General features: G+C 37.6%; 1 protein-coding gene across 5 annotated transcripts; it reads left to right on the top strand.

Moving 5' to 3' along the window:
• The first annotated feature begins 31,460 nt into the window (after positions 1-31,460).
• UBE2D1 (ubiquitin conjugating enzyme E2 D1) lies at positions 31,461-62,284 on the top strand. 5 transcript variants are annotated; one of them, XM_087432186.1, is made up of 8 exons: positions 31,464-31,669; positions 49,231-49,362; positions 54,278-54,341; positions 54,435-54,466; positions 56,557-56,634; positions 57,709-57,814; positions 60,561-60,654; positions 61,401-62,284. In XM_087432186.1, exons 4-8 carry the CDS (start codon positions 54,458-54,460, stop codon positions 61,444-61,446), a joined length of 333 nt encoding a protein of 110 aa, XP_087288312.1. In that variant the 5' UTR covers positions 31,464-31,669; positions 49,231-49,362; positions 54,278-54,341; positions 54,435-54,457; the 3' UTR covers positions 61,447-62,284. The 5 variants fall into 5 exon arrangements, with proteins under 5 accessions (XP_004427170.1, XP_087288313.1, XP_004427171.1 ...); XM_004427113.2 differs by lacking the exon at positions 49,231-49,362 and having other exon boundaries at positions 31,461-31,669; XM_087432187.1 differs by lacking the exon at positions 54,435-54,466 and having other exon boundaries at positions 31,463-31,669.
• Positions 62,285-72,089: the final 9,805 nt, after the last annotated feature.

Genomic DNA, 72,089 nt, shown 5'->3' with positions numbered 1-72,089 from the left:
ACCTCCCCAGTTCCCTGTGATCCAGCAGCTAAAGGGCCTCCACAATCCTGTTCCAAAACTGCAGTCCAAAGGAATGACCAGAAAAAGTTCTCTGCTATTTATACTTTAGCTTTTGCATCTTTTCCCAAACCTCATTACACCTTTTCTTACTGGGTAAATTCCTTTTTTTCCTCCCTTTTGTACTTCCCATGTCTAGCTAGCACTTACTTTTCTCTCTATACTTACCTCTACTGAGCCTGCCTTCTCAAGTTAATCTTTGTGAGATTAAGACCCTAGGAACTGCTGTTGCCAGCCCTGGGATCTTATATAAGAGAAATGCCAGCATGTAGACTCCATTCAGTTTCTAGGAGGCCTTGGATCACCTTATGCAGCCCTTGAGAGTGATTGAGTAAAGGAGGGAGGATGAAGTTTCCCAAAAAACATGTTCCTCCCAGCCCCCTTCCTTCTTTTCCTCTCATTTCTGTCTTATTTCCTTTACCAGATCTTTTATTTCTTGGTTTCTCTCCACTAGTCAGAAGCTGTAGAAACAGGGACTGCCAGGTCCTAGTGCACAGACATGGACATATCGGGGCACCTGGCTTTTAAATTGGCCTTTCATCTCCTGCTGTGCATTTGTTGGGAGAAGGAACACAGCTGACTTCTGTTCTATTTTCTTTTCTCTTATTAAGCAATGAAAGGAGTGGTTTTCTTTTTCCCTAACTTATTCAGCTACTTTCCTCTACAAAATATTTTCTCATTTCAGGACACGTGAATTTTTTAAATGCATTTTGTCCACAATAGACACTAGGAATACTCTTCAAGTGAATGGTGTGTGTTCAGTCAGAGGCTGCTAAATTGGGGTCAATTCTCTATTTAAAGCATTATAAAGGTCAAATAAAAGCAAAATTAAAATCTCCCGTTATTTCAATAGATTAAATGAAATAAATAAAATCTTCCTCATCCTCGGATAAATATCTAAGCAAATTTTCTTATAAAAACCAACCAGAAATTTAAATTTAATGTCTAATGGTATTTTTTCCCAGATGATATAAGAGTGAATGACCCCTTTACAATCAGGACTCCTTTCATATCTACACTAGTTAACACTAGCCGGCATTGCCGGAGAGAACTATTAGCCACTGATCCTGCCGCTGTTCGGTTGAGAGCACAGTATTTAGAGTTGCCCTTAGAAGAAGCAGCTTGGGCCGGCCCCGTGGCTTAGCGGTTAAGTGAGCGCGCTCCGCTGCTGGCAGCCCAGGGTTGGATCCCGGGCACGCACTGACGCACCGCTTCTCCAGCCATGCTGAGGCCACGTCCCACATACAGCAACTAGAAGGATGTGCAGCTATCTACTGGGGCTTTGGGGGGAAAAAAAATAAATAAAATTTAAAAAAAAGCAGCTTGACTACAAGCAAATCCCTGAAATGTAAAGCTTCCACCCTGGTTCATTATTTTTGTACCCATTTTACTGCAAGTGAAACTGAGAGAGGTTATAACTTGCCCAAATTCACATAGCTATTAAGTCCAGGGGTCAGGATTCAAACCCAAGAATCTCTGACTCCAAAAATCCAAGCTCTTGCACACAATTGCATTTTTCACTCAATCCTAGACAAAGATAAATGGTAAAGTTATTACGTGCTGTGTTTCAAAAGAGGAGAGAGAGCACTCTGGACTAAGCCTGGCAGAAAAGTCAGCTTAGTTCCTCTCTACAAAAGAGGGAAGAGAAAGAAGAGAGTGAAGAAAGGAGACGTACCAAAAGAAAGAAGATAAAGAAGAGGAAAAAAGGAACAGGAAGAGGAAAGGCATAAGGGCAGTGTATCAGTTATCTATTGCTGCATAACAATATTATCAAGAATTAAGCAACTTAAAACACCACACATTTATCATCTCACAATTTCTGTGGGTTATGAATTCAGGCATGGCTTCATTTCAGGGTCTCATAAGGCTGAAATCAAGATGTTGGCCAGGCTGTGGTCTCATTTCAAGGTTTGACCGGGGAAGATCTGTTCTAAACTCAGATGATTGTTAGCAGAAATCAGTTCCTTGTGACCTGTGGACTGAGAGCCTCCGTTTCTAGCTGTCAGCAGAGGCTATCTTTAGTTCTGTCTAGTTGTTGGCCAAAGGCCACCCTCAGTTCCTTGCCTCCCCAACATGGCCTTTGCTTCATCAATGCTAGCAAGATGGGTGTTATACCTCATGTAACGTAATTGCAGAAGTGACATGCTATCACCTTTACAGTATTCTATTGATTAGGAGCAAGTCACAGACCCTGCCCACAATCAAGGGGAAGGGATTACACAAAGGCATGAGTACCAGAAGTACCAGGAGTATCTTAAAGTCTGTCTACCATAGGGAGGAAGGAATTTTAGGCTTCCAGACTAATTTACTTCTCTATGAGCCCCAAAGAAATCCCTGAAACCAAAACCTCCTAAAATTCTCTCCCCATTTACACATGCCAAATACATAATCATCCTTCAAAACCCAATCAAATATTTATTTAACCATAATTTTGGGTGTTTCCTCATGATTCTCCATTCGCACATTCCGTTACTCCCTCTTCTGTTGTCTCTTAGTGTTTTTTTTTTTTGGTTTGTTTTTGTTTATTGCAGTAACATTGGTTGTCTCTTAGTGTTTTGATCAAACTTCTGTTAGAGATCTAATAGAGTTTCTTGTCATTACAGATCAGTGGTCTGGGGATTCCTGTATCTGTGGAAGTATGAGAACAAGTGACCCCTAACATCTTTTCCAAACTTCCAGTCTACGAATTTACAAAGTTACTGCACTTTTGCTTCCATCTGGCATCTCATCTATATTTTCTTCTTGGTTTTGATATATAAGAGAATTTTTTCTTGGAGGACATGATAAAGGAATTGGAAGTAGAAAGAACTCAGTTTTTTTCAGCAAAGCAAATCTTAGCCTGCATTCAGATGATCGAGTCACCCTACATTATGCATCCTGTGTGTTGGGGTGGGATAAGGGATGCAGGGATAAGAATTCTGGTTAACAGGGGCCGGCTTGGTGGCACAAGCGGTTAAGTGCGCGCACTCTGCTGCGGCGGCCCGGGGTTCGCTGGTTCAGATCTCAGGCGCACACTGCTTGTCGAGCCATGCTGTGGCAGTGTCCCATATAAAGTAGAGGAAGATGGGCACAAATGTTAGCTCAGGGCCAGTCTTCCTCAGAAAAATAAATAAATAAATAAAATAGAATTCTGGTTAACAAACGAGAACTAAGTTTATCATAAATAAAGATATAGTAATGACTTCCTGCAAATTACTCAGTTAGAGCCTGGGTGGCCATATGAGTCACATCTGGTACTCACATGTGTCAGAAGCTAGGTTTGCACTAACCATTTGTGCAGAGAAGGAAAGAAGTGAGAAGAGGAGGGCAAGACACTAGATGCTTTGGCCTGTGTCACAAAGGAAAGAAAACAGACAAGACTTGAGTCTAGGTGGTCGGGACCCATTAAAGTGGCTTTCAACAGACAAAACTTGAGAGATAATGACAAGAAAGGGACTATAATGAACTTTTTTCAAGAAACCCCATCCTCCCACCTTTTCCTGCATAACCTACTTCTCTTTTCCTGGCCTCTAAATGCCCTTCTTCCCATGAGCTTTTCTCTCTGACCCCAAAGAAGCCCAATGCCTCTTCCTCCCTGGTTCCCCTCCAAAGCCTCCTCCCTCCTCTCCATCACCAGCCACCCAAACTTTTTCTTAGCTGATCACCTTGGTTGTGTTCATTTTCTCAGTGTACTTACTCAAGCCTGACTTCTGTTGGAGTCTCCTGCCTGTCTGAAGACTGGGACAGCCAAGACACTGACCTTGCCTGTTCCAGACTTCTCAAGGCTTTCAGAGGGGCCTTGGAAAGAACAAAGAAGTCCTCTTCTTTCAAGATTTCTCTGCACTTTCCACCTGTGTGAAACTGGGTGTTTTGGTGAATGAGGATTTTTTTCTTCTCTAGTGTTTTGCAGGCTGTCTCTAATTTTCCCCTCACAGTCCATTTTCGTGCTCACTTTGCACATAGCACAGGCCCCAGCAATATGTGATGAAATGAATTGAATGTGCTTTCATGGTAGACTGCTTTGTTGGACCCAGCAGACAGTACAAAGCAGTAATGGATCAATCTTTTGTTTCTACAAGAATATAATTTGGTTCCAGACAGGTGAAAAACCATCACTGTCAACCTCTATGAAGGGGATTTTGGCACTATCTTTAAAAGTTAAAAATTCATATACCATTTAACCCAGAAACTCCACTTCTAGGAATTTATCCTATAGCTTTATTCACCTGTAAGCAAAGGATACAGTTTTAAGGTTATTATGTGATGTATTGTTTGTAATAGCAAACCAAAAGAAACACCTAAGGGTTAAAAAATAGGGTTCAGATTAAATAATTATGGCATATGACTACAATGAAATAAGACAGAGCCATTAAAAGAAATGAGGCTGATACAAAACTCTCTACAATATATGTTAAGTAAAAAAGCAAGGTACAGAAGAGTGCTGATATGCTTTATTCATAGCTACTTTTTGTGAAAATATTTATCTGTGTGTGTATATTTGTGTAAATATGCATGTATATAGTAATTAAAAATAATAAAGTTTCAAGAAAAATTAGAACAAAGCTTTATCTATAGCTTCTATGCTGTAAGTATTTGTTAACATTGAACACAGTGGCATTAGCTTCTGAAATCCAAGTCCAAACTTGAAGATGACTAGAAATGGTTGGTAGGATTTTGTCTCATTTATACAAGTAGACCAAAAGGACATGAACTTTCTTCTTTAAGCAGGTCCCTCTAAATCAATTAAATTCAGCACTTAGGGTCCTGACAGGCCAGGAGCAGACCCGACTTTGCACATTTCCTCATGCATATTCCTCTGTTTTATAGTTCTGTCTCCAAATACTCCCTTCCAAGCCCTGCTCAACCCTTTCCCCACAAAGCCTTTTCAACTGCAAGAGCCCCTCATGGTGGCTCCCTTTCTTGACCCAGTAAAGGTCTTGGTCAGGTCTTTATGGGCACTTGGCATAATATCACTTATATTATTTTATCTTTTTATCTTTATTTATGTATTCTGAATTCCCAGTTAGACTGTAAATACCTGTGGGACAATACTCATTGGAGATAGATCTGGATTCAAATCCACTAGTTAAAAACCACATGTTACTACATAACCTTGTTTACTTTGCTAAACCTCTCTAAACCTCATCTGTAAAATGAAAATAGTAGAACCTACCACATGGGGTTGTTGTGATGATTGAATCAAGCAACACACGAGAAGCTGCCTGTCCTAGCATCTGACACATGTGAGTACCAGATGTGAGTCATGTTGCCCTCCCATGTTCTAACAGAGTAATTTGCAGGAAGTTACAAGTATATCTTTATTTATGATAACATAGGTTAAAAAAAAAAGAGAAACCAAACATAAGAGTAATCTTCAAAGATGATCGATGTAGTGGTCAAATATCTTGCATATCTGAGATCCAGAGCAGATTGTTTTATTGTTGTTGTTTTTTAAACACCCCTCATTCTATATGACAAAATTATTTTCAGTAATATCATAAAAAGAAGTGAATAATGATAATGGCCAGAAAAGAAATGCAGATGGAGAAAATTTTCTTTTATTTAACTTCATATACATAAGCAAGTTGGTTTAAAAAAATTAAATATTTTAAGGAAATAAGTAAAGCATCAATGCTTTTTAATTATATTAATGTCTTTTTGGAAAGTTGGGAAAAATACCTACATATTGGTCTGTGACAGAAATGAATGGCATTATATTTTCTGTTTTTGAGTGTTAACTTAGAAAAAGTTGTCAATGACTTCATCAAATTTGACCTTCTTCATATCTTCACATTCAATAGATTGTATAGCCAGATTTGTCGATCTATCTTCGGAGCACACAACATGTTTTAATAATTTTAACTTAGAAAAGTTTCTTTCACACAAAGCCACAGACATACAAAGAGATAGAGAAAGTCTTAAACATGAGGATAAATTTGGCAGTCATAAAAGTAGGATTTAACAAGAAATCCCAGAAATTGCAATATCTTCATGTCTTTGTCTTTAAGATTGATTCTAGAAGCTTTCAAATGTCTCCACAATTGAAAATTTTCCATTAAAATGTTATCTTTACCAGAATTACTTTTTCTATAATTTAGTAAAAACTTTCAAAGTTTTTTATCTTATTAAAAAAATCTGAGAAAATGACTGAATAGTAGTAAATATTGGCATTTTTCTTGATCCATTGCTTTAAAATGGGTGTCCAGTGCTTGGAATTCAAACATTGACTTTTGATTTCTTCTAGCAATGTAAGACCAGTATCTTTCATTGTTTTTCTTGGCATTCTTCTTTGAATTTTTATTCTTTTTTTTTCAATGTAAATGTAAATGTCTCATTCCCTTACATTTTGTTGTTGTGTACTCTTCTCAATTTCTATGCACAGATTTTCAGGGAACACTTTTAAAGCTTAGTGCTTCATTAGATATTATTCACTTCTGATTCTCACAGTTTGCAAATATTTTTGTATCTTATTAATCTCATCTAAAAATTTCATACCAGGAAAAAAAGTAACTAAAAAAAATTTGCTTACATCCATCATTGTTTATTTTGAATCCATTGTTTAAATGTAGAAATATGTAAATTACAAAGGTTGGAGGCAAAAACTGTCCAATGCCCTAAAACAGTTCTAGATCATTATGAACTTACTTTCAAAACAAATGTGTGTAACTAAATTCCGTTGTGTCAGAGGCCAATCGTACAATTAAAAATTCTCCAAATTAACTCCCATGTAGTTTGCAAAGCTATTAAAGGATTAGTAATAAAAACGTGCTAATTAGAAGCTTACATATGTATTACTAAAACTCAACACGTGATGAAAATGTTCTCAACTTAGATTGTGGTAATGGCTGCACAACTCTGTGAAGACGCTAAAAACCATTGAATTGTACACTTTATTTTTTATTTTATTTTATTTGTTTTGGTGAGGAAGATTGGCCCTGAGCTGACATCTGTTGCCAATCTTCCTCTTTTTGCTTGAGGAATATTGTCCCTGAGCTAATATCCATGTCAATCTTCCCCTATTTTGTATATGGGACGCCGCCACAGCATGGCTTGATGAAAGTGTGTAGGTCTGTGCCTGGGATCCGGACCTGTGAACCCTGGGCCGCCAAAGCGGAGCATGCGAACTTAACTACTACTCCACCAGGAAGGCCCCTGAATTGTACACTTTAAATGGGTGAATTTTATGGTAGGTGAATTCTATTGCAATGGAGATGTGAAAAAAAAAAACTCAAGAGGAACTACAACGATAGTTCAGAACTTAAATCAGTGAAAGATTTTGGGGGTGGGAATATCTTATCACTGACATTGTTTAGAATCTCTGGCAATTTTATATTACTCTTAAATTCCGTACAATGAGCCCCAGATAGTCTGTACCCAAGATGAATAGCACCCTTGGCACACGACTGGATCAATTTGTGTGTCCATAATTCTATGTAATGTAATTGTTATTAAATTTTACTCCTTTAGGCTCTAAACTCAGGGCAGCTATATTATGGCTGCCCGAATGTTAAACCACACAGTAATCCAGGGGATTGTGGAATCCAGCATTAAATGACCTGTTCCAGGATGACTTTGCAGTTTTCCTGCCTCTGATACTGAATGTTCTGTGTCGCAGTTCCTCTGTCTCTCTTTCTCCCTCGATCTCTCTGCCTTTCCCTTTCCCCTCCCCAGCATTCTGTGTTAGAAATATCTGAAAATTATTCCAAGAGGCTTAATGTTCTTAAACCTGTCAGTTGCCTGAGACTTTTTAACACCGCAGAATAAGGTGATTTTTCTTTTTTAAGGTACGAAGGATACAGCAGCTGTGTAGCTACAACACCTACATTCACGCTAATTCCACCTCCTTTTCCTGGAAAAGCAAGAGAAACTTCAATCCAGACACCAAAAGTTTGCTTTGTTTTGAGGTGGGTGGGATGTTAATGTTCAGATATGACTCACTCGTTTCCCATCCCCACTAGGGTGGTGGGCTGGGGAGACTTAAGAAATTAACAATATAGCAGTCACTTATGTAAATGCACCCTTTATGGAATGTTTTTGTCAAAACCGGAAACTGTGGCTCTCTTTCCCATTTCTATTCTATTGCCCTCTCCCCATTTCCCAAAAGGCAAGGGTCGAAACGGCACAGTTATCCCCTAGCGAACAAAGAGCCTCCGCCCAAAGTCTCACTTTTTTCCTCCCGGTCAAAATATGCTTCCTCTTCACTGTTTCCCAGGCAGCTGTACTCTTTTTACTTTCAAGTTTTACAAAGTGGATTGACCTCCCATTTTCAATCCCTATCCGTTTCTTCCATTTCCTGATCACCTAATGATAGAATGTGTCCCTTTTCCGCAGGACAGCAATGGATGGAGTTCTTTGACAGAGAAAAGCAGAGAGACAGGCGTGCAAAAGGGACTGGCTCACTGACTTGAGAGTCACCCATCTACTCTCTCTGTAATAGAAGGGATAAGCAACACTCCTGGTAGATCCTCCAGCCCTATTCAAGCTGACTGTCCAAGGCCAACCACAGTTGGCAGAATGAATGCCAAATCCCACCCTCTGAGAGATCAACTGTTCCCAAGAGAGGGGTTTTTTTGTGGGAGGAGCATATATATTTAGATAAAGCATATTATTGTGTCGTGGAAGGCAGTGGAGTAGCTGTTAGCTCGGTCACTTACAGGCTATGTGACCTCATGAAATTATTTTTTCTCTTTAAATCTCAATTTCTATATATGTAAAACAGGGCTAATTAGTATTTCCTTAATTGAAAGGCAGGCTTTTTTGTATTTTCATATTTATGATATTGGGATATCTGACAATCTGTGCTGTTCTATATTATATGTATACTAGTGCCTACCTCCTAGGGTGGTTACGAGGCTGAAAGTGATTGTGTGTGTAAAGTGCACTTCACTGGTGAGAATTCTTCTGTGATAGACATTTTCTCTTTGAGAAGGTAGGGGAGGCATGTTAGAATCTGTGGGAACGTGAGATTTTATTTTTATTATTGGGGACGTGGGTTTGTGTATGTGTGTGGATTTATTTTGCTCACAAATCTTCACATTGGGCAGAGCTCAGCTGAGACAGCTCACCTCTGCTCCAGGAAGCACTTGCCCTGGCAGCTTGAATAGGGCTGGAGGATCTGCTTCCAGAATGGATCACCATATGTGGGGCATGGCTTTGTTTTTAATTTTAATTTTTAATATTTATCTTATTGAGGTATAATTTACATACTATAAAATTCACCAATTTAAAATGTACATTTCAATGATTTTTAGTGACTTTATGGAGTACAACCATCACCACTATCCAGTTTTAGTACATTTCCATCATCTCAAAAAGTTCCTTTGTGCTTGTTTACAGTTAATCCCCACTTGCATTCCCAAGCCTAGGCAATCACTGATCTGCTTTATTTTGATCTTTATAAATTTTCCTTTGTTGGACATTTCATATAAATGGAATCATACAACATAGGTCTTTTGCATCTGGCTTTTTTCACTTAGCATAATGTTTTTGATGTTCAGTTATGTTGTAGCATATGTCAGTAGTTTTGTTCCTTTTTATTGCTTAATAATATTCCAATGTATGGGTATACCACATTCAGTTTATCTATTCACCAGTGGCTGGACACTTGGATTGTGTTCATTTTGGGGCCATTATGAATAAGGCTGCTATGAACATTCACACACACGTCTTTTTGTGGACATATGTTTTATTTCTCCTGGGAAGATTCCTAAGTATAAAATTTCTGGGTCATAAGGTAAAGTTTATGTTTTTGTTAAAAAACTGACAAAATATTTAGCAGTGTATGAGGGTTCCCGTTTGTCCACATCCTCTCCAACACTTGTTTGTCTTTTTAATAAGACATGTGTTTTTTTAAAATTGTGGTCAAAAAAAACCCATAAAAATGTACCAACTTAACCATTTTTAAGTGTACAGTTTAGTAGTGTTAAGTATATTCACATCGTTGTGAAACCAGTCCTCAGAACTCTTTTCATCTTGCAAAACTGAAACTCTATACCCATTAAACAACAACTCCCCACCCCCACCTAGCCCCTGGAAACCACCATGCTACTTTCTGTTTCTATGAATTTGACTACTGTAGAACTTCATATAAGTGGAATCATATAGTATTTGTCTTTTTGTGAGTGGCTTATTTCACTCAGCATAATATCCTCAAATTCATCCATCTCATAGCATGTGTCAGAATTTCTTTCTTTTTTAAGGCTGAAGGCATGGGTTTTTAAAGGCTAAGGAATGCTGCATTTATTTCTCATCCTTAGAGTTAAGCAAAGTCCCCCTTGCAGTCCTCGGTGTGAGAGAGCGAAAGGGAAAGAGAAGGAAAGAGGAAGGAAAATGAGAAGGATATTGAGGAGGAAAGGTTCTGAAAATGAAAAAGAAGTACAGAAAGGAATTAGGAATACACGCTTTAGCCCAGTTTTGCCCAGGGTGAGCCCAACCACCAAACTCCCTTTGGCAGTCAGAAGTAATTGCCTTTCTGCTTTTTCATGAGATATATATAAAGGTCCTCCTGGGCAGATTGGCTTTTGGAGTCCTTGTTGGTTTTAATTGATTATATGGTTGGCTCTGCATTTACTGCTCATAATTAGATCCTGTTAGGCTTTGCAGAAAAGCACATCCAGCCATGATTCAGGGCATTTGGAAATAAGTTTGTTTGTTGAAGGGCTGTATCGTGTAGACTTCTTTAACAACTTTTACTGCATTAACATGCTTACTATTGTTTAAACTGAAGAGTAAAATTACAATCATCCCTCTTTTTCAGTAAATTGTCATATATTGTCCTGGATTACTCAGAGAACTAACAGAGTGGGGTACTTATTTACCCCACTAGTAATAGTAAAGAAGAGTCTTTACTATTACATGGCAATATCAGATGCAAAATGTGCAACTGTTGTAAAATAGAGTAAAAATTCTCAGAGTGACAAAGTATAGGAGTGGAGTTGAAAGGCTCCATCCAGAATATTTATATCATAGCCTAATATGACAATTCATAGCAAAAGATGAAGGGACTAAATTTCTGAAAATACTTGTGGAGAGGCAAGAGATTTCCCAACATAGGAGAAAATTGTTAAATGGAATTGCAAAAAAAAAGAGATCTGGGAAGGAAGAACTCTGCAGAGTAGAACACATCTAGTTAGGGAATAGTAGTCTCTCTACATATAGTTTTCTGCTCTAGGACTATCGCTGCCTTAATCTTTTTGGCATTAAAAATTTGAACTGAGTTGATTAGGAACGTTTTCCCATAGAAACATTTTTCATTTTAGAGAAGAAAACATAGGGGCAGACTGCTGTATTTTCATTGTTCTTCTTTAAAATTTTTTTTATACAAATGAATTCATGTACTACTTATGTAATTTATCACAAGTTCTTTTTTAAAGAGGAATATGATCCAACTCAGTGATTTCCAAACCTGCTTTTCAAGTACTAGAAACCATTCTTCTAACAAACACTAAAATAGAATCCAAAAACAACAGCAACTAACATTTTTCTGAAATTCCCCATGCTCCCCGCACTGCGCTAAGTGCGTTACATGTATTACCTCGTTTCATTATACGAGGTAGGTGCTATTAAACCAACTTTTATACAAGGGAACTTACCCAAGTCCACTCATGTACTTTAGAAAAACAGGTAAATACTGAACTGCTCCAATTACATTTCGGGGTGAGAGGGGCCAGGCCTAGGGCCTCATCCACTTGTCTGCACTCACCACTACCTTGTCCCAGATCCCACAGTCCCAGTCCTGACTTCTGGGACTTCAGTGAAATACCACTCTACCTCAGAGTGGACTGTCAGGAGACCATCTACTGGTCACTGTGCCAAAGAATGAGGTGATATAGCTGCTCTGTTTAAGAAGAGTTCTAGCTATCCAGATGTGGTTAATTTTATGTGTCAACTTGACCGGGCTAACAGATGCCCAGATAGCCGGTAAAAATATTATCTTGGGGTGTGTCTGTGAGGGTGATCACTAGACTAAGTAAAGAAGATCTGCCCTCACCAATGTGGGCGAGTGTCATCCAATCCATTGAGGGCCCGAATAGAACAAAAAGGTGGAGGAAGGATGAATTCTCACTGTCTCTTGAGCTTAAACACCCTGACCGAGGCCAGGACCAAGTTCATGGGCTGCAGATGCTGGACTTCTGGCAGATACCCTGCTCCACCATGTCATACTTGGCTAGGAATGCATGAATCTTTTCATCAAACCCTTCCTTTTTCTCTACTGTCTTTGAAATTTTCTGGCTACATCAGTGTGTCAGTCTCTCCATGGTCATCATAAAGTGTCGGATTGTCGCTTTGACTCTATCAGGTGTGCCTTGGCCAGCAGACCCCACTTGGTCCTAAGGAGCTCTTATTCACCTCCTCCACTTAGTCAGCAAACCTCTCCAGAGACTTCTCCAAATATGTCAATTCTTTATTTCAATTCTTCCCCTGAACCATTCTTTTTCCTGATTTAACATGATCCAGCAACCACTCTATATTCCAAGTGCTGACAATGGCTGCTCCACATCCTGCAGAGATTTCCCCTTAAATATGAGTTTCTGAAAGGAAGTGCAATCCCTCTGACCTCTTCAACAAGCTGCGCCGCTGGGTGACAAAGAACTGGTCCACCCTAGCCCTGTTGCAGGGTGACGTGAAGGTCAGGCTTCTCATTGCTGTGGTGACGGTCATGCGGAGATGTGGAGTCCAGCTCCCACCATCTCCTCCGTCCTGGCCCAGCGGAGCTGGACTGTCTTCTTCACTTGCCTCCTAGAGCACCCGGGTGGCCACGGCAGGTGGGTTGGGCCCACAGAATGAACAGAGGCAGGGAAGGGCCTGATGGAGCTCCCAGGAGCTCCAGGCATGGCCAATGGGTGAGCTACCAGGGCCTGTGCTCTGTGCATCCCTGTGTCTCCCTGCCCCATTCTAGCTATTCTGATGCACAGCTAGGGTGAAGAACTTCTACTTTACAGATGTTGGGGCTGGAGCATTCTGAGATCTTCTTTCCTTTCTTATTTGGTGGGGTGGAAGTACAGAAACAGCAACCTGGAGATGGAAGCTGGAATAGGGCTGACCAGGGGAAGAATCCAGGGAAAGAGAGGGATAGTGATGGAGCCTGAGGATTCAAATCCCAATGTGGACAGAACTGACTTTAGCTTTTTAAAAGCAGTTTTATTGAGATATAAATACATACCCTAAAGCTTAAAGTGTACAATTCAAAGGTTTTAAGTATATTTACAGAGTTCTGCAACCAGCACCATAATCTAATTTTAGAACAATTCCATCAACCCAAAAAGAAACCCCATACTCGTTAGAGTCACTTTTCACCCCCCCCCGCAAACTTCCCTGCCCACCAGCCCTTGGCAACCACTAATCTGTTTTTCATCTCTATGGATCTGCCTGTTCTGAACATTTCATGTAAGTGGGATCATACAATATGTAATCTTTTGTGTCTGGCTTCATTCACATAGCATAATATATTTGAGGGTCATCCATGTTGTAGCATATATCAGTACTGTATTCCTTTTTATTGCTGAATAATATTCCATAGTATGGGTATACCACATTCTGTTTTTCCATTCACCAGTTGATGGACATTTAGGTTGCTTCCACTTTTTGGTTATTATGAATAATGATGCCATGAACATTTGTGTATAAGTTTTTGTGCAGACATATGTTTTCATTTCCCTTGGGTAGACATCTAATTGCTAGGTCATATGATAACTCTACGTTTAACATTTGGAGGAACTGCCAAACTGTTTTCCAAAGTGACTATACCATTTTACACTCCTACCAGCAGTGTATGAGGGTTCCAATTTCTTCACATCCTCTCTAGCATTTATTGTCTGTTTTTGGTTATAGACCGTCCCAAATTTACAATGGTTCAACTTATGATTTTTTGACTCTACAATGGTGCAAAAGTGATATAAATTTAGTGGAAACCATACTTCAAATAATCTTTTCCTGGGCTAGCCAAATGTAGTACAATACTGTCTCATGATGCTGGGCAGTGGCAGTGAACTGCAGCTCCCAGTGAGCCACGTGATCACGAAAGTAAACAACTGATATACTTAGAACCATTCTGTACCCAGACAACCATTCTGCTTTTCACTTTCAGTACAGTATTCAATAAATTACATCAGGTATTCAACACTTAGGCTGAAATAGGCTTTATGTTAGATGATTTTTCCTGACTGTAGGCTAATGTAAGTGTTCTGAGCACATTTAAGGTTGGCTAGGCTAAGCTGTGATGTTTGGTAGGTTAGGTGTATTTTTTTTTTTAATAATTTGTTAACCTTTTTTTTTTTTTTAATTATTATTATTTTATTTATTTCCCCCCCCCCCAAAGCCCCAGTGGATAGTTGTATGTCGTAGCTGCACATCCTTCTAGTCACTGCATGTGGGACTAGGCCTCAGGATGAACGGGGAAGTGGTGCCTCGATGCGCACCCGGGATCCGAACCCGGGCCACCAGCATCGCAGTGCGCGCACTTAACCACCAAGCCACAGGGCCGGCCCAGGTTAGGTGTATTAAATGCATTTTCAACTTATGATATTTTCAACTTACATGGGTTTATTGGGATGTAACCTCATCGTAAGTCGAGGAAGATCTGTATCACCATCCCACTGGGTGTGAAGTATTATCTTATTGATTTGCCTATCTTTAATGACTAATGATGTTGAGCATTTTTCTTGTGTTTATTATCCATCTTTAAAGAAATGTCTATTCCAGGGGGCAGCCCAGTGGCGTAGTAGTTAAGTTCGTGTGCTCCACTTCGGAGGCCTGGGGTTCGCTGGTTCAGATCCCAGGCGCTGACCTATGCACCACTCACCAAGCCATGCTGTGGCAGCATGCCAAATACAAAATAGAGAAGGATTGGCACAAATGTTAGCCCAGAGACAATCTTCCTCAAGCAAAAAGAGGAAGATTGGCAACAGATGTTAGCTTAGGGCCAATCATCCTCACCAAAAAAAAAAAAAAAGAAAGATAGGTCCATTCCAATCCTTTGCCGATTTTAAAATTGTGTTATTAGTCTTTATATTATTAAGTTATAAGGGTTCTCTACATATTCTGGATACAAATCCCTTATCAGATGCATAACTTGAAAATATTTTCTTCTAATTTGTGGGTCGTCTTCACTTTGTTGATGACAACTGACCTTTAATGTTTTTGTCTTATATTTGTTTTGAAGAATTCTTATAAATTTATCATGTCACTGTTGTTGATTATGTTTGTTAACTTCATCAGTTTCCTTGTTGTTACTAGTATTAAAATGCTTTCTGAAAAGTCTCAAAGGAAGAGTGTCTGTGAATTTAGGGAAAAGAAGTAAGAGGAATAAATAGAAAATATGCTGTAGGCTTCCAAGAGGGTCCAGAAGAAATATAGATGGGAACTACAATAAACATGAAGGTCCAATGCTAAGCATTAAGGTGGGGATAGGGACTATTCCGGAAAGTGATGTCTAGGGAGCAGAATCTCTTGTGAGTCAACACCAGTCACAATCCCCACCTCTCTTGTGCAATTGGGCTCTATTTTTTGGCCAGTACTTCACGCTCAATATAGCACCTATTATTACATCAACTCTGATGAAATGGGGAAGGAATCAGGGACTTTCCAGAATATATAAGGTTTCTTAGATATGGTGCTAGCAAATGTAATATGCTCCCTCTAATCAATGCGATTTCTGATAAAATTATAAAGATTGAGATTGGAGAATCTGGAGAATTCAAGAGAAATTTCCCCACAAGCAACAACCATAGTTAAAAGACCAAAAGATAGAACCTAAATGGATAATTTAAAGAGTTGAAAAAAAGGTGGCAAAGGAATGAAAACAATATTGGATGCTTACACTGAACTGGGTGCTTTATATAGTTTATTTTATTTCATCTTCCAATCCACTGTATGGAATTGGTATTAATATCATCATATTATATATGAAAAAAAATTAAGAACTAGAGAGGTTAAGAAACTTGCCCAAAGATACACAGCTAATTAGTACTGGAATCAGGATACAAATCCAAGTTTTTATTCCAAAGTTATGTTCTTTCCACTTCATTATATCACTTCCTAAAGAAAACAGGTTTATTTTTCATGAAGTCGTCTTAGTTGTATGTAGACCTTCTCTGAACTAACTCAATGTGGTAAGCAGTCACTTACTTTATAAGCATTCTCAGTTACTCTCCCCTTCACCTCTGTCATGAGACTCACTTCTACTCTTCTTTTCTTCTGCAGAGGATGCAGTCTCCTTCCCTGGAGCCAATCCCTATTCCTATACTCTGGATCAATGTTTCTCAAAATTTAGTATACAGATAAGTCAGCTGAGGATCTTATAAAATGAAAATTCTGATTTGGTAGGCCTGAGATAGGGCCTGAGATTCTATATTTCTAACAGTCTCCCAAATGATGCTGCTCTATGGACCATAATTGAGTAGCAAGGGCTTAGACCCATCCTTTGATGCCTTTTCTATTAGCTTTTCTTTTCTATTAACTTTTCCTTTCCCCCTGTGGTGGCCAGCCCCCAAGATGCCCAGTGATTGTCACAAAGGTGTCCACACCTTTGCGTATTTCCTTTTCACGTTGGGTAAGGTTGATAGTATGTGACTTCCTAGGTTTGTTTATAAAAGTCATTGTGACTTCCACCTTGCTCTTTTCTTGGAAGGAGTAATAAGGTGAAGCCAGCTGTCATGTTGTGAGGACACTCAAGCAGCCCTATGAAAAAGTCCAGATGGCCAAAGACAAAGACCATGCGGCTATTCATGTGAGTGAGCCATCTTGGATGAACCATCCTTCATCTCTAGTCAAGCCTTCAGATGATGGCAACCCCAGCCAAGATTTTGACCACAATCTTATGAGAGACTTCAACTTAGAACCACCCAGCAAAGAGGCTCCTGAATTCCTGACCCACAGAAACTATGTGAAATGATGTTGATTGCTGACTTAAGCAGCTAAGTGTTAGAGCGATTTGTTTTGAAGCAATAAATAATAGACCTACTAACTTTTTCATATCTACCTTCAAGCATGCAGAGACCTTATTGGGAAAAAAATTCCAGGCCTCTGTTAGTTCCTATTTCACACTCCTCTCTCCCTCACCAGCAAACTTCTCCAAAGCATGGTAAGCATCAATTGACTCAATTTGATTTACTCCTTTTTTTTTAGCCTGAGGTATAATTGACAAATAAAATTCTAAGATATTTAAAGTGTACATCATGATGATTTGATATATGTATACATTGTGAAAGGATTCCCCTCATCTAGTTTAACACATCTATCACCTCACATATTTATCTTTTCATTTTTTGTGTGTGTGAGAAGATTTAAATTCTACTCTCTTAGCAAATTTCAATTATACAACACAGTGTTCTCAACTATAGCTACTAAGCTATACACTAAGATCCTCAGAACTCATTCAATGTATAGGTGAAAGTTTGTTCCCTATTACCAACCTCTCCCTATTTCCCCCAACCCCCAGACCCCGGCAACCACTTTTCTACTCTGTGTTTCTATTAGTTTGACTTTTTTTTTTTTTTTTTTTAGATTCCACATATAAGTGATACCATGCAGTATTTGTCTTTCTCTGCCTGGCTTATTTCACTTAGCCTCAAGGTCTATTCATGTTGTTGCAAATGGCAGGATTTCCTTCTTTGTCATGACTTAATAATATTCCATTGTATATATACACCACATCTTTATCCATTCATCTGTCAGGTTGTTTCCTAACATTAACACTTGGTTAACTGTGAATAATGCTGCAGTGAACATGAGAGTGCAGGTATCTATTCAATATCCTGTTTTTATTCCTTTTGGATGTATACCAAGAAGTGAGACCACTGGATCATATGGTAGTTCTATTTTTAATTTTTTGAGAAACCTCCATGCTGTTTTCCTTAGTGGCTGCAACAATTTACATTGCCATCAACAACAGACAAAAGTTCTCTTTTCTCCACGTCCTTGCCAACATTTATCTCTTGTTTATTTGATGACAGCCATTCTAATAGGTGTGAGGTGATATCTCATTTGTTTTGACTTGCATTTCCCTGGTGATTAGTGATGTTGAGCATATTTTCATGTGTTTGTTGTCCATCTGTGTATGTTTTCTGGAGAAATGTCTATTCAAGTCCTTTGCCTATTTTTCAAATGGGTTATTTGTTTGTTGAGTTGTTGAGTTGTAGAAATTCTTTATATATTCTGGATATTAACTTCTTATCATACATATGCTTTGCAAATTTTCTCCCATTTTCTCCCATTCCACAGGTTGCCTTTTCACTCTGTTGATTGTTTTCCTTGATGCACAGAAGTTTTTAAGTTTGATGTAGTTCCATTTGTCTATTTTTGCTTTTGTTGCCTGCACTTTTGGTGTCATATCCAAGAAATCATTGCCAATTTCAATCTCATGAATCTTTCCCCCTATGTTTTCTTCTAGTAGTTTTATGGTTTCAGGTCTTTTGTTTAGGTTTTAATCCATTTTGAGTTAATTTTTGTATATGGTGTAAGGTAAGGGTCTAACTGCTTTTTATACAGACTTTCAATCCCCTATTCTCAACTCCTTACCCTTTCCTTCTGAGGAACCAAAGGTTCATTTCCTGAGCCTTTCTGGAACAATCAGCCGGCTTTTTGTTTGCTTCTCTTGGCTCCCACTACACAAACTTTCTTGATTTTCTACCTATTTTTCCACCACGAATCCTTCTTTGTCCTCTAACTCCTTCACTGTAGCTATTTCTCAGAGTTCAGTTTCTAGTATCTTACTTTCTTTTCTGTTTTCCCCCTACTCCTTTTGGGAGCAATTTATATTTTACAGTTTCCAATCCATTCTCTCACACGATTGCTCTCAAATCTTTATTTTCAGCACCATGTCTCTATCTACTATCAGGGCATTTCCCCTTGGATGTCTCATACATTTGATAACTTCAAATTGTATGTGTCCTAAACTCAACTTACCATCCCCTCTCCCTAAAGTTCAAATTTACTCTTTTTTCAATTTCTTTATCTAATTGTAGCCAAGTTCCATGGCTTCTTTTTTCAAAAGATTTTTCTTTGTGTTTCTAGGGCTGTTATCCTTGTACAGGCTCTTATTATCGTGGCCCTAAATACTACAGTAGCAACTCAACTTGTTTTCCTTCCTCCATTTTCTTCTCATCTAGTCCATCCTATGTCCCTCTACTAGACTAATCTTCTAATTAATATATCACTGTCACACCATCACTCTCATGATCAAAAGCCTCCCTTTGTTGCATTTAGTCTCAATGTCATGTTTCTAGACCTAGCAGTCAATGTCCTTCACTATCTGATCACAATCATTGGACATAGCTAGCTGTTTTTCCTTGCTAGTCCCCAACAGGAACCTTGGCCTCCATATGGAACATTTCATGGTCATTTCCATATGCATTTCCTCACGTTAGAAAGTTCTTCACCTCTTCATCTTCTAATCCAAATGGGCTTCCCTCCATTCAAGTTGTTATCTGCATAGAGTCCACAATAATGCTGTTTTTGAAAACCATTAACCCTTATCCTTTTCACCATTTATTTGTCTCTCAGGAAATTTTGTTGTTGAATGAATGAATGAATATTATCTTGCATTGTTACTTATTTATCTCATCTTTTTTTGACATCCTCTTCCCCTGTAGATTTCAAGTTTATGGAAGGTAGGAGCAAGTCTAATCATTCTTTTGCGTAATCCTTATCACCTTGCAGAGTGTAATGCCCCAGACAGAGGTAATTCTGGGGATGGAGATTGTTTATTGATAGTGTGAGCTGATGACCAGAAATCTGCATTTCTAATAAGTCTTGCACCCCTCTCCACTTCCCACAGGATTTTGATGTACTGTTTGAGGGTAGAGATCTTATCTATTTTCTTCATCATGTGTCTTCAGTGTCTGGCATATAGTAGGTATTAAGTAATATTTTTAAATTGATTATGCATTTTACTACAAACTACACTTTGAAATCATGGCCTGGAAGAAAGAACAAGAGACTAAATAAAAACTTGGAACTACTATATGTTGCATATGTATTTGCATGTTGTGAAAATGCATGTGAAATGTTTTGAAAAGTTTAAAGAAATCCCAAAGTGTAAATTATCATTATAAGATGGTTAAAAAAAGTAGATTTTTTTTAAAGTGTGATTTATCTTCTGTTGGGAGGTAAATTTGCCCTGGGAAAGATAACAATAAACTTGTAAGCTTTCTTTTTAGGTTTCTTAATATTTATAAAGAACATAAAAATCACCTCTTTTGGTACAAATCATAGACCTTTGAGTTAGGAGGGCATCAAAAGTTTCAGCTCCATTCACTTTAAACAAATACAATATTTATTGACTTAGTTATAGATGAAGAAATTGGGCCTTAGACAGACTTAAGGAGGTACCTAAGGTGGAGAGTCTCTCAAAGTGTTGTCCTCAGACACCTCGAGCATTGGAGTATTCTGGGAAACTTGTTCAAATTTATAGACTCCAGCGTGGTACCCAAAACTTACTAAATTAGACTCTTTAAAGGATTCTGTGTTTTCAGAGGCGTCTTGTATATCAGTGGCTTCCAGCACAGTGCTTCTCAGACTCTAATGTTTATCTAAATTACCTAGGGATCTTATTAAACTGCAAATTCTGATGCAGCATGCCTGGGTTGGGGCCCAGAATTCTTCACTTCTAACAAGTTCTCAGGTGATGCTGATGTTTCTTGTACATGGACCATATTTTGAATAGCAAAGATCCAGAGCAGCAGTTTTCAAGGTGTGGTCCCAGAACCAGCAGCATCAGCATCACCTGGGAACTTGTTAGAAACACAACTTTTGGGGCCCCTCTCCAGACCTACTGAATCAGAAACTCTGATACATTCTGAAATTTGAGAGTACATTAAAACTTGAGAACCACTGACTTAAGAACTTTTATCAAAAAGACTTTGCCAGAGCCTACCAGACAGTCTGATTTAATTACCCCTGTTTGAGACCTGGACGTTGCTATATTTTTTAAGCTCCCTAGTTGATTCTAGTATGCATTCAGGATTTCACACTGTAGTTTGAGAATTCTGGCCTAAGGTGACACCTGTATTTTTAGCAGGACCTAAGTCTCTTGCTTGTTGGTGACATCCTCTTTCCACCCTTTATGTGGTTCCTAAACACTAGCTCTTCAGAATACTGACCTGCGCTGGGATGCTGCCTGAGAATCTCATCCTTCTCCCCTACCCACACATACAGACAGAGAGTGAGAAGGGAGAGAAGGAAAGAATCACTTCACCTTTTTAAGAGTCAGAGACTTTTTTAAGTTTCACATTCCCAGGGGTTGGGGTACAGAAATTTGAAATTTCTTTAAAGTTCTCTAGTTTTCAAGCACCTTGCCCTGCATGACTCTGTCAACCCCACACTCCTTCCTTTGCACAGGCTCAGATCGTCTCCACACCTGGGAAAATTTTTCAAAGAGACAAATGCAAAGCTTGGGTTAGTTTGAGTAAATCAATAGACTAGATAGCCTAAATTCTATGGTTTTGAATAGATTTAAAATCAAGCTATGACTTTTAGATGCTCTTTTCTGCGGGGCAGAGGCTGAGCTAAGAACGGAAAAGTATTTCTTGGTGTATTAATGGATCGAGTTCAAGTCACAAATTTACAGCTAATTGCTTGTGAGAGTGTAGTTTTATCTAATGTCCTGTTTTTGGCCATGTCCCCTCTTTACCAGCTCTACAACCATCATGCTGTCCTCTGCAAAGAAATTTCACCCTCTTTACTCTCCTAAAAAAAAAAAATTTACCCTCCTAATGCTACATCCTAATCTTATGTAGGTGGTTAATTAGTATTGTTTGGCTAAAATTTTATAGTTTAATGGGGATCAAAATATCAAACTAACAAAATGAAGCCTCCATAGTAGAACTCCATAGACTGACAAGAGAGTGGGTAGGAGGTGGAAGTCTAGGAGATTGTGGGAGTTAGTCTCCGTATTAATTTTCTATTGCTGTCCTGTTTAATCCCCTCACTTTGGGCATTGGTGGGACATGTGAATACAGTGGAATAGTCATGCTCTTGATTACTTTGTTATATAAGACTCTGTCTTAGCAGACTGGAAACAGAGAGATTCTCCTGCTGACTTTGAAGAAGGAGACCTCCTGCCAGGTTGTGAGAAAGCACGTGGCTAGAACTTGAAAGAGATTTCTAGGAGCTGAGAATAATAGCTGGCTGACAATCAGCAAGAAAAGGGGAACCTCAGTCCTACAACCGCAAGGAACTGAATTCAGCATACAACCTGAAGGAGCTTAGAAGAGGACCTCAAGCTCCAGATAGGAATGCAGCCCAGCTGACACCTTGCTTTCAGTTCTCCAGAGAAAGGAAAAAGGACACTAGATGAAAATTCAGATCTGCAGGAAGGAATAAAGAGCACCAAAATGGTAAATATGTGGACAAATATAAAAGACTATCTTTTTTTTCTGACTGTTTAATGCAAAATTATAACATGTATTGTGGGGTTTATAATACTTGTAGATGTAAAATATATTACAATAGCACAAAGAACAGGGAGGTATGCCATTGTAAATTCTTGTATTTTACATGAAGTAATACAATGTTAACTCTGAATAGGCTCTGATAAATTTGGGATGCATATTTTAATCCCCTAGAGTCAATACTAAAGAAAGAGAGAGAGAGAAATGTGAAAAGGATTAGCTAAAAATCTATTGGAAGGGTTTTCCTCATTTTCTTCCTTTTCCTCTTTCCCATCTTTTTCCTTCCCTTCCTGAATAATTCAGACCTAAAGCCAACAGGTAGGGCCAAGCAAGGTAGATGTGTATGCCAGAGTTGGGAGAGACACAGTGGCCCAGAGTGTGATATCAGAGCCCACCTAGGGTGAGGAGGATGTCCACATGGCAGTGGGGTAAGGAGGGTGTGGTCAGCAAAATTCTAGCATGCCCTAGAATTCGTTTCCTAGGGCTACCCATAACAAGTATCACACACTAGTTGCATTAAGATGACAGAAATTTATTTTCTTACAGTTCTGGAGGCCAGAAGTCCAAAATCAAGGTGTTGGCAGGGTGGGTTCCTTCTGGAGGCTCTGAGGGAGAAAGCTTCCCATGACTCTCTCCTAGCTTCTGGTGGTTGCCAACAATACTTGGCTTTCCCTGGCTTGTGGCAGCATAACTGTAATCTTTGGCTTTGATTTCACATGGACTTCTTCTCTGTCTCTATCTCCTCCGTGTCCCTCTCGTTTCTTTTATAAAGACACAAGTCATTGGAGTTAGGGCCCACCCTAAGTCCAGGATGATTTCATCTTGAGATCCTTAACAAATTATATCTGCAAAGACCCTATTTCCAAATAAGGTCACCTTCTGAGGTTCTGAGTGGACATGCATTTTTGGGTAATACTATTCAACTCACAGAATCCCCCAAGACTATCACCCTTTGGTAATTTAACAGCCTTGTGAGACCCTGATTGGAGGATTCATCTATGCCATGCCTGGATTTCTGCCCTTCAGAAACCAGGAGATAACAAATAGGTGTTTTTTTAAGCCACTAAGAGGGTGTCTGCAAAGGAAGGCTGCCTGATGCAAGGTATAGGAACCTTAGTGGGGTGAGGAGAGTATCTCTATGGAAGGCATCTCAGCCTGGGGTATTGGAATTCAAGTGGAGTTAGGAGGGCGTTTGCACAGAAGGGCAGCCCAGCACAAGGTATCATAACCAAAGCAGGTGAAGAGGGCATCAGTGTAGGAGTGTAGCACTGGTCACTTGTCAGAGCCTAAGCAGGATGGAAGGGCATCCATGTCAGAGTGAGATGACCCAGTGTGGGGTATTGGAGCCAGAGATGAATGAGGAGGGTGTCCACACGGGAAGGCAGACCAACGTGGGCTGTGAGAACCCGAGCTGGGCGAAAAAGATATCTGTGTAAGAAAGAGGCTCGGTGCTAGGTGAGAGAGCCCACGATGGGTGAGGACATCCACGTAAAAGGAAAGCCCAGCTCAGAAACCATGAGATAATAGGTCGACAAAGGGATTGTCAGAGAACAAGTGGAGTGAGGAAAGTGTCCTTGTGGGAGTGCTGCCTGGTGTTGGGTATCAGAGCCAAGTGAATAGAAGATGGTATTCACATGGGGGAGCAACCCAACATGGGATGCCAGAGCCTAAACATGGTAAGGAAAGTGTTCACATTGCGGGGACAGTAACCTGATGCAGGCTGTCACAGCCTGAGTGGGTAAAGAGGGCTTTCATGCAGTGAGACAGCCCAGAACAGGGAGTTGGAACAAGAATGGGGTGAAAAGGGTATCCATATGGGGGTGGAGGGATGTGGCATCCCAGTGCGGGGTGTTGGAACTCAAGTGGGGTGAACAGGTAATTTGTTCAGGGGATGGAGAGCAGTGGTGATAGGAGATTAATTACATCAGAGGAATTGACTAAATAAGCAAATATTTTGAATATAATGGGAGACATGGTCTCTTTGCCAGAGAAGAGAGTTTAAAATATGAAAAGGAAAAACTAGAACGAACCTCATAGTGTCGGAATTGAATTGGAGATATTGGTATAAATTCCTGGTTTTCAATACATCTAGATAGTTATAGAAATAACTTTAAATGTAAATGATTAGATGTGCATATACACACATGCATATATTCTCTAACTTTGTCTACTGTGAGGGTCTGGGAATAGCTACACCCAATAACAATGACACACCAAATGCCCAGATTTTGGTTTCTAAATAATATTACCATTTAAAGGAACTAGAATTCCTTGAGGGAAATGGTTGACTCCAAAGCTGGGGGACAAAAAGTAGAAGATGAGCCTGGAGCTGGTTTTTATGTCAGAAAGTAAGGAAAATGTCAAAGAATGAGAAGACATGTCAAAAGTACAAAGAAGTCATCTTGAAGGGGCTGCCACCAGCCAAATCTGGGACAATTTGAGCATCAAAATAAATGATAGTAATAGAGTATAACCCATTGAATAAAGTAGGAAGCCATGAGTCCATAGTGATATAAATAAATGAATAAATTGATGGCTTGATGAGGAATAGCTTACCTAATTTCAAAGTACTTCCTCATAAAATACTTATTATTTACAAAACAAAAAAGTGTAACTTTCCTAGGAGAAGCCTCCAGACAACCACCCTAATCAAGTGATCAAAATGAACACCACCAGTAATGGGTCAGATTGAATTTCAAATTCATTGAGAAGTATTACAGCATCGCTTCTCTAATATTCCTGCCCAACATGCATAACTTGGATTGAATCATGACAAGACATCAAATTGAGGAACATCCTATAGGCCAAGTAACTGGCCTATAATTTTCAAAAGAGTCAAGGTCAGTAAAGTTAAGGAAAGACTGAGGAACAATTCCAGCTTGAAACAGGCTAAAAGACATGACAACTAAGGCAATTCATGACTCTGATCTGGGTTCTTTTGCTATAAAAGACATTCTTGGGACAACTGGAAAAATTTGATTGGAGTCTAAGGATTAAATGGTAGTATGTATCAATACTAATTCCCTGATCCTGACAGTTGTATTGTGGTTATGTAGAAAAACATCCTTCTTCATTGAAATTACACACTAATCTATTCATGGTGATAGAGTATTATGTTGGCAACTCATTCTAATATTGTTCAGGAAAAAAATTTTATACTATATTTTTAGCTTTTGTTTAAGAATGAGCTTTTTTTCCAGTCATAAACTCTGTAGCCTAGCTAATCTGCCCAGACTCTGATATAAGCTCCACCATTTATGAGCCATTAGGCCTTGGGCAAATCACTTAACTTCTATGTATCTCATTTTCCTTATCTGTAAGAGAGTGAAATTTGGACCCAGTTCATAGAGTTGTTAGAGGACTAAATGAAATAACCAAGTCAAGCACTTAGTGCAAAAAAAAAAACTGTTCAAGGAATTATAATAGAACACTAACAAATATTCAACTAATAAAAAAGCAGGAAGGGAGGAACAGAGAAACAAAAGAAAAAATGGGATAAGTTGAAAACAAATAGCAAAATGGTAGACCTAAACCCAATGATATCAAATATAAATGGGTTAAACATTCCAATTAAAAAGTAGAGACTGTCAGACTGATTGAAAAGGGGTCCCAACTACATGCATCTAAAAGAAACTCACTTTAAATACAAAGACACAAATGGATTGAAAGTAAATGCATAGAAAAAAATATACCATGTAAACAGTAAGCATCACAAAGATGGTGTGACTATATTAATATCATACAATTAGACTTTAAGACAAAGTGTATAACTCAAAATAAAGAACTTTATCAAAATGATAAAATGGTCAGTTAATTAAGTAAACATAATAATCATAGATGTATATGCATCTAATACCAGAACTTCAAAATATATGAAGCAGAATTTGACAGAACTAAGGGGAGAAATAGACAAATCTACAGTCAGTTGGAAGTTTTTAAACCACTCTTCTCTGGTAATTGATAGGCTAACTGGACAAAAATTACCAAGGATAAAGAAAATTTGATCTAATTGATAGTTTTTGAAATCTATACCCAATAGCTTGCAAAATCACATTTTTTTCAAGTACATAAGGAATGTTCTCCAGGACAGACCTTATGCTGGGGCATGAAATAAAACTCAATCAGCCTCAAAAGATTGAATCTCACAGAGTGTGTTCTCTGACTACAAATAATTAACTTAGAAATTAGTAACAATATAAGATCTAGAAAAGCCCTAAATATTTGGAAATTAAACATTACACTTCTAAATGACCTATGGAGGGGTCAAACAGAGAGCACAAGTGAAAATAGAAAATACTTAAAACCAATGAAAATGAAAATGCAACATATCAAAATTTGTGAAATGCAGGGGCCGGCCTGGTGGCATAGCAGTTAAGTTCACGCGCTCCTGGGTTCGCTGGTTCAGATCCTGGGTGCGGACCTACTCGCTGCTCATCAAGCCATGCTGAGGTGGCATCCCACATGAGAGCAACTAGAAGGATGTACGGCTATGACATACAACTATCTACTGGGGCTTTGGGAAGAAAAAAGGAAAAAAGAAGGAAGATTGGCAATAGATGTTAGCTCAGGGCCCATCTTCCTCAAAAAAAAAATTTGTGAAATGCAGTACATAGAGAAAAATTAATAGCTTTGAAGTTTTCAAGTAGAAAGGAAGAAAGATTTACAACCATTGTAACATTCTACCTTAAGAAGTCAGAAAAAGAAGAGTAAATTACGTCCCACTTAAAAGGTATAGGGAAGAGGTATAGAAAAGTTATAGAAAACTCCATAGCCTAGCTAGTCTGCCCGGATTCCAATATCAGCGCCACCATTTATGAGCCATTAGGCCTTGGGCAAATCTCTTAACTTCTATGTATCTCATTTTCATTATCTGTAAGAGTGAAACTTATACCCATTTCATAGAGTTATTAGAGGAAAAAGCAAGTATAGGAATGGCCTATAGGCAGATGAAAAGGTTCCAACATCAGTCATTAGAGAAATGCAAATTAAAACCACAATGAGATTACTTAAAACCCAAGAGAATGGCTAAAATTAAATGATGGACATCAAATGTTGACAAGAAGGCAGAACAAATAACAGTCATACAGTGCTGTTGGGACTTTAAAATTATATAACCACTTTGGAAAACTCTTTGGTGGTTTCTTATGCTATTACACATACAGTATCCTATGACCCAGTAATTCCATTTCCAAGGTTTTATCCTAGAGAAATGTCAACATATGTCTACAAAAAGAGATGTACAAGAATATTCATAGCAGCTTTATTTATAATAAACCCAAACTGGAAACAACCCAAATGTTCACCAACCTGAGAAAGGAGAAAAAAAATTATAGTATATTCATACCATGGAATACTACTCAGTAATTTAAAAGAATGAACTAATGACACATAAAAAAATGGAAGAATCTCAAAAACATTACATCAAGCTAAAAAAGGTCAAACACAAAAAAGTATGTATTTTATTTTTCTATTTACATGACATTCAACAACAGACAAAACTAATCTATGGCGATGGAAATCAGAAAAGTGGTTCCCTATTTGGGTAGAGAGTGACTGGAAGAGAATTTTCTGCGTTGATAGAAGTGTTCTATATCTTTTTTTTTTGTGAGGAAGATCAGCCCTGAGCTGACATCCATGCTAATCCTTCTCTATTTGCTGAGGAAGACCGGCTCTGAGCTAACATCTATTGCCAATCCTCCTCTTTTTTTTTTCCCCCAAAGCCCCAGTAGATAGTTGTATGTCATAGTTGCACATCCTTCTAGTTGCTGTATGTGGGATGCGGCCTCAGCATGGCCAGAGAAGCGGTGCGTCGGTGCGCACCTGGGATCCAACCCGGCTGCCAGTAGCAGAGCGCGCGCACTTAACCGCTAAGCCGTGGGGCCGGCCCAGTGTTCTATATCTTAATTGTGGTGTTGTTACACAGGTGTATTCATTTGTTAAAACTCATTGAATTGTACACCTGGATGTGTGCATCTCACTATGTAAATTTTAACTCACTAAAAAAAAAAAAAGACATTTTCCATATGTTCTTAGAATTCATGTTCTAATGAGATAACCAGTCATGAATAAGATAAGTGATATCCCTAAAGTATGAACATCTTGCTTCTGGAATTAAAAGAATAATATAAATATTATAAATCCACCTCAGTGAATAGGTAGAGGAGGATCTCATAAATCGTGTATCATTTGAGTTAGGTCTTGAGGGATGCATAGGAGTTTATCAGGTGAATGGTGGGAGGCCATTCTATGTGGAGAGAATGCATTGTGCAAAGGCATATGAGCTAGTGTCTTTATAGTATGTGAGCTAAAGATGGAAAGGAGGATTTTAGGGACAAATTGTGATGAGTGTTTTGCAGTAAGCTGAGGCATTGGGCTTCCAGGACATAAACCCATAGAGATTTTTAAGCAATGGAGTGATTGATTAGTGTGTCTTTTAGTAGTATGTAGGATACCCTGGAATAGGGAGAAATTGATGCCAGTGTCCTGGGCTCTCAATGCTTTTTGAATGAAATTGTCTTGATCATAGCCTCTGCTTGAGTGTGTATTTTTGTTATCTCTCGAGTGATAATCAGTCCTGAATGACCCTGGAGATTTTTTCCGGGCTTCCTGGAAATGAGCTACCTGCAACTACTGCTTCCCCATAGTGGCAGCAGCTGAACATGGCCTCGCTTCCAACGTGATATCCAAATGCTATCAGCTTGGGGGCCGGCCCCGTGGCTTAGCGGTTAAGTGTGCGCGCTCCGCTGCTGACGGCCCGGGTTGGGATCCCGGGCGCGCACCGACACACCACTACTCCGGCCATGCTGAGGCCCCGTCCCACATACAGCAACCAGAAGGCTGTGCAACTAGGACATACAACTATCTACTGGGGCTTTGGGGGAAAAAATTAAAAAAAAAAATGCTATCAGCTTGGGAATGCGACTCCCCAAAGCAGCTGGTGCCCGAGCCTAGACTGTTTCTCCCCTACTTACAAGGACACTCTAATGCTTGCCCTATAAAAAGGAAGAGCGATGTGGGAGTAGGGTTCCACTTTCTGGAGCCCAAAAATGGTGCATCAAGCTAGCCCAAATACACCTCTCTGCAGCATGCTACCACCTTGCTGGTCTGTTTCAGAAGCCTCTTTGCCCAAAAGTCCTTCAAACTTGCCACAGCTGATTGGACCATGGGGTGGCCACCTAACCCAAGGGTAGTCAATCCATACTTTGTTTACTAGCTGAATTTATAGCCTGGAGTAAAAAGATGAGTTGCATCAATGACATTCTTCCTTTTAGGGAGATGAAATAGGAAGTGCCAAAAGGCTAGGCCTTCCAGCAGCAGGAACAGTTGCTGCAAGTGTCAAAAAGTAGGGCAAGGGCAGTGCGAGCTCAAGCCACGGATAAGAGAAGCTAAGGGGGAGCTGGAAAGAGGAGGGTGGGCCAATGTGCGGAGAGAGGCGAGAGCTCGGGAAAAGGAAAGGGAGAGCGTAGCCCGGCTCCAGGCCAGTCTTAGGTTTTTTGAGGGGGAGAGGGGTGGGGAGGCTTCCAAATTAAGTTTCAGATCCCATTAATTATTTCTATTATTCTTTCACTATTCCCCTGGACATTTTCTTTTAAGTTATATGAGTAAATTTTGTCCCTTGCTCTTTGTAAGCCTTGAGAATGCTATGGTAGCTATGGTTGTGGGCTTCTTGGAAAGCTTTCCTTCACCTTCACATTATAGTAACAGACTCTCATTCCTGGCCATAGGGAAGGAAGGTGGACATGTCTAGCAGGCTTTTGGAAATATGAGGCTAAAACTGGGGTGAAAGTTTGGGCTGGAAAGAGAGATTTTTAAAGTCATCATCATATAGATAAAAACAAATAAGGGAATAATTTTTATAGAGCACTTTCAACATATTTGATACTGTGTTTGGCACATTATATATATTAATACCAGTTTATTCTTACAATAATACATCTAGAGATTATTATCTCTATGGACAGGTAAGGCACCTGAGGCTTAGAGAGTTTAAGTGGCTTACCACGGTCACACGGTGGGTGTAAGTGAGGCTGGGATTCCACCTCCGGAGAGTGGTCAGTCTACAAAGCCCACGCTCCTCCAGCCACGCTGGGCGGCCTCCCAGGCTCCGGGAGGGCACGAAGTCCATCGTCTAGGAAGATATTCATGGTGAGAGATCAAGGCTTGGACTTCCGGAGCACTCCAACTCTTGAGAAGAGGAGCTAATGACAGAAAAGGGTAAGTCAGAGAAGACCCAACTACCATGGCGCTATGGAAGCCAAAGGCAGTGAGCGTTTTGAAAGGCAAAAGGGTGGCCAGTAATCAAATGGGTCAAAAACATCACGGGGATAAGGAGTGAATCGGATTCGGTAATCAGAAGCTCAAGCTCGACCTTGGCGAAAACCGATTCTGCTTATGCTGAAAGCAGAAGCCAAGTTTTAATGAGCACACAGTTCATGAGAATTGAGGGAATGGGGGTTGTGGATGGACTAAATTGAGCAGGTACTGTCAGCGGAAGGGAGGGAGCCAATAGTGAGGGTGAAGCTCAGAAGTCGGAGTTGGAAGGAGGAGCAGACATGCGGGATTAGCGCTGGATAGAGGAGACGCCTTTTGAAATAGGAAGTAAGGAGGTAAGTAGGGAGTCATAATTGGTCTGAGTCTGTGCATGTGTGAGAAATTGAGCCAATTCGTCTATTTGAGAAGAGTGAAATCTGTAAGGGTAAAAATAACAAGAGCAGCTGTAGCACATAACTAGAAATTCCTAAGTGCTTCACGAGCTAATTTGTTATCCCCATTTTACAGACTGGGAACGCCAGTTCAGTAACTTCATTAAAAATCAAATTGCGGAGGCCAGCTCAAGACCCCGGCAGCTCCAAGCCCAGGCTGCGGGGTGGAGGTCAGCAGCCAGGAACCCGCCGGCAGCGGCCGAGGAGAGGGCTGGAACTACACTTCCCAGCGTGCCCGGCGGGGCGGGGCGGGGCGGGGAGGGCGCAGGCTCCTTCCCAGAAGCAAAAGCGGAAACAAAAGAGCCTCGCCGGCGTCCCCGCCCGCACAGTCGCGCACACTCGCGCTCGGGCGCACACGGAACAGGCACCGGCGCCCGGAGCGAGCCTGCGGACGGCGAGCCGGGGACCCACCGGGCTGAGCCAGCCGAGCCGCCAGCGAGCCGAGCCCGCGACGACCGCACGCCCCCGAGCCCCGCAGCCGCCCCCGCCGGCCGGTGTCCCTGCCGCCCTCCCTGACCCATGGCGCTGAAGCGGATTCAGAAAGTGAGTGCCGGGGCCAGGCCCGGGGCGGCGGAGCGGGCTTCGGCCCCCTGCCCACGCTGACCCGGGCGGAGGTCCCGAGAGACGCGCCAGGAGGACATGGGATGGGAGGGTGGGCCGGGGCGGGGACCGGGCGCCGGAGACGCCGGCCGGGCCAGCGGGCGCCGGACAGGTGAGGCGGGAGCGGGGGCAGGTCCCCGGTGGCTGGAGGTGCTGGGAGGCAGGGGGCCCGCTGCGCGCTCGCGCCCGAGCTGCGCCCGGAGCCGTCGGGTGGAGATCCTCCTCCGTCTCCAGAGCTTCCCGAAATCTGTGCTTCACGGTCACGGCTGGATTTTGCCCTACACCGGGCTAGTTTTGGCCCCCGTCATGCTGTGATTTCTCTTCTGTGTTTCTTAAGCCCATCTTCTTTTATGTTCTTGCTTCTCCGGGCTCCCGGGGAGGGCAAGGAAGGTGTAGTGGGCCTGCAGCCTTTCTCCTCGGAGCTGTTGGGTTTGTTCTTTCTCTCCTCTGCGGTTGGCTCTTGCTCAGATGCCCGAATGGGCTGGAAAAGCTCATTTGGGGCCGAGAAGCCTCCTGCCCCTTCTATTTTGGTGCCTCTGCTGCTGCCACTTCAGGTCACATAGCTGTAGTGAAAACATAGTTGCTGATACACAACAAGATGACCTCCTGGCTGTGATTCATGGTGAGTCAAGCCAAACAGGTTTTTTTCCCCTCATAATAAACTTATATGTGAAGTTCGAGACACAACAGAAACTGCCACGAATTAAATTGTTTGATGCTTTAACACATGGGTATAGAATGAGGAAGAAATGTATACCGTATTCATTCAACAAATATTTGTCCATCCCAAGTACGTGTAAGGAGTTGTCTTCTCTTGCATAGTATTTATTGCTACTGTTTCAAATGTGAACATCTTACAAAATTGGGGTTGGGGCATTTTCGTTCTGTTCACTTTTATTTCTTGTTGGGGTTATTGGTCTATTCACTGACACAAGTTTTAGGTTCTACAGTTTTAGTTTATGTGGAGAACATTGAGAATTTGTTTTTTAAATGGGGAATGTGTTCAGAAAGTTATGCCAGCAACGCACAGCATGTTTTGGCAAATGATTTCAGAAGAAATCTATGCCTACCGCAAATTTTTATCAACATTTTCAGGCATGAATCAATAGAGCAGTTATAGAGATGTGTACATTGTATTCTCAGTCACCACTGGTGGCATCTTCTGGTACAGAGGACAGCAGCTTTCAGACCCAGCCAGTTTGTTTCTTTCTTTTTTGGTTTTTTTGGTTCCAATACTAAATCTGTGGATCACTGTTAATTTTTTTCTTTTTTGCCAGTTAAGGGTCCACTCACTATAAAACATATAGCTAATAATCAGCATTTATGATTAAGGTGTTTTCTGATTTGAAAATAGTGCGACACATTTTTTTCATATAGGTAATCCTAGTTTTGAAGCCCTAGTCAGCATCTTTGCCGTGCCTTGTATACTTATTAATGATGATGTAATACTGGCTCACACTTGAATTAAACAACACAGATTTTCCAAGGAAGTTTTAAAATTCCATTTCTTTCTTTCCAGTTGTGACAATTTTTCACAAGACTTTGCCCATAAAATAACTTTTAAATAGTGTAGACTTTGTCCACAGTAAGTAGACATTCAAAGAAAATGGACACTATTTGTATATACCATACTGAGCAATTGTCAATCACCATGCTGAGTCAATGTATTTGGCTTATATTTATATTTATATTTATATTCATAATATGGCATATGCTTAAACCATATTTTTAGTAGCTATTAGTTATTATTAATTTATAACAGAGTTGTCTGATTAAAAAAATCATTTACATAGAATCGATGTCAGACCTGTAACAAATTGATACTTGTGAGAAGAAACTGGGGATCACATAACATAACGTCTCTGTGTGTCAGTCTTTGTCTTTTCTGTTATCAGAAAAATTGCAGAAATCTTCTTTCCATTAATCACATGTTCAAACCATTCCCTCAAACTTTAAAGAGGGTATTATTTTGTTTGATTCCCCACTTTTCCTCCTCCTTTACCCACCTCCTTGATTAGAATCCAGTTCCAGGTGGGGTGTGCTGTTTGCCATATGAATAGTTTCTAAGCCCTCTTTGATATCATCAGTATACAAATTCTTATTTGAGGCTTGCATGTTCTAACAAAAGAAAATGCATATTAACTTTTGGCTTGCCTTTTTAAGTGTGTTAACACTGTCAGATACCTTCCAGGTCATTGGGTTGTGATTTTCCTGTACCTAAAGTGCCAGACTTGAGAGCTGTGTGGCACCTCAAAGAACTCTGCAGTAGTGGAGTAGAGGGCAGGGGCAGGGTAGTGTATCAGAATCCCCTGTGGGACATTTTCAAACTGTCCCCATAGCTGTAAAGGGAGAGATGTTGGATCTCTCAGATGGGCTGAAGTGGAAAGAAAGTTGAGACCACTGATGTTCTAGTTTACTCTCCTTATTATTCAAAGAAGGAATCTGAGGCCTGGAGTGGAGGAATGCTTTGTCCAAGTTAATCTCTTAAGAAATGATTTGGCATAGTTGAGAATGTTAAAAAAAGTTCATGACTTCACATTTCTTCACTTCATATGAAAAGATTAAAGATGATTGAGTTAAAATTATGTATAATGTGTATACAAAGTATGTGGATATCAACGCTTAAAATATATTTTTATACTGGAGTATGCTAAATGATTTAATACTCTAATTTAGACATCCAGTGCCAGTTTTGCATTTCAGCTCATAAATTTACACACCCATGCCCTATTTTTAGATACAGTGGAAGATGTTATCACAGTTAGCTAAATCACTAAAGAAAGGTAAAAAGTTTGAACAAAGTCTGAGGAAATATACCTAAAACACGTCTGAAAAAAGAGGGCAGTTTTTTAGCTAGGCATTTATTATCTGCTAGAATTAATTTCTGAGTGTTTTTTCTATCAATACTATTTTTGGTCCTCGATAAACCTGTTTGGGAAATCAGTTTTAAAATTATGAATGCTTTATCACAATACTGAATGTTTTGAAAATCAGAAGGGAACAAAAGAAAATCCTAATACAGTATTATCATCATCTTAGTATATTTCCTTCTAGATTTTTTTATTTGATAAATTGAAGTAATGGTCATACTAACATGATGTGATATGATAGGCTTGTTGCCTTTTTGGTCTATCTTTTGAAAAGTGAAACAGAAGAGTTGTGTTTTGCAAATATAGCAACACAGATAAGTATTCCTTAGTGTACAGCTCTGTTCACAAAACGGAATATATTTTTTTAAATAATTTAACTTAAAATGTATATATAAACATAAATTAAAATATAACTTTTTAAATGTTTTGAGCTGCTGGATTTTTTGATTTGTACAATTAAACTGTTTATGTCAGTCTAGAAAAACCTTGGGATACTTAAAAACAACCCAGCTCTCTGTGGATGGAGCATCAACTGGGAGAAGATCTGGTTTCTATTCTTGCCTCTGTGACTTACCAGCTTGTTTCCCTGTCCATACAATGATGCTGCTGATATGTACAACCAGCGTGTACAATATATAATGGTTACTCTCTACTAGGCACTGTTCTAAGTGCTTGACGTATGTTAATTGATTTAATCCTTAGTGGACCCAAGAGATAGAAATGATTATTATCCCCATTTTACAGATGATGAAACTGAGGCACAGAGATGTTGAGTAATGTGCTCAGAATCACATATCTAGTAAGTGGCAGTGCTAGGATCCCAAACCAGACAGTTGTCTCCAGATTCCATGCTCTTAACCATTTCAGTACATAGCTTCTCTTATCCAGATGGACTCACCTCTTATATCTATTGTACTTAAATTGAAGGACATATAGAATCAAGTGAGTTTATGGATGTAAGTGCTTTGCAAACTGGAATGTTCTGTACAAATATAAAGTGGTGTTATAATTAAGACCTTGGCATATTTAATCATTTTTACTGACGCATCACTCAGTGTGTTGATTATGCATTGTAAATCTCTGCTCTCAAGTAATGTACATTGGATCATTTAACATGGTAAATGAATAATATAACTTTGTTCATCTTTGTTACATCACTTAAAATTCTTTTCCTCCAAAAGGATTTAGAAAAATTGATTGTATTTCATTAACATTCTGTCAAAAGTATCATTTCATTATGGAGTTTTCATTTGTGAAACCTGTTTATGAATCGTTATAGCTGTTTAGTTCCTATAGTGATTTTGAATAGTAGTCAACTGTTTGGATTGGACAGATATATTAGAAAGACTTTCAGATTACAAAAATCTAAGACTCCAGGTTCTTTGAATAAAGAAGGATATAACTTTTAAAAAAATTTAAAAAAAGGAGGAACATAGTATTTATGCTTCTTGGTAGGTAAATACATAGTATTTATGCTTCTTGGTAGGTAAATGGTTTGCTTTGAAATGAAAGGAAGAAAGTGTTCTTTTTCTAAAAAGCCACCATGTGAATTTTTCTGCTTTAAATCTTTGTAATTAAGCTCAGTCTTCTTTTTGCCCCCAGTATCATGTATTTTTCTTTCTTCATAACAACAAAAGTATAAAAAGATTAGATAATCTGTTATAGTTAAAAAGTTCTGAGGTTCCTTCTCTGTGGAAATAAATGGCATAGATCTAAATAAGGCTGTTTATGTCTATTTTAGGAAGCCAGGCACATATATAAACCAAACCCAGCAGGATGTGGAATTGCCTCCAGTAAAGCAGGGTAACATCCTTACTTGCTTTAGTTTCCTGAAATACAGGTAGAAAACATATTTAATGAGTGCTGCTAATCAAAATGATAAGCCTAATACTTTTCATCAAACTGAGTTACAATTGTCTACAATGTATTAGCTCCCCTCCCCCACCTTTTTTAAACAGTGGATGAACTAATATTACATTTAATTAAAAACAGGTATTGAGATGCTTGTCCTCTCTCCTCTTACCCCTGTGAAATGCTAGAATAAAAGATACTAGAATATAATAACCCAGATTTGCAGGGTTTGGGGATTGGAACCTCAGGCTACCTCAGAACATCTGTCTAAAGGCAAAACATTTTATTTCTGGCCTGGCTTGGTCTAGATGACCTCTAAGAAGCTGAGGTTTTTCTGCATTTAATTTTCTGGGATGAATCTGTGAAGGTTCAATTACACACATTAGACAGTAGTAAGAGGCTGCTATATTCCAGAAGATGTCCTTAGTATGGGGAGGAAGCTACTGTCCTGATGCGTGCAGTCTAGTGCTGCCCATCTGATCACCACCATGCTCTGCAGCTTCCTGCCTTGCCTCTTGCTGGATGTTTCCCCCACTGCTCTCTATCCATATTTTCCTCTGTGTGGCTCTCCTCCTTCAGTGACACCACTTACTAGATTCCTGGTCTGCTTTCAGATTTAGGAAAGCCTCTCGAAATTTCCTAGGTTAGGTGGGGGGTTGGTTCTTTCACCTTAAACTTCCTTAGTAGTAAAAATAATTTGATGTTTCTCACTGCAGGCGGCCACCCTACTTATGTGAGCAGAGTTTGGATTGCTCTAAAGGGAATCAAGCAGACCCAATGGTCTGGGCTCATTGTTCTTCTCTAAACCAGTAAAACTCTGGCCTGTGTTTTTGCTTCCCCCAAATTTGGATGTGTTGTGTTTTCATTTTCATTTAGTTGAACATATTTTCTAATTTCCCTTTTGATTTCTTCTTGAGTTATCTTTGATCCTTGAGTTATTTAGAAGTACATTATTTAGTTTCCAAATACTTGAGATTTAACAGATAGCTTTCTGTTATGGATTTCTAATTTAATTCCATTGTGATCAGACAACATGTGTTATTATTTTGACTCTTTTTAAATTTTTGAGGGGCTGGCCTGGTGGTGTAGTGGTTAAGTCTGCTTCAGCGGCTGGAGTTTGTAGGTCCGGATCCTGGGTGCAGACCTACACACCGCTTATCAAGCCATGTTGTGGCAGGTGTCCCACATATAAGGTGGAGGAAGATGGGCGTGGATGTTAGCCCAGGGCGAATCTTCCTCACCAAAAAAAAAAAAAAATTGGGGGACTGTTTTATGGCACATAATATGGTTTGTATTTTTTACTTACACAATAATAATACCCTTCAGATTCTCAGCATAGCTTTTGAATGAACAATGTTTAATAGTTTCTAGAATTCCTTTTGCCAGTTTCTGGTTGGTGTCTATTGAGCCTAGGTTATTTCTGTGGAATGAATGCCAAACTAAGTTTGGCATTACACCTTCCCAGTGTCTCTTTGCACTTTTATGAGCTTCCAGAACAGAGGTGACAAAATTAGTTTAGTGGATCACAAATAGCATTTTAAAAAATGGAATAGAAAATATTGGTGCTTTGGGTGTAGTAAGGGTGTTGTTTCACAAAACTTTTCTTTAGGCTATGTGTGTGTGTCCCTGTGCGTGTGTGTACTAGGTTGTGATAGGTATAATGTTTTTCTTATTATGCATTGCTGTATGGAAAGTTTAAAATCACTGATCCATAGTGTAAGATCCTTAGGTAAAATCACTATAGTCAAAATACATGCCATTTATATGTATACGTATATATGTGTATGTATAGAGAGAACAAATGAACATAGCTACACACATATATAATGTAAAATGTTCTAGCCTTGGAAACATTTGTATTTGATACAAACTGTCAATGCTCATTGTTTTCTACTACAAGTAGCAGCATTTTATAGTCACTGATGTATAACCACAGTATTCAAGGATAGTACTGGGTGATACCAAGAGAGATTACTTACTTTATTATGCAGATTCTTATTAAGTGCCTACTGTATGCCACTGATTTGGGATAGAACTGTAAGAAGTGATACTTAATAACAAATATTTGGTAAATATTGGCAGATATGTTTGCGTTTTAAGTAGGTTTTAAGAAATAGGCTGCTAAGGGCCGTCCCCATGGCTCAGCAGTTAAGTGCGTGCGCTCCGCTGCTGGCAGCCTGGGTTTGGATCCCGGGCGTGCCCCGACGCACTGCTTCTCCGGCCATGCTGAGTCCGCGTCCCACATACAGCAACTAGAAGGATGTGCAGCTATGACATACAACTATCTACTGGGGCTTTGGGGGGGGGGGGGGGAAAGGAGGCGGATTGGCAATAGATGTTAGCTCAGAGCCAGTCTTCCTCAGCAAAAAGAGGAGGATTAGCATGGATGTTAGCTCAGGGCTGATCTTCCTCACAAAAAAAAAAAAAAAGAAATAGGCTGCTAGCTTTTTTCTTTCTTTTTTTTCTCCCCGCCCCACCCCCCACCCCCACCCCCCAGCACCATCTTTCTTGGTTACTCTGAAGTAAATAGTAACTTTTGATAACGTAGCATTCAGAATGCTCTATGTTGCATGTTCCATTATGTGTCAGAATTCTATTATGTGTTTTGAAAAGTTGTATGTAATTTTCTATCATGTTTTTCTTGCCTCTCAGAATGTCTTTGAACTCACTCCCCTCAAAGCTTATGAAGTAATGTTCATTCTTAACCTTTTATAAGATATAAGGCTCCTGGGAAAAGATAAAAAGAATTTCGTTTCATTCCTTCACTCATCACACTTTTGTTTCTCTTGAGCATGGCTGAAAATGTGCAAATGGCCTTAATTCAGTGCTGGAGCATTGTTGGCTCCAATGTTGATTGAGAATAATGTGCTCTAGTTACTACAGCCTTGAGGTGAGTATTGTTTGGGGTTGGGAAGAGTGCTGGAGTGAAAGTCAGTTGGTCTGAGTCTTTGTCCTAGCTTTGGCTTTGCAACCTTGGCCAAGAAACTCATAGTCTTTATTTTTTTTTTTATCTAGAGATTTAATGGGTCGAACTAGATAATTTCTGTGGTCCTTTCTGATTTATAATTTTAGGCACACCTAAATAATATTAGTAGTTGTTTGTTTTTATTCAGCAAACAGCAGAAATGGTCACAAAAATAAATATTGAGCAGTGGCACTGTGCTCTGCTGCTATATGAAACTTGAGTTAAAATTCTATTTACTTTGAGATGTCAGAATTGACATATATGTTGGCATTTTAATGTATAATATAAGATTAATGAGTCTCTAAAGATGTATTACTCTTTGATTAAAGAGCAGTTATTTGTGATGCAAGTAAGATATATTTCTGTTTTTGTACTGGTTAACATAACTTGCTTTTCTAATTCCATTTAGCTTCCATCTGTTTCACAGGTGTCTTTTGTACTTTAAAGATGGTTTTATACACATATTTAGACAACTGCCTTACATGTAGTAGATTTTTTTAGAGTCAAGTTAATGCTTTTATGGGGCATCTTCTATAAATAAGGCATATACGAAATGCAATAAGGAGATACACAGAAAAGTAAGGTATGACCAGCCTTATCTAAGAAATTTAAAACTAGTGAGGGTAAGAAAAGTACTGTAACGACTAGATAGACTTAGCAAAGTGCTATAAGGAAAATACAACATATTTGAGCAGGAAGGAAGTCAAAGGTGGGAGAGGCCAAATTTATTTGGGGAAAGTCAGAAAAAATTCTATGGAGAAGATGGGATTTGATATAGGTTTGGAAGAGTGAGTAGCGTTTTTAAAGACAAGGAAGCCAGCCAGATTCATAGAGGAAGCTACAGAAATGAAGGCACTAGAAAGTACCTGGCTTATTTGGTAAGGAACAGATAATCTTGCATTCGAGAATTGTTCAGGGGATAGTAGACCATAAAAGTTCATACTGTGGAGGGCCTTGAAGACCCATGCTGAGAAGTGTATACTTAATGCAGAAGTTTGGGGAAGCCATTGAAGGTTTTCAAGTAAGGAAGTAACATTCTTAATCCTAGTGCTAGGTCTGCATTCTTGCCCTCATAGAACACAAGATTGTTTACCATTTGTAATTATAAATTTGATGAATGTCATGAAAAGGAAAGGATAGAGTACTCTGGGAATACAGCAGGGACCTTTTGAAGGGTTCAAGGAAAACCTCCTTAAGGAAATGATGTTTAAGATGAGGCACGAATATGAAAGTAAAATAGGTAAAGTGAATGAGTGAGAGCATGTGTGTGTGGTAGGAGGAGGTGATGGGAGTCTTCTGTCTAAAAGAAAATGATGTTTGAAACTAGAGGCAAGATAGCATTTTGGGGAATTGAAAGTCATTATGAATGGTGCAGACAGCATTGGGGGAAAGTGGTTGCAGATATGAGGAGTTAGGTCCTGGAAGGTCTGGTAAGCCATTTTAAGAATTTATAAATCTTATATTAAGGCTAATGAAAAACATTGAAAAGGTTTGATATGGTACTTTAAGAAGATGATTTTGACCACAGCGTGTCGGTAGAGAGATAGGACAACAGATCAGTTAAGACATCATTGCACTTGTTCAAGTAAGATCTTGGGAGGGTCTGAGCTAAGTTAGTTGCAGAGGACATTTGGAAAGAGGAATAAGAGAAAAATTTGTGTTTGTACCACCTGGCCTTTTTGGGTTGTTCTGACCCACCCATCCCTACCCCTACATGGCCCTTCAAGTCAAGTCTCAAAGGCTTAGTGGTCTAGGCAGTCTCTTCAGTCTCCTCCTCCTGCTACCCAGTCTGTTCCAGTACTTTGATAGTGTCTTCCTAGTTCAAACCTTTGGTTTCTTATCCTGAAATGTCTCTCCTCTAGCTTTTCTCAGACTCTTCTGCACTTTGGACCTCAGTTTTTCTATATGATGGGGCTACTCCTGGGATGCTTTCAGTGGGAGGGATCTGGACTGAAGGAGAATCTGAACGTGGTACTGATTAGTGTGAGGGGCTGGGGGGGTGGGGTGGGATATGAAGGGAAGAAGGAATCAGATGGTGATTCCAAGGTTTAGATTTTGGATTACTGGCATAAGTGCATTTTTACCATAATACTTCATAAAGTGGGCTTAAATACAGTTTTTACTGGGAATACTTTGGATTTGTATAAGATGTATTTTTATTTCTGTGATTCCTGTGATGGAAATATATTAAAAAGGGAGCTCATCGCGAGTCTTCTTTTTAAAAGGAAGCCATGGTTTAAACTAGAGGCAGGATAGCATTTTGAGAAGTTGAAAGTCATTATGGCTGCCGTAGAGAGCACTGGGGGAAAGTGGTTGCAGATCTGAGGCATTGGGTGGATAATGTCCCTTATCCTGACCTCAGATGCTTATTCTGAATTGTGCTCTTTATCATTCAGATTCAATAAGTATTACTTTAATGCGGCAAAGTCAATAGCGTCCTTGCTTTCTTCATCTTCTTCCTTTGTGGGGAATTTGGCTGCATTATTATTATTTTTCTTAGCCTTTGCCAGAGAAACCTGATCCAAAGAGACAGCGAAGCAGCAAGGACCAGTTTGTTGAAGTGAGTTTGGTTCATACAACTTAATTAATTGGATGTCATCAGCATTTTGAAGTCTTCCAGGAAGAATCTACATGGTTTAAAGTAAAGATGTTTTTAATTCAAGGGCTTAAAGAAGTTCTGTATTCAGAGACATTTCTGACAATTGTTTGACATCTCTCTATTGAAATAGCTCTAGTCAACTGGATAAGGAGATCAGAGTCTGAACTGTAAGCCCATGAAATGTTTATTTACAGACAAACCAAATATAGCTCATATATCCCTTTAGAGACAACATCAAAAATGCAGTCCAGTAAGAATCGCTGTCTTGTTTTAGGAATTTTGAGATAAAGATGGCTGTGTCACATTAATTAATTGCCTGAGCCAAGATTTTTGAAATAATGCTTTCATATGTTTTGGATTCAGTAATTTAGATTTTGAACTGTAAATCAATCCCTATGTACAAGCTGTTTCATGTCCTTTACACACACCCAGTGGGGTATATAGTATATCTATTATGAAGATTTAGATCTTCTGAATGTTGAAGCTAGAGAACAAGAAAGCACTTTCGGTCTGGTCAGCATAACTTTTTAGAGAATATTTACTGCATAGTGTCATATTAAATCTGATGGTAAATAAGGCAGCTCTGACTTGTTAGCTTTCATTCTCTGCTGTTCAGATTGGACTGATACCCTTCTGGGAGCTGAGAGATTAATGCAGGCCTCTCTTCTCTTACATTCCCTTCTTTGTTTCCTTTTGTTTGTTTACTTTCTTTGAATTAGGCTGCCTCATCTACTTTTAGATTTTAAGTCCCCTAGAGGCAGGGACTGTGTCTAGGTTGGTTTTATGGAGAACACTCAGCATATTGTGGGGGTGTTATAAACATGCCATCTGTGCCAATTTAAAATTCAGTTCAGACCTCTCAGTACTTTTCTTTGTGTCTAGTTGGTTATGGAAATCTGAACTAGAATAGAGGTGCTTAGCCATGTAAGGGTGTATAAATCCATTAAGTATGCATTTTTGTGGACTCCTACTGTTTTTATGTCCAGTCATAATATAGGGACAATATCTTGTAATTTGCCTTTCATTACTATATCTTATATTTTCATTTTGAAATTTAGATACCCTAATTAGTTTTTTTATTTGAGTGTTAATCACATCAGAATAGAAAATTGCTTCATTGACACTACCTTAGCCTGGGGCATACTTTCATCATTTTTATGATATTTATTGCTTGATCTCTGTTTAGGTACAAGGTTGGTTTGTTTTAAGCTTACTTTGTCTCAAAGGAGAAGAAGGAAAATGGATCAACTATGTATTTCAATTTTTGATTTAAAAAGTCACTGGAAATGAAATTGAAAGATATACACACACATACAAAATATATGTGTACACACACAGTGTTTACTATAATTTATTTTCATATATAGATTTATAACTGGTCTCATTATTTGACAGCTATCTTTTACATTATATGATTTCTATATATTTCTGTTAGGTGTATAGCTGGCAGTAGGATTGCTGGGTTATTGAGTATTCCTATTTTCACCCTTAGTGGCTGCTGTCAATCTTTCCTCTTCCACCAGCAGAGTATGAGAGTTCCAGTTGCTTCACATATTTGTCAACACTTGTAGTTTCTTCTGGTTTTTTTCATTTTAACCATTCTGTTGGGTGTGTAGTGGCATAGCTTTTTGGTTTTAATTTGCGTTTCCTTGATGGCTAATGAAGCTGATGCCCTTCCCATATGTGTATTGGCCACCTGGATAGCCTCTCTTGTCTAGTGCCTATTCAAGTCTACCTTTTAAAAATTGATCTATAGGAATATTTTTTACATATTCTGGATGTGAGTCTTTTGTCAGTTATGTGTATTACAAATATCTTCTCCTATTTGATGACTTGCCTTTTCACATTTTTAATCTACCTTTTGATGAACAGATGTTCTTGATTTTAATCAAGTCTAAATTTTCCATTTTTTTCTCTTATGGTTAGTGATCTTTGTGTCCTGTTTAAAAAATCTCTGCCTCCCCCAAGTGTCGCGAAGACGTTTTGTGTTTTCTTTTAAGAGTGTTATTATTTTACCTTTCGTATTTAAACCTACGATCTATTTAGGATTGGTTTTTGTGGTTTGAAGTAGGAGAGGTCAAGTTTTATTTTTTTTTCCATATGGATACCTAGTTGACCTAATGTCATCTATTGAAGAAATTTTTCCTTTTTTCTCCACTAGAATGTTGCTGTCTTCACTTTTAATTTTTAAATTCCAAGTTTGCCATTGTTTTCTTTCCATTTTCAGCACATTGATGGAATAAAGTTAAAAGAAATGCTTATGGTTCCACTCAGATATCAAACACCATCACTTTTGCTTCTATATCAAAAGTGCTATTTGTTTATCCAAAACAGTGATAATATCCTAAGTTGGATTTAAAGGATATGTTGTCCATTTCTTTTATGTGCAACTTTCTGTAATGAAGCTTTGTAGAGCTCCAGGGGGGCACCACTCACATTGAAGTCTGTGTGAATGGCACCCCTTGGAGTTGGTGCACACTGTGTGTGTGGCAAAATGCAGCAGCCTGAATGCTATTTGTAATTACTGGCAAATACAAAAAAAAATCATTAACTTTTTCTGTGCTTCAGCAATCCACCTTTTAACAAATAAGGCTTATTTGTACTTAAGTACAGTATTGTAGTGTGCTGCAAGTTTAAAGGGTTGTGGAAAGTAAACTCTGAGGCAGTCCATGTGGCTTTTCACAATTTACTAGACCTTATAACCTTAGTTTTTAAGGTTTCATATTTCAGTGTTTATTTGTGATTTAGAAGGTAGTTTGTTGTCAGTCAAGATATTTATATCAGTTGCTTCCTAGATCACACTTCTGTCCTAGGAGAAACTTTGTTTCTAGGACTCCGTAGAGTGTTCTAAACTTTAATGAACACATTCAGAAGGTGACCCTTGAGGCTTATAGCTACTCTTACATGTATTTTCTTGGAGATACAACTACTTTTAAGTTTCTAAGAATCCAGAGGACCTCTTTCCTATACCTTTTAAACAATATTTTATGAAGTTATTTTTTCCCACAAATCAGTTCTCCTTGAATTTCATGTTCCAGTTTAATCATCAACAAATGTGCTGGACCAGTGACTTGTGAGAGTTTTTATTAGCATCATAATCTGACCATTAAATTAAATCTTTAAAACATTGGGAGAATAGAGTTGGGATGAGAGTATGAAATCAGAATCATGATCCCTGTTAGAAAGGATGTGGAAGTGCTTAAGGAACTTCTGCTATAATTAGTCCAGCTGGTTAAATTGAGCATGGAACAAATAAAACAAAAACCTCTGTCCATACCACAGACTTCAACACTGTCTATGGGCATCTCTGTCACCAGAGATTGCCAGTGGTTGGAGGATGACTTATTTTGAGACTGGGTCAGCTCAGCACAAACCCCTAACTCCTCTTGGAAAAGCAACCGAAAGCTGTATCCTGAAAGTAGGTCAGCGGCATCCTAAGTAAACAATAAGGATGGAATATTTAGAGTTTTGAGGTCTTCTAAACGAGAAAAACCAAAACAAAAATTTCTAACAAGAATTTTGTGTGGCTTTGGACACTTTGCTAGAATATCATACATTTTGTAAATTGAAAATAGTTGTGGCAGTGGCATGTGTTTTTAATGCCTTAATGATTAATATTCTTTTGAGATTCATTTTTAGATGTTATTATATGTTATTTAAAAGGCCACCCCAGTGTTTTTAAGTGACCTGCGCTATTCTCTGTTAACATCTGTTATTATGATATTCTTTTTGTTCTATGTAATCTGCATATCTACATAAGGGAGTCATTGATGCTGATTCTATTGCCAGATCTAAACATTTGCATTTATAAAAGACAGAAATGTGAGGTATCTATGTTCTGCTGACATGTTATCCTTAAATTTTATTGCTTAGCTCACGTAATATCAAACACCTTATATGAAAGGTGTTGTGCTAAGTGTTGTGAAGGAATCCATGAATAAAATGCATAAAAGTCCTGGTTTTAAAAAAACATTCTGGTAGAAGAGGAAAGGGAGAGAGGAAATTAGTATTTATTAAGCATCAGTTATACATGCTAGGTACTAATCTTGGTACTTATGTGTTTTCATTTAATTCTCAATATGGTTCTTCAGGATTACTAGTGATGTCCCTAAATGAGACACTTGAGACTCAAAGAGGTTAAGTAAGTTGCCCAAGGTCACACAGCTAGTAAAGGTCAGTAGCAAGGCCAAATTTGACCCAGATCTGACTCCAAAACTTGTAAAGTGGCCATTGAGAAGACAGCCACTGTTACGGAGAATGGGTAAAATTTGAGCATGGGGAGATAAAAGGAAGGTTATTTTAGGAGAAGGAAAATTATGAAGGCTAGAAAACTTACCCGTGTACAGGGAACATCAAAGTAGTCAGGCTGGACCAGTGGTTCTCAAACTTTTTGGTCTCAGGATTCCTTTTTTAAAAGTATTGTGGGCCCTAAAGAGCTTTTGTTTATGTGGATTATATCTATTAATATTTACCATATGAGAAATTACAACAGGAATTTTAAAATTTAGTAAGTAATTTAAATTTAGTAAGTAATTTCAAAATAATAATCCCATTACATATTCACATAAATAACATTTTTATTGAAAAAACTATATGTTCCAAAAAAAAAAAAAGAGAGTAGTGTTGTTTGTACGTGTTCAGATCTCATTATAGTCAGGTGTATAGATGACAGTTGAATTCTCACATCTGCTTATGCATTCAATCTGTTACAATATCACTTGTCATTAAACTGGAAAACTGCACTGTATACTCATGAGATATTGAGAATGAAAAAGGCAAATAACAACTTAGTTTTATTATTAAATTAATTTTGACCTCACAGACCTCCTGAAAGTCTTTTAGAAAACCCAAGGGGGTTCTTTGGAGAATTACTAGGCAAGTTTGTAAAGGGGAACCCAATTGAAAGTGTAGGGTTCGGAGTAGATAATGAAAAGACCTTCATTGGTTGAGTTCTTTAATAAGCAATGGGGAGCCGCTGAAATTTTCTAGGGAGAAGAATGAAGTAAACAGAGCTGTGCTTTTAGAAGATTATTATGCAAGTAATGCATGGAGTATTGGGAAGCAATTATAGTTGAACTGTAGTTGATTATTGAGGTACCTGTGGTAAGCAATGTAATGGGCTTTGAGGTAGAATATATTGTATTCTTCATCTGACTGTATATGAAGGTTGAGAGAAAGAGAAGCATCAAAATAATGCTGAGAGTTTGAGCCTGGTGACTGGGAGACTAACATTCCATTCATAGGTAAAGGGAACACAGAAAAGAAGCAAGCTTGGGAAAGAAAATAGTGAATTAAGTTTTGGAATATGTATAAGAAAGTTTATATTATTTTTTATTTTGAAATAATTTTAGTCTTAGAGAAAAGTTACAAAAATAATACAGAAAGTTCACATATATCCTTCACCTAATTTCCCCTAATATTTACAACTTACATAACCACAGTACAGTTATCAAACCGAGGAGGGTAACATTGGTACAATACTATAAACTTAACAGATCTAATTCACATTTGACCAGTTTTTCCACTTTTTCCTGTTCGAGAATCCAATATGGGATCCAACATTGAATTTGATTGTTGTGTCTCCTTAGTACATTTTTTTTTGGCTGAGGAAGATTTGCCCTGAGCTGACATCTGTGCCAGTCTTCCTCTATTTTGTACACGGGTCACCGCCACAGCATGGCTGCCAACAAGTGGTGTAGGTCCGCGCCCGGAAACTGAACCTGGGCTGCCTAAGCAGAGTGCACCAAACTTAACCACTAGGCCATGAGGCCGGCCCCTCCTGAGTACATTTATCCTCTAATCTGACAGTTTCTCAGTCTTTCCTTGTCTTATGAAAATTTTTTAATGAGAGGAGAAGAGGCTTGTAATATATGTAGTAGAAACAAAGCAGTCATTTCATTTGTTTTAAAATGCCTAAGAACCTGAATAAAAATCATTATTTTTTCTTTAAAAAGTTACAAAAGTACTGTAAAAAAGTGAAACAATGTAAAAGACAAAAATAAAAAGTGACAGCCCACTCCCAGAGATAACTACTGTTAATACCTTGTGTATTCTTTTATTTGTTTTCTATGTGTGTGTATAGTATGTGTGTCTATATAATGGGAACTAAGGGGCATGCTCTTCTGCAGCTTTTTTTTTTGGTGAGGAAGATTAGCTCTGAGCTAACATCTGTTGCCAATCCTCCTCTGTTTGCTGAGGAAGATTGGCCCCAAGCTAACATCTGTGCCCATCTTCCTCTCTTTTATATGTGGGACGTCTGCCACAGCATGGCTTGATAAGCGGTGTAGGTCCGCACTTAGGATCCAGACCCGTGAATGCCAGGCCGCCAAAGCAGAGTGCGCAAACCCAACCACTATGCCACCAGGCTGGCCCCTGCAACTTGTATTTTTCACTCAAAAACTATATTATATTCACACAACATCCTTAATGTCAGCATATACAGATCTATCTCATTCTTTTTAATGGCTGCACAGTATTTTGTAGTATAGCTATACCGTGAAACCATTCCCTTATTGATGGACCTTTAGGTTGTCAGTTTTTTATAATTATACAAAATGGTTCACTGAACATCCTTATGCATATATCTTTGGCTGTTTGGACAATTAGTACTGTGACGTGAAATTACTGGGTCAGAGACCATATGCATTTTCCGCTTTCACAGTTATTACCAAATTGCCCTCCAAAATGTCGTATCTCAACTTACACACCCTCCCACGGCGAGTGATATGCTTATTTCCCACCAAAGCTGTGGTTGGAAGTATTCTAATAGGTTGACAGTGGTTTGGTTTGGCTAATGGTCTTGTGCATGTTTGACTATACGTTGTTCTCTCTGTTTTTTCCTTAATAAAGCACTGCTTTGCTTTTGTAACACACACAGATACAATACTTAATTAAAAATGAATGGTTTTAAATGCTTTGTCTTTGAGACCTTTTACTTCTAATCAGCATGGGATAAAAGCATGGCCATGAAGAGGTCTAGGCAAGAGGCCTGAGGGGCTCATGAAACACTTTTGGAGGCTACCTGTAGAGTGCAGCCAGATTTCAGGGTAGTGGTGGAATAGGGAGAAGTGTTCAAGAAGTGAGAATCAGGGTTGTAAGCTACTTTAGAGGGGCTCATTAGCAGTGAGAAATGTGGAGTCAAGCCTTGGCTCTTATGAGGATCCTATGGACTTAAGTAATTTGTATAACTCAGTGTTAACTCTTTTTTTTTTTTTATTAGAAATAAAATTTTTATTGACATCTCTCTGAAGGACTACATAATACTGTGGTGAAAAATGTGGCCTTGGGAGTCAGATCGTCTGGATTAAAATGCCAGCTCTACCACTTAGAAAACGATATAACTTTAGGCAAGGTACTTAATCTCCCCGCACCTCAGTTTCATGTTCTGTAAATGCAGATGATAACAGTACTTACATTATAGGATTATTGTCAGAATTAAATGAATTCTAAATGCAAGACACTTAGAACAGTGACTGGCATATATTAACTGCTCAGTAAATGTTAGCTATTTTTTTTTCTTTATTGTGAAATTTTTGTTGTACATTATTGTCTGTCAGTCACCATATAAATGCATGCCTTTACCCCTTGTACCCACCCCCGACCCCCCTTGCCCCTGGTAACCACAGAACAGTTCTCTCCGTCTGTTTGTTAATCTTCCACATATGAGTGAAATCGTGTGGTGTTTGTCTTTCTCTTGCTGACTTATTTTGCTTAACATAATACCCTCCAGGTCCATCCATGTTGTTGCAAATGGGACACTTTTGTCTTTTCTTACGGCTGAGTAGTATTCCATTGTCTATATACCACGTTGTATATATTCCATTCCATATATACCACATCTTCTTTATCTACTCATCAGTCAAGGGACACTTGGGTTGCTTCCACGTCTTGGCTATGGTGAATAATGCTGCAGTGAACATAAGGGTGCATAAGCCTCTTTGGATTGTTGATTTCAGGTTCGTTGGGTAGATACCCAGTAGTGGGATAGCTGGATCATAAGGTATTTCTATTTTTAATTTTCTGAGGAATCTCCATACTGTTTTCCATAGAGGCTGCACCAGTTTGCATTCCTAGGAGCAGTGGATTAGGGTTGCTGTTTCTCCACAGCCTCTCCAGCACTTGTTGTTTTTGTCTTGGTGATTATAGCCATTCTAACGGGTGTAAGGTGATATCTTAGTGTGGTTTTGATTTGCATTTCCCTGATGATTCGTGATGTTGACCATCTTTTCACGTGCCTGTTGGCCATCTGTATATCTTCTTTGGAGAAGTGTCTGTTCATTTCCTCTGCCCATTTTTTGATTGGGTTGTTTGTTTTTTTGTTGTTCAATTGTGTGACTTCTTTATATATTATGGAGATTAATCCCTTGTCGGACATATGGTTTGCAAATATTTTCTCCCAGCTGGTGGGTTCCCTATTCATTTTGATCCTAATTTCATTTGCCTTGTAGAAGCTCTTTAATCTGATCAAGTCCACTTGTTTATTTTTTCTTTTGTTTCCCTTGTCTGAGTAGCCATGGAATTCGAAAAGATCCCTTTCTGACCGATGACAAATAGGGTACTGCCTGTATATTCTTCCAGTGTTAATTCTTACAGAGAGAGTGGGGAGAGGAGCAAAGAGAGAGATTACTAATCCTAGCATTTCCTTTTGGAATAACATAAGAATCACTAAATTATTTTTAATACTCCATATGTGGCTGCGATGCTAAGAGTAGATAAATAAGCATGCCAGTTACAGCAGAGAAAGCGTAAATCAGATAATAAGGCAGTTTGTGAAAAACCTGGGGTAAACTAAATCAAAAGGGAGAATTTGAGCCAGCTCTGATGGCCTAGTGGTTCAAGTTTGGTGCTCTCACTGCCTTAGTGACCCAGGTTTGTTTCCTGATTGCGGAACCACGTGTCCCATCTGTCAGTTGCCATGCTGTGGTGGCAGCTCACATGGAAGCACTAGAAGGACTTAAACTAGGGTATACAACCATGTACTGGGGGGCTTTGGGGAGGGAAAAAAAAAAAGAGGAAGATTTGCAACAGATGTTGTTAGCTCAGGGCAAACCTTTCCCTGCAAATAAAAAAAGATTTAAAAACAAAAGGGAGAATTTAATGAGTATTAAGTGGCCGTTGATTTCTTGTGTCTAAAAGTATACTGGCTGCTGAATAGACTAAGAGCAAAAAGGGTGGAGTTTTGGTTGTAGTTTTTGTTTGTTTTATATTTTCACCTCCTCAGCACATCTCAGAATTGTCCATTTTTCTTTTTTCAAATTAAAGATCTGTATTTTTGTGGATGTGGGAAGGTAGATACTGTGCCTTTTGTTTTCTGTTGGTCATTCTCTCTGTACATATGCATCACAGTTTCAGTTACATATTTCCAAACAAAATAACAGGGCATGTTTCCAGACACAATGTTTGACAAAGGGATAGAACATTAGAAATTTAGACCCTCCTAAAAAGTCTAGGATGTGTAAGTCTCCTCACCAAAGCATTAGTGTCATTATTAGTAGTAAGTAATGATTGACGTGACTATTAAGAATGTTTGTACCGTCAGCTGCCTCTTTCCTATAATAAGTGAGCTTTAAATAGACAACTTAAGAACCTGGCCTTTGCGGGAGTTCACTTCTTAGATTTTCTCTCTCCTGTCCTTAGCTCTAACTTCTCCTAACAGAGGAGGTAGAATCAGGGCACAAAAATATAAGAACCAGATAACCTTTATTTTTCTATAATATTTTAAAAGGATTTGAAGAACAGTCTCACATTTGAAATTTGAACGTGATTCAAGGCTATTCCAAGTAAAATATGGTTTTGGGTTTTTAAAGAAAATATATTTTTATGTATTTATCTATATGTATGATTTATTCACATGTACATTATCTCTATGTAAAATATATACATGCAAATCATTAACAGCTTTTTAACCACAATTAGATACTCTCATTTTCCAATTAACTAGTTTTCTAGTTAAAATAAGGACAAAGAAGTCCCATTTACCCATTTACACTAATGTTTAGAAAACTCAACATGTTGAATTTTTTCAGAAGCAATCTCTTAAAAGCCCAAATTAGAAAACTGTTAAATAAAGCCCACTCATTCTAAAATGGGGCTGACTTGGGAACTGCTCTTCCCTCAGTCATTTAAACTAGTTAAATAATTGTATTCTACTACTAGAGAATTGGATGGTTATCAATTCCATATTATCTTAACATTGATTTGAATGCTTACAATGTACCAGAGACTGCTGTATACTTCACATGTATCCTTTCACTTGTTCGTCATAGAAGCTATGGATGAAAGTGGTAATGCCACTTTACATTAAAGAAAACTAAAGTTTGGAGAGGAAAAAAATGATTTGCCCATGATCATGTGGCAAGTAAGGATGGCACCTGGACTTGAATTTCCAAGCCTTGCTTTTTAACCACTGTCACTAAGTCGAAGACGGAAATCTCCCTCTTTATTGCTTAGCTATACCTGGACCAAAGAAGCTGCTAACTCTGTTAGTTAATTCTTGTCAGGAGGAGAAGCACAGCACCACCTGTGAAAAAAACAACAAAAACAAAAATGAAAGTACCAAGGTATACTGGAAAAGACTGGAAGAAGGAGACCTGAGTTTGCACTTTGCTCAGTTACTTAGCTCATATATCATTTTCTTAGGAAAGCCTTTCTCTACCACGTCCTCTTCCTTGTTCGTCTCTATCAGAACACTGACCTCATTGCTGTAAGTACCGTATTACAATGGCTTGAAGGTGCACATCTTTTTCATTTCAGCCTTTCTAAAATCTGGATGCATCTTATAATTGATGATGTCTTAAAATTAATTGGCAGCATCTCCTTAATTATTGGCACATAAAATAAGGATATGATTTACCATTGATGGCATCTTAGGTTTAATGAAATGCAGTATTTGTTTACATGTGTTTCCCTGAAAATGTTAACATCATTCCCATGGTTTTAAACCAGGTATATACAATGATTTTCCAATTTCTAGTCTAGTCCTCTTTTAAGCTCCAATCCTGTATGTTGAACTAAATTTTTCTTTGATATCACAGGGATCACAGATTCAATGTGTCTACTTTCCAAATCAACTTGTCTTCTTGTGTTCCGCCATTTCAGTGAATGGCATCTATGTTTGTACATCTGTGGAGCTAAAAAGCTAGAAGTTCAACTGCCAGGGTTTGAATCCCAGTTCCACCCTATACTAGTTATGTGAGCACACAGTGAAGTGTGTCACCTTTATTCTTCATCTGTAATATGGGGAGCGTGATAACACCTACCTCTGAGGATTGTCAGGACCATAAAACATCGAGTAAGGGTTAGCTGCCACTAATCTTCGTCGTACATATCCGTGACCTCTCTCCTTACTCTGTGCGTTTAATTCATCATCAAATCCTCTGGTAAGTCGGCCCTTCAAAAAATCTCAGATCTGTCCACTTTTATCTCGTTGCCACTTCTCCAGGTCAGGAGAAGTGGCAACTGTTTTTCTTGCCTGTGGTAACTAATCTTGTAGCTTCTCTTTCTCATCTCTAATCCAATCAATACATAGACCAGTCAGAACCATCTTTTAAATCAGATCATGCCGCTTCTTAGAACTCCTTCCAATGCACTTGGTATAAAACCCCAAATCCTTAATAGGGTGTGTATTGTTCTCAGTTTTCTGCCTGGCCTCTGCCTGTTTATGCCAACCTCGTCTTATGCCACTCTACCTCACAGTGTCACTCATTTCTCCCCAAGCTAACTTCCACTCATCCTTTAGATTTCAGCTTAAATGTCACTTCCTCAGAGACATTCCCTGATCTTCCAAACTAAATTAGATTCTTCAGCCCTAATATATAGTCCTTTATATTGAGTTTATACTTTTCATATTTGAGGTTCCTTCCCAACTGAAGGCAAGAAAGGTAAGTAATTTCCCCAAGGTCATAGAGCTGGATATGGTAGAATTGGGATGCTAACCCAGGACTAACCAACTCTAAAGCTGCGTCATTTCCGTGATCCTTCCTTTGCTTCCTTAAGAGCAGAAAAAAGCATATGAATCAATGTGCTAGGCTTCAAAATATGGCCTGACTGCACTCCTTTCTTTCCATTTAACCTTCAGGTTGTTCCTTAAATATCCATCTCTCTGTGACCTAATTCCACATTCTTCTACCAATCAGTGACACAATACATTTTATGTTTTCGTATTTTGAATAGAACTGTCTAAAATGATTTTAAAGTGAAGTAAATAGTTTGTGTCTGCATAGATTATTATAAAAGAATTAACCTTTTGTATTCTTGCTTTGCTTCAGGAATTAAGTGATCTACAGCGTGACCCACCTGCTCACTGTTCAGCTGGACCTGTGGGAGATGACTGTAAGCTTTGCTCTATTGCTAGGATTTTGCTACCGTTAATGATATAGGTTTGAACGTTTGTTAATGACTCCAAAACTCCTTTGTTTGTTTCAGTGTTCCACTGGCAAGCAACTATTATGGGGCCTGTAAGTATGATTCATATATATGAAATTAATCCCCTCAGCCATACTTCATTCTTGCCATTCACCTTTGATCAGATGTTTGTGGCTAAGATTGAATTTTCTCATACTCTGAATCACTCAGTAAGCAAAATATGATTAAAGGATTTATGATGATTTTCTAGAGCACTGGTGGCAAATACTTGCTAGGATCACTGTGATGTTTTCCTTTGCCAAATCCTAGATCATTACACTTAGTAATGGATCACCCACAATTTGCAACCAGGCTGTGTGTTTCTTTAAATTTTTAAACACAACGTCAGTTGTTCCGAACTAAGCATAGTTATTCTCACATCAACAGTTTCAGTAGGTTAAAAATAAGTCTAATTAACCCAATAATGGAATTTCTACAGCTAACGAGCACCAATTTGCAATGTTTCATCGCTGTTCCTGTGTGAGAGAGAGAACTGATAAAATACTGCATGGGTCTGTCTTTGCCACCTCATGAATTTGCTGCTTTTAGTTTTGTTCCATTGTCCTGAACTCAAAATTACCTGCTGTTTTATGACTGGCTTCTCTTAACACTTATTACCTTTGTTAAGATTATTTCTTTCTATACCTAAGAAGCAGTTATGGCTTGAAACAGGCTTTTCTTTCTATGAGCAAAAATCTCATTGCATAAGAATGAGCACTGACAGCTCAAATCTACTTTCTGGATGAGAGCATATACTGAACATCATTCTCTCCTCCCTTCTCTGAAAGAGCTTTATCTAGTAAGCCATAGAGTTTTTAATCATATTGCCTTGTGTTTAACTTGAAAAAAACAACAGTTATTGAATTTTCAGGGCAGGAGTCCTGGGCAAGTGTCTCAAATTACTAAATTGTTATACTGTTAGTTTTTTAAAGGGTATAAAATGCAATGTATTTATTTACATAAACAGCTTTCAATAAGAATGTAGTTATCAGCTTTCAATAAGAATCTAGTTATTTGTTTGTTTTTCATTGCTTACTAAGACCCTTCAAAATACTGTCATTTAAAGACTCACCCTTACCATTTGAATTATAGCCCTTCAGAAATATTTCTTAGGTGAATCACATGTAGCAAATGATAATTATGTTACTCATACCCCCTTTATTTTAGTAATGTAAACATGCCACTTATAGTATCATTTGAATATCTAAGCAGACCATATCTGTTGATTGTAATTTACTTACATTTTCTACATTCCTTATAATTTTTGATGAACTAGCATTAAACAATATGTCTAGTAAGAAGAATTATACAGTACCATCCTCTAATGTATATGCAGAAACTTAAGGAGGAAGTAATGGTAGTCTTGCTATTATTACCAAAATGTTAATATAACATGATAAATTTAGTTACATATAAAGGAATTAAAATAGAATTTAAGGTATTTTTGCTACTTCTTTCTTTTTTTATAGCTTTTTTTTGCTTGTAACATTATAAATATTTTCTAATTGCCATAAAGAAACATGGCCAATTTTAAATTCCTCTTGTAAAGTTGATTCCTAATTTGCTAATTCTGTGAATATTGAATTTATCTAGTTTTGTTTTAGGCCTTTTTGCATTTTCCACATTATTTTATAAACTGTTACTAAGTGAAGATTTGAGGTCTAAATTGTGTAACAGTGTACCTTAGCCTTTCGATTTCATAGCTTGGTCTTTTCAGTTCATCTCCATTCTTGCCTCTTAAAGGACCATCAGAACTTAAGTTTTATAGATAAGAAGCTAATACCAGCCCCAACCCTTTTTTCCATACTAATTAACTGCTGCAGAAAATTATTCTTTTCTCACAGCGTTATGTGTGTGTATACTGGATTTTAAAAAATCTGTACTCATAAACAGATTTGTTTGGGCAAGTCACACCATTGTGTATGTCCTATTTTTGTTTTATTTTAAATTTTGTGATGTCAACATGATTGTTGGAAAATCCTCTTTCATACCTGCAAAGGGAAACCTGTTTTCAAGGTAAATGATTTGGGCTTATGACAAAATGATGGCATTTTTTCGAACTGATATATTTGGGGGGAAATCATTGTAGGTTACTAAATAAATACAGTAATCAAACACTGATGCAAATATTTTGTCATTTCAGCCTGATAGCGCATATCAAGGTGGAGTCTTCTTTCTCACCGTACATTTTCCGACAGACTATCCTTTTAAACCACCAAAGGTATTTTTATTTTTCTGATTGATGTGACTCCTCTGTCAGGGATTTTACTCTCTATCCAGAGATATTTTCATGATGTCAAAGACCGTGGGTATGTTAGCATGTTCAAACTGTTCTGTAAAACCACTGAATCTATAACATGCTTTCTTACTCAATTATTTTTTATGTCTGTAAAACTAAAGGCAGTATCTGTTATAATAATTTAGTTTCCTTACCTTTCTTTCCCTCATTAGATATGTGTAGTTTGGGAAGTTTTTTATGGTCAGGAATCAGACTTTTCCATTCAGGGGATTATCTTTCCAAAGTTGACCCTTCTTTCTCAGTTTTTAAGTATTCAGCAAACATTTGTTGAGCACCTACCATGTTCTGTTACACTGAGGAATACAAGCATAAATATGACACAGTCCCTTTATATAGTGTGGTAGGAAAGATAAAAACACGTTCTTATTAAATTAAATTTAGATTAGCTCTCAAGAGGAAACCAACAAATGATGGTAATATCAATGAGGGAGAAAATCGTTAACAAATTCTGTCAATCAGGAAATAATTATTTTCGATTTTTAAAAACACCTGATTATATATATGAAACAATGTAACAACAGCTCTTGTGGAAGATTAGGATTCTTGGTGGATTTCGTAGGACAAGTAACAAGCCGAGGCCCCTCAACTTTCCTCTGGAACAGGGTCAGCATTCTATTTTTAGATCCAAGTGTCACTTCCAGGTATCACTGATAATCAAATTAAAAAAAGGATTACCTTGAGGGATGATGAAAGCCATGGTTAATTACTTCAGATGCTACTCAACCAGTCATACCAGCTATTACAGACTTATTTATTGCACTCTCCAAAATACTTCTCAATTCCTTGGGGGAGAGTGCAGGAAACAGACTTTATTTGCTTTCACATTCCCAGTAGCTAAAACTACATGTGCACAAAGTAGATGCTCATTCATTTTCTGTTGAATATATTTCTACTCTAAGGTCACGTAAAATTGAGGGCATTTTACTCCAAAGCAGGTTGGTTCTATTTTGTTCATAGTTCATGGATTGTCCCGTTTTTGTTTTGTTTTGTGTTTAGATTGCTTTCACAACAAAAATTTACCATCCAAACATAAACAGTAATGGAAGTATTTGTCTTGATATCCTGAGGTCACAGTGGTCACCAGCTCTGACTGTATCAAAAGGTAATTTCATTTATCAGGTTTATAACAGTTGGTAGCAGTGAGACAGGAAAAATACAGCAGAAATATCTAGGCACCAAAGTTTAAAAAAAACAATCTACTGTGTTTTCTCCTGCTTTGATTTTGCTTTGCTTTCGTAGCTCTTATATTACTTTTTTGCTTTTAGCAGTTAGCTTGGGGGGATTGATGGGCAAATCTAACTGATTAGATGAGAGAAATTTAAAATGTTAGAGCTAGAAATTTGGGGATAAGCCTGTTGACGTTTTATCCCTTTAGTTTGGGCTTTGCCTTTAAAAAGAGAGAGAGAGAAAGAAACAGAAGTAAAAATAAAATTTTAGGACCAGTTGTCCTATTCATTAAATGGAATTATTGACATAATGAGTAAAGTTTTACATCTCTTTTACTTCAGCTAAGAAGAAATATCAGATTAGGCTGATAAAATAAGTGACTTAAAATGAAAGACGTATTTCACACTTTAGAATAACACAGTACATATAGCATGTTAGTCTAAACTTTGAGTAATAATAGCATTGTTGTAATGGCGGATACATAATCCATGTGGATTCTCAGCTTTCACAGATGTATAGCATTGTTCTTTGCTAAGTTATCAGATGTGTACACAGGCCATCTGAAGCCATTTTTGTTTCATTAGCCAATACTATTTGCTGTGCCAGCCCTCTGAATTCATGTCTTTTTTCTCTGACAGAAGAGAATTGACAGTTGGAAAATATTATTTTGAGTTAGAAGCATCTGCCCCTGAAGTAACTTGGTAGTTTTCTCGTTTTATAAAATTTAAGAAATATGTTTCTCTTTAAGGATTCAGGGGAGGAATCCATGGTCATTAAAAAAAAAAAATGCTACCTGAATATATAACTGGTTTTTAAGAGCGATAAGGTTTATGGGAAGCAGAGTCCACAGCAATAATTATTTCAAGTATTAGATAAGTATAGCCCTTTAGGTCAGTGAGTTATTTATGAATGGCAGTTTTTCTGACCTAAGATGTTCGTATAAAATGTTCCTGTAGATTCTAGTGTCTTTTTAAAAATCTTTCACATAGTATAACTTATGCACTAGATACAGGAAAGATTCTCTGTCAAAGGGTTATACAAATTAATACACCTTTCCTGGAATAGTATCACAAAATGAAATTCATTTGGCATAAGCAGTTAAGTACTTACATGTGCTATAAAAGAAATGGCAGACTGCCAGGTGTTGAGCACTCATTTCTGACATTGGTAACTGTTTGTAAAGAATAATTAGTAAAGAATAATTAGTATCACTGGCTTCTGGAAACTGTCCTTTAAGAGCAGTTTCAGACAGCCTCAGTTTCCTCATATGTAAAATGAGGATTACAACAGTATAACCACATAGGATCACTGTGCACCTGGCATGTGGTAAGCACTCAAATGAATGTTAACTATTACCTTTTTCCGTATTGTAAAATATTTGATTGTGTAGGTAATAGTGGGATCAGGGCCCATGGCTCTTGACAGCAGGAGTGGGGAGATGAGGAACTTCCCTCTTGCTTATTTTATAAGATAGCTTATACTTTGCTCATTTGTTTGTACATTTTTCTGTACTTTAAATATCTTATTTTGCTTTTTATCATGAGTTTAGTCTGGAAACCTTCTGGAGATGTGAGCTCAGATAGTCTACCCTGTTGGTTTAACATACAGGGCTTGAAATTTCACTGGGCAGATGGAAGATGAAGAAGATGAATAATATATTAGTTTCTTCATTAGCCCTTAGCTCCCCCTGTCCGTGTCATTTAAGAATCAACTCTGCTTTATAAGTTCACCTTTGGATTTGTAAGAGTAGGAAAAGATAAAGGAACATAGTAGAGGAGGGCGGAGTTGGAAGGTTATTCCAAAGATTCCACGTACCCCTGCAGAAGTGGCATGCAATTGAAGCAGACATAAGGAACCAGAGTCCTTGTTCCTTCTTTTTCAGATACTTCGATTTTTTTTTTTAAGCATAACTATTTGCATTAGTATTTTGATGTAATGTGGCAAGAAACAACTACTTTTTCAATTTTCATTTATATTTTAAAATATACAGATTTTGTAATGATAGCTGTTCACATTATTTTAAAATGCATGCAATACAAATAATGTAATTGGAATAAAAGAGTCATTGAAAAAAATCTTAGAAATCGTCCTTCTTTGTAGACAATCTGTAGCACTAAGCTAAAGTAAAAAAGTGGGTGAACATGATATCCAAAATGGTTTGGACTGTTAAGTGTAATTTGATTTCTTTACCTTGAATTGATTCAAGCACAGATTTTGTGCATTAAAATAGAATTAAAAATGGACAGTTTTCTCTTAAAGTAGAAAATTATCTCTAAGAGAAATCTAAAGTTAGGATGCTATTCTAAAAATTTTTTGGTTATGTACCATTTGGGGTATGTATATGTTACCTAAAGATGTTTTTCTAGAGAACTCTTGAGTTTAAAGGTTGTTAATAGCTACTTTGGAGGTTCACATTTTTTAAAGAAATAAAAATTCAAATAGAATTTAAAACTTCAAAAGTTATAATAATTTTGTATTATATACATTGTATGGTAATTTTGTAATTTTAAAAATTAAAAATATTTGCTATCAACCAAAGTTAGTATCACATGTAATTTAATGTGTTCATTTTATTTTGTTTTCTTTATAAGTTCATTGTATTCTGTAAAATCATTTTCGCATATGTAGTTGTATAAAGTAGAAAGATCATTATCTAATATGATGTTCTCTTTTAAATCTAGTTTTATTGTCCATATGTTCTCTACTTTGTGATCCTAATCCAGATGACCCCTTAGTACCAGATATTGCACAAATCTATAAATCAGACAAAGAAAAGTAAGTGTTTACTTATATTAGTTTCTGTTTGGGTGCATTTCTATACAGTCTGCTAAAACATAAGTATATCAATATATTTTAGTATATTTATTTAGTTATTCTTATTATACTTATATTAAGTTTATCTTGCCAGTGGAGTAAACCTTTCTTACTAGACTCTATTAGTCTTTTTACAAAAAATCTTGTTCCTTCCCACATATTGTTTAATCCTTTACTATTTAATAGTATATGTTCTGCATTTGCACAGTATGTCATGTTTTTTGATGGGAAAGAACTATATATAATTCTAGGTAGTAAATTTAAAATGAAAGAATTTGGTAATTGGAAAGTATTGAATATTGTATTCCTTATCTTCTCCCAGGAAGAGAAGTTATCCCTAACACCCCCCAAAACTGACCTAATTTTCAATCTCCTTCTTCTAGCTGGCACCATCGATTCATTTGCAGTTTACAGATAATGCCCGTTCAGGGTTGGCTTTTATAATTTTCTATTAGAAATTGGTTTCTTCTTTGTTGTTTATAATTTAGGTATGTTTTCATATAGGTTGTAGAGAAATCCATCAGTTAAAAAATCACTTACATTTTCTGTTTTATTTATGCATGACCCTGTCAAATTGACCCAATAATTGGTATATGTATGATTATTGCAATTAAGCATAAGAAGGTAGAGTATAGAGTTTTATATAGATAGCTCTTCTAAAAGATTCAATTTGTATGTTTTTACTATATCCCTTTTTATGCCTACAGATACAACAGACACGCAAGAGAATGGACTCAGAAATATGCAATGTAAAATCAAAAAAAATTTCGTATATACCAGAGTACTGTAAAATCTAGGTTTTTTTCCAACATTAGCAGTAAATTGAGCACTGTTTACTGTTTCATTGTACCATGAAATCCTTTGATTTTTACCCATTTTAAATGTATTTCTGAAGCAAGACAAAACAAACTTCCAAAAATATCCTTAAGACTGTGATGAGAGCATTTATCATTTTGTATGCATTGAGAAAAGACATTTATTATGGTTTTTAAGATACTTGGACATCTGCATCTTCAGCTTACAAGATCTACAATGCATCTGAAAAGCAACCAAATTATTTTTTGCTGAAACTAGATGTTTTTACATGAGAAATACTGTATGTGTTGTCTAAGATGTCGTCGGTTTTATAAATCTGTATTCAGATTTCATTCTGTGTTAGCTCACTTTATAATTTGTATTTTTTTACTGTATAGACTAAATATATTCTATTTACATGTATGTCAACTCATTACTTTTTCCTGTGAACAGTATTGAAAAAACCCCAACACCTGATAATTAAATGAATTAACTGTCTGTCCTCCTTGTTTTAGGGTATTCTGTAGATCGATTGCAGATTTCTTAAACCTGAAATGATCTTTACACTGTAATTCTCAGTATACTGATTATGAAGAAACACTTGTTTTGATTTTGTTATACTTGACTTAACTTTATTGCAATGTGAATTAATTGCACTGCTAAGTAGGAAGATGTGTAACTTTTATTTGTTGCTATTCACATTTGAATTTTTTTCTGTATAGGCACTATTATATTGACACCTTTTACAGATCTTAATGTAGCTTTTTCCATATAAATAAAAATGCTTTTTCTACTATTTGTCTTGATTACTTAAAAAGATAAAAATTTGCTTTACCTATAAGTAAGGATCAAAACTCTACGTAAAATTTTGCATGAAAATTAATTCCAAATTGTGAGAGTGAGGTCTGTTGTATTTGGCATTAATCACCATTAATTATATAAGTTTTATTGCTTTAGATTTGTATCTGTTTACTAAATTGTCAATCTAAAGGATGATAAGTATTGGTCCCTTGTTACAGAAAAGAATTTAGAATAAATTGGGGTTTGTCTTAGATCACATCTAAAATAAATTATTTACTAAAGTACTGAGATGAGTATAAGGCAGTGTCACCCACGAGGAAGAAGTCTTTATAGATCTGAAGAATAATTAGGTTAATTCATTAAAATGCCCCTCTAGATGTAACTGACATTGTATTTCTTAACATTTTAAAATCTAGAATTTCTAAAATAGAATTTTAGTGCCATCACAGTTTAGAAGAAGACATCCATTTTTTACTATAGAAGTTATAAAGAAAATTCTAAAATGATCCTTTTGTATGATTTTAAATTGCCATTTAAAAGTGATTTAAATAAGCAGGTTATCTTAGCAGATTTTAAAGAAAGCTAGGAGGTTTTAATGTTTTAACTTGGAAAAAAATACATCTCTAATAATAGCATGCTTACCAAATGAGTGAGTGTCATTTTTAAGAAGAGTTGTAGCTCTTCTGATTATTGCAGTAGCTGTATAAGGGTGCAAAAATTTGTGATGGGTGTAGTCATTAGCAAAGCATTTAAATCACTTAAGTATTTTACCATGGTTCATTATTATTAAAGCACAAAACAACCCACTGTTAGAAATGTGTTTTTATAAATGAATGTAAAATAATTAAATGAATTGTGAAATGGGTGTTTAAGAAAATGTAGTTTTAAAAAGTAACTATCTTAAGTGACGTCCTGAAACAGCCATATCATGAGAACACTACTTTACTAGCTATATTATTATGAGCTACATTCACCCAGAATTTGAACACTCACCATCATTAAAGTATTTACTATATTTTGATACTAAAGGGTTTTGTTTCTTGAATATCTTTCACTTTTTTTTAAACTTTCATTTGTGTGGCATTTATTTTTGGAAGTGTCTTTTTTTTTGTTTATTAAAGTTTTTGAAACTTGCCTACTTCTTGTTTGCCTTTGCTTACATCTGAATTGTTCAACCAGACTCCTGAGGAGTGAGCACAAGTTCTTATAATTAACTAAAAATCTTAAGAGTTCAACAGTGGCATAATGATCAGTTAGATCACCATTTGGCCTATGTTGTTTTTGCTTAATTCTAACCAAGAGTACATCGGTTACCTTTTATAACTGTAAATCTGAAGCCAGAGGTCTTCCTCCATAGATTAATCATTAATTTAAGGACCTCCCTGGAGTGAGGGGAATGGGCAGTCTTTTGGAGATTTAGATCCTATGTCTTGAAATCCTGGATGCTTCAAGACATAGTTGGAAACCATATTCACATTGGATTCTGGGCACTTGTAACTTCCACATACAATAAATCAGTAGCATGCCCTCATCCCCCAACTATCTCAAAAGCATATGATTCCTGAAGTGCAGGCTTTACACGTGCCTATGTAAATCGTATGTGATTATTCATTTTTGCTTTAAGTTATTCCCCCTGCCCATGAACTCAGGGAAAATTAAAAATTTACTTTGTAAATCAACTACTTATCAATTTTAAAGGATCAAAAGTATTAGGAGAGAAACACACACAAACACAGAGCGTAGAGCGTAAGGGCAACCCTACGAGTTAATATTCCAAAGAGTAACTTTTTTTTGACCTTGATAAAAACTATAGCACATGTAGTTTTTCACTTCTCTTATTTTATCACAATGATCTGTTTCTTTTTCTACATACTCAGTCACTGATGTGTCGCAGGATCCTGTTCTCTCACAGTTCTGTATTTTTAAGATGGAAAGATTAGATAAATTAATTTTCCTCTTAGATAAAAGGAGATTCTTGCTTGTGAAGCTATTTATGTCTGTCTATTGGCAGTCAATTTGAACTGGACTCAAAGTCCAGCCCAGTCAATGATGTTTTAAAATTTGAGTTCTGCAGTAGAATCATCAGTCCTGTTACTCATTCCTATTAGAACTAGCCGTGGAAAATGTGATTAATGCTTTAGCCACGGCCATATAAATAGAGCTTCAGTGTATTCAGATTGTGGAATTTGGTCTAAGATACACCAGATTACTGCTTATCTTTTCAGTCTGTTTAAATCTTTTAAGTGATTATTAATATAATAATAAAAAGTTCCGTTCTCTATCAACTGTAAACTAGGACTTTGGAAAATCTTTTCCTTAAACCAGAGGTTTAATTGCAATTTAATAGCTCTAAAATATAATGCAAGTTATTTGTGAAAGTTCTCATTTTTTATATTGCTTCCCTTTTACTGTTCTACCAGTTGTATTGTACAAATAAGGCAGCAGCTGGGGATTCATCTAAGTTCACTTGTAAAAATTGCTACATAAAGAAAACTAGTCATTTCTACTCTTTTTTTTTGTACTGAGTGATGTCTGCAAACTCTAAACTGATTGGTATGCTTTCACCAGTTTTTTCAGTAGTGGTGATAAGTGAAAATTTGTGGGCAGCTGATGTTTTGGGTTGTAGAAATAAGTTGCAATGCAATGGTATCTTGATGACAACCTAATAGTGTTATATCACCTATTTGTATTATATTACATTTAAATTTCTGCTCCCATTATCCTGTTATATATAAGAATGTGGTTTTAAATTATAAATAAACAACTAATAGGAAGAGGGAATATTTACCTAAAAGTATTAGCGTTGGGGAGCATTTTTGTATAATAAGATACATTTCTTTAAAAACTTATTTTAACACTCTCTCAGGTTCTACTCTTGTAGAGGGAGGGATATGCGTTTTTTACCTCAGAAGGAAGTTGCTTTTATTACACTGGCACATGTCTAAGGTCTGAGCTCTGCTTTCCGCATATAATTTACTTGATTGTGCTAAGATCTCTTTAGTGGAAAAGATGACTATGAGTTGTGTATGAGATACTTTATTGTAAAATCTTAATATACATATTGTGGGGAGTAGTTGTGACACCACTTCTATTAGCACTTCTGATACACTCATTTTAGCAGTGCCATGACCACCCAGCATTCCGTGTGTCAATAGAAGAGTTCACAAGCCTAAGCATATGGTCCTGCTCGCAGCTAAGATTTATTATAGTGACACAGCAAAGATATGCAGCTGGATCAGAAAGGGGAAAAGACAGATCAGGCAGCATCTGGAGGAATCTACGTGCAGGCTTCGTATGCTCTCCCTGAAGGGGCCACATGGAGTGCACTCGCCAACAGTGAAATGCAGTAGCACAGGCACACTGCTTCTGCCCACAGAACCTTGTTTGAAACTCAAAAATCCAGGGTTTTTATTAGGGGCTAAATCGTGTAGGTACCCTTTGCCCACCAAAATTCTAGTCTCCCAGAAGAAAAGCAGGTGTCACCATAAATCACATTGTTTATTTAAAAAGTCTGATCAGGCCGGCATAGCAGACAGAACTTTATCATAAATGGAAAGTTTCACAAGCCAAATTCCTAGATGCCAGCCAAGGGCCAACCTAGTAAGCAAGCCCTTCTAAAGATCTGGCCTGCACCAGATCTTTGAATCTTGTTGAAAAGACTGTGTTTTTCCCCTTGAATGATCTTGGTACCCTTGTTGAAAATCAACTGACCGTAGAGGTAACTCTATTCTATTGATCTGTATGTCTTATGCCAGTACCACACTATATTGTTTACTGTAGCTTTGTAGTAATTTTTGAAATGGAGAAGTCTTTGTTCTTCTCTTACAGTATTGTTTTGACTATTCATGTCCTTTGTGATACCAAATGCCTTCTAGGATCAGCTTTTCCATTTTTCTAGCTGCGACTTTAATTGGGATTGTATTGAACCTATAGAGCAATTTTGGTAAAGTTGCCAACTTTTGTTCTGGTTATCTATTGCTGAATGACAAATCACTCTAAACTAAGTGCTGTAAAATAACCACTTTATTATGCTCGTGGATTCTGTTGGGTCAGGAATTGGGATGGGGCACAGTAGGGATGGCTTGTCTATTCCATGACGCTTAGAGCCTCAGCAGAGGGTGACTCAAATGGCTGTGGGCTGAAATCATTCGGAGGCTTCCCTCAGATGTTGGCACCTGTACATGTATTGTCTCCTAGAGCACTTACTATAAAAGCCTTTCTATGTGGCTTGTCCTTCTCACAACATGGCGGCTTAGTTCCAAAAGTGAGCATCTGGAGAGCAAGTGTTCCAAGAGAATGAGGAGAAACCTTTATGACCTTTTATGATTTAGCCTTTGAAATCACATAGTGTCACTTCTGCTGTAGTTTATTGGTTGAAACAGTCACAAGCCCTCTCAAATTCAAGGGAAGGGGACATAGACCCCCACCTTGCCATGAGAAAGAATTTGGGCTCACCACCACATGTTATTGAGTCTTCTATTCCCTGAATATGTATATCATTCAATGTACTTAGATTGTCTTTAATTTCTGATTGTTTTGTAGTTTTCTGTGTAGAGATCTTGCACATTTTTCATTGGATTTATTCCTAGATATCTAACTTTTTAAACCTGTTATAATAGTTATTTTTTATCTCATTTTCTATTTGTGTGTTCTTACTGTATAGAAAAACAATTTGTAATATTCGCCTTGTATCCTACAACCTTGCTAAATTCACTTTTTAAAAGTTTGTAGAGTTTTAAAGTTTTCTGCATTTATGTTACCTGCAAAGTGATAATTTCCTTATTTCCAATCTACGTCCCTCTTATTTCTTTTTCCGTGTTGCATTAGCTATGACCTCCAGTATCATGTTGAATAAAAATAGTGATAGCAAGCATCTTTTCTTGATTTCTGAGGGAAAGCTTTCATTATTTCAATATTAAGTATGGTGTTTGCTTTGTATTACTAAGTTCCCTTCTATTCCTAGTTTATTTAGCATTTTTATCAACTGAGTTACATGTTGAATTGTGTTGAATGTTTTTCCTACATCTATCAAGATTTTTATTGTGATTTTTATCCTTTTTCTCTATTAATGTGGTATGAATTACATTAACTGATGTTCGGATGTTAAATTGTCCTTACATTCCTGGACTAAAACCCACGTTGAGGTATATTATCCTCTTTAAAAATCACTGGATTCTATTTGATAATATTTTGTTGAGGATTTTTGCATGTATGTTCCTGAGGGAAGTTGGTCCATAATTTCCTTTCTCGAATATCTTTGTCAAATTCGATACCTCACATTATGCTGGCCTCATGGAAAGAGTTGGGCAGTATTCCCTCTTTATTCTCTGGAAGAACTTGTATAAGATTTGTGCTATTTCTCCCTTAAATATTTTGAATAACATTCTGAAGTCATCTGGGCCTAGAGTGTTCTTCGTGGGAAGATTTTAATAACAAATTTTATCTGTTTAATGTGTATAGGACTAGACACATTTTCTATTAGTTTCAATTTTAAGTTGTGTTTTTCAAGGAATTGGTGCGTTTTATCTAAATTGTCAATCTAGTTGGCATAGAGTTGTTCATGATATCCTCTTTTATAGTCATATCTCTTTATTTTTCTTTTTTCTTGATGATTATTGTTAGGGGATTATCAATTTTATTAATCTTTCAAAGAATCAATGTTTGATTTTTAAATTTTTCTCTTGTATATTTGTCATTTTATTGATTTCTATTTATTACTTTTATTTCCTTAGTTTTGATTTTTTAATTTGTTTTTTTAGCTTCTTGAGATTAAAACATAATTTTAGCCTTTCTTCATTTTTGATATATGCATTTAAGACTATATATTCCCCCTACCACTTTAGCTGCATCCTACAAGTTTTTTTTTTTTTTAAAGATTTTATTTATTTATTTTTCCCCCCAAAGCCACAGTAGATAGCTGTATGTCATAGCTGCACATCCTTCTAGCTGCTGCATGTGGGACGCAACCTCAGCATGGCCAGAGAAGCAGTGCGTCGGTGCGTGCCCGGGATCCGAACCCGGGCCGCCAGCAGCGGAGCGTGCGCACCCAACCACCAAGCCACGGGGCCGGCCCATACAAGTTTTGAAATATTGCATCTTCATTATCATTCAGTTAAAAATATTTTCTAAGTCGTGTTTTGATTTTTCCGTATACTCTTGAGTTATAGAAATATATTGTTTAATTTCCAGGCAATTGGGTATTTTTAGTTATATTTTTGTTAATGATTTCTAGCTTAATTTCTCCATGGCCAGAAACATAATCTGAATTATTTCAATTCTTTGAAATTTGTCAAAGCTTGCTTTATGACCCAGCATGTGGTCAATTTTGATAAATGTTCCAATTGCATTTGAAAAGAATGTGAATCTGTTATGATTAGGTGCAGTGTTTATATATGTGCCAATTAGATCAAGTTTCTTAATTGTGTTCACAATATTTATTTGCTTGTTCTCACAGCCATTAAGGTGATATGTTAGTTTCTCCTTTATGATTGTGAAATTGTCCATTTATTAGTTTATTTTTGCTTTAAAGATTTTGAAGTCAAATTATTGGATACACACACAAAATACACACGCATAAAACTGTGATGTCTTACTGGCAGAGCAACCCCTTTCTCATTAAGAAATGGCTCTCTTTATCTCTAATAATGCTTTTGCCTTAAAGTCTACTTTAACATTAATATAGCTTTCTTTTTGGCTAGTATTTGTAGTGTTTTTTCTGTTCCTTAACTTGGGACCTTTCTATGTCTATTTTTAAAATGTGTGTCTCCTATACTCGTTATACAGTTGGGTTTTATTTGATTTGGTTTTTGTCCAATATGACAATTCTAGTCTTTTGATTGGAGTGTTTAGTCCTTTACATTTAATGGACTTACTGATGTAGTTGGGTTTCTACCTACTATGTTCTTGGCATTTTTTTAAAAACATGTTTTATTTTTTCCTCCTTTCTTGCCTTCTTTTGGATGAATCAATTTTTTATAACAGTCCTATATTTTCCCTCTGATAACTTGTTAGACATTCTTTTATCCTTTTATGTGTGTGTGATTACCCTGAATGAAAAGATACGTCTTTGTCTTATTACAATGTAATATAAATTATTACTTTTACCATTTTCCCAATAATGTAAGAACCTTACACTACTTGGACTCTGTTACCCCTTTCCCACCTTTTGTACTATTATTGTCTTACATTTTAATTCTACATATATGTTAAATTCCACAAGACATTAATATTATTATTGTGTATGTCATTGCCAGAGCACCTACCTCCATATTTACTTCTTCCAGTGCTCTGCGTCGCTTCTCGCATTTCCATGTTTCCATCCGAGATCATTTGCCCTGACTAAAGAACTCCTTTTACTATTCCATTTAGTGCAGATCTGCTGCTGACAAATATTCTTTTTTGCCTTAAAAGTTTTTATTTTGCTATCATTTTTATAGGATATATTCACTGAGAATAGAATTCAGCTGTTAGCTTTATTGTTGCTGCTTTGAAAATAATATGCCTATTTTCTCTGACTTCTTTTAAGATTATCCTTTTATTTTTTATTTTTAGCAGTTTTACTGTGATGTTTCAAGGTGTAGTTTTCTCTTTGTTCTGCTTGGGGTTCACAGAGCTTCTGGCATCTGGATGTTGAGACATTTTCATCAGTTTTGGAACATCTCAGCCTTTGTCTATCACACAACGCATCTGTTCCATCCTATTTCCCTCCTTTAGGACTCCGGTATAAAATACATTTACCTTTTGACTGTATCCCGCATGTTTCCTAACCTATTTTCTGTGTTTTTCCTTTTTCCTTTTTCCCTTTGTGCTTCAGTTTGGAAATTTTGTATTGACTTTTTTCCCAGTTCACCAATCCCATCTTCTGTGTGTTCACTCTGCTCTTAAACCTATCCATTCAATTTCAGATATTGTAGTTAATTTCAGATGTATTTTTCAGTTCTAGAACTACCATTTGATTTTTTTTTTTCACATTTTTCAGTTTTGAGTTCCTAAATTGCTTATTTTCTCCATGTTTTTTCTGTTTTTTTTGAAGTCCTTAATCATGGTTATTTTAACGTCTTTATCTGCTAACTTCGGTTAACTGAATCACCTGTGGGTATGCTTTTATTGAAAGCCAGACATTGTGTATAAAAACTGTAGAGACTCTAAATGTTATCTTCCACCAGAGAGGACTCACCCTCTCCTCTGCTAGATAAATAGCACGTGAAGATGATCACCGTAAGGCAATCAGGGTCTGTGCTTAGTTGAGGCTGGTTTGCAATTTTGTCAGATTCAGTCTATGTCTGGTTTACCCTTGTTCATAGTGCACAGCCCTCTCAGTCCGTCCTCGTTTCCTCAGTACAGAGAGACTGCAGGAAATGCTACTCTGCTTTTCAATATTTTTGATTCACAGTTTTAGCCTCTTGCCTCTTGGAACTGCAGAATTTGGCAAATATCTTGAGGGGGAGCTAACCACATGTTTGAAGGCTTTCGTATCTGCTGTTTTGTCACTTTTGATCTGTGCAACCACCAAGAGTACTACTGGTTTTTCGATTATGAACAGTCACCCTCTGTCAGAGATCAAGCCAGAATTCTCAGCCTTTCGCCACATCCAAATCAACAAGTGCCCCCGGGAAAGAAGGACTGTAGATGATCAGCGTCAGTTCCCCACTTCAGTCTTTAACTCCATGTGTGTTCTTTGGGGCACCTTTCCTCTGGCGGGCTTTTGTCTTCCCAACACTATGTGACTGCAGGAAATTACACTAGGTTTTCAAAAGTTTAGTTCTTTAGCTTCCTGACCAACATAGCTTAAGACTCTGGCACATATCTTGAGGAGAGAACTACTTGCATGTTGAGGTCCCTTAAGTCTCCAGTTTTGTCACTCCAGCATGTGCAATCACAAAAGGCTCTGCTAGTTTCTTTTTCCCCCAGCAGTGGCCCACTGCCTGTGCTAAGCCCAAATTCTCAGTCTCCAACCTGTGCTCAAGGAGGAGAATGACTGCAAATATTGAGCTTACCTCTGAGAATCTCGTGGCTTCTGCAGCAATCTCTTACCTTTTCAATTATAAATTTTATATTTCATCCAGTTCTTCTGATTCTCAGTGGGACCACCTATCTGGAAACAGAAATGCCTACCTCTTCATTTTCTGAATGCCCCTCTACCACAACCTCCTATCTTCCCCTACCCTCGGACTGCCCTCAAATTCATTCATCACAGTAATGTCAAAGTATTCCACCTAACCTAAATCTAATCTTGTGGGTTATCAGCTTTAACATTTTTAAATAGCTCTGCACAGCCTCAACAGTGATTTTTCAGAGGGGCCTGGGGAAGAAACTAGGGAAATGCTAATGAGTTAGCCTTTGAATCCTACACTTCTACTTCAAACAGTGAAGCTCATTTTCATCTAATTTATCTATTGGCGTCCTGTGAGTTCTCAGGTTGGTTCCCTTTCTTTAAATCATCAACCAGTAGAATAAAGTACACAGTACTTAAGACTTGTGATCTGACCTGGCTTGCATCTCCAGACTCATCTTCCACTCCCTGCCTCCCAACAAACTTCTGCAGTTGCTGTTGGCTCCCAACCTCTCCCACTTCCAGTATAGAGTGGTGCTTCTCATTCTCAGACTTTGGTCAAACTGTTCATTCTGCCCAAAAGGTCCTCTTCTCCAATCTTTTAAATCTCTTATTCCATGTTACTTCTTCCTTCCTTACCCATTGAGGAAATGAGTAGTCCTCACTGGTGCTGTCATGACACTCAGTGTGCATCTTTTCTTCCCCAGCTTTATTGAGATACAATTGACGTATACCATTGTGTAAGTTT

The sequence above is a fragment of the Ceratotherium simum genome, chromosome 6 (genome assembly GCF_057802395.1).
Source record: "Ceratotherium simum simum isolate JZ-2026a chromosome 6, ASM5780239v1, whole genome shotgun sequence".
Taxonomy (NCBI): domain Eukaryota; kingdom Metazoa; phylum Chordata; class Mammalia; order Perissodactyla; family Rhinocerotidae; genus Ceratotherium; species Ceratotherium simum.
This window is presented reverse-complemented; position numbering and strand designations above follow the sequence as displayed.

Coding starts and splice junctions, on each gene's coding strand:
- UBE2D1 (XM_004427113.2), top strand. CDS start 31,646: ATGGCGCTGAAGCGGATTCAGAAA. Junction 31,670..54,277: donor CGCTGAAGCGGATTCAGAAA/GTGAGTGCCGGG, acceptor GCTTTGCTTCAG/GAATTAAGTGATCTACAGCG. Junction 60,655..61,400: donor TATAAATCAGACAAAGAAAA/GTAAGTGTTTAC, acceptor TTATGCCTACAG/ATACAACAGACACGCAAGAG.